General features: G+C 39.6%; 1 protein-coding gene across 1 annotated transcript; it reads left to right on the forward strand.

Moving 5' to 3' along the window:
• The first annotated feature begins 29,654 nt into the window (after window positions 1-29,654).
• Window positions 29,655-60,368, forward strand: CLSTN3 (calsyntenin 3). Its single transcript, XM_052000741.1, has 19 exons — window positions 29,655-29,768; window positions 29,862-29,997; window positions 33,199-33,321; window positions 33,752-33,947; window positions 35,017-35,225; window positions 35,596-35,745; window positions 36,063-36,248; window positions 36,736-37,017; window positions 38,387-38,499; window positions 39,580-39,742; window positions 40,415-40,471; window positions 41,162-41,319; window positions 41,432-41,580; window positions 45,050-45,276; window positions 45,572-45,742; window positions 50,158-50,303; window positions 50,528-50,663; window positions 58,886-59,088; window positions 59,325-60,368. The coding sequence occupies exons 2-19, from the start codon at window positions 29,934-29,936 to the stop codon at window positions 59,463-59,465; spliced, it is 2,874 nt and encodes a 957-aa protein (XP_051856701.1). The 5' UTR covers window positions 29,655-29,768; window positions 29,862-29,933; the 3' UTR covers window positions 59,466-60,368.
• The last annotated feature ends 7,017 nt before the right edge of the window (window positions 60,369-67,385 follow it).

The raw sequence follows: 67,385 nt of genomic DNA on the forward strand, positions 1-67,385 counted from the left end.
AAACCAGAATGTGTTTTAAAAGTTCGAATCAAATAGAACCTGCCCCTTTGCTTTGTTTGACTTTTTCCTTACCGGCAGCATTCTGGTGAGAGAAAAGAGAATGAAAAGAGAGAAAGTGAAGATCCTTCCAATCCCCGGACATGCAGCAATTCTTCTGGCCTGAGGTCAGAAAGTCCCAAAGACTTCCTTGAGGCATGATGCTGAACTAGTCTGGGCACTACATCCAGACATCCTTTTCCATTTTCCTTCCCTTAAAATGAAAGAACAACCAATATGACAAAGAATTGAGGCCACACAATCCAGAATTGATTGGCTACATCAATCAATCAATAAATGCATATTTATTAAGCACCTACTATGTGCCAGGCATTGTGCTAAGTGCTGGGAATACAAAAAGAAGAAAAAGATGTTCCCCAACCTCAAGGAACTCACAGCCTAACAGAATGATGGCCTAATGTTTCTCTCATTTCAGCATTATCTCTTCTCTCACCAGAATGCAGCCAGGCAAGAAATCATACCAAATGAAGTGACAGTCTGGTCAACAACTGCCTTTGAAATATACTGTTTCTGGCTAGGCAGCCAACCAAAGAGATGTCTTTTCTCGGTGTGATTAGCATATCAGAACCAGTTGCAGAAGGTCTGTGCAGGCTCTCAAGTTCACCTGGGGATTGCATCAGCCATTCACACTTGCTAATATGCTCTGAGCTCATTGGCCAGTCTCCTGCTTCATAAGTAAGGTTATTATCCCCTTGTCAGTATGTTTGTGGTTTGGAAGTTTATTCACTTCCTCTTTGGAAACAAAATTAGCATTTCACTTGTAGAATCCCAGAGCAGGAGTAAAAAACCCACAATTATCTCTAGGGAGCTTTTGATTTTCCTTTTGAGAGAATAACTGAAGGGTTCTTGATTATCACTTGATAATTGAGATGTAATTAATGTTAATTGTACCCACCCTTTTTATTTTGTTATTGCCTTTAAAATCATCCCAGAGAGCATTGATATAGGACTTAATATGTGCCAGGAACTGTGCTAACTTTTTGTTAATATCCCTTTGATCCTCACAAGAGCACTAGTTGATAAATGATATTGTTCACATTTTACAGTTAAGGCAAACAGAGAGAAAATGACTTGGTCAGGATGACACAGTCAGGAAATATCTGACAAAGGGTTTGAACAAAACTTTTCTTACTCCCAGGCCCACTGTTTTCTCTACTGCATCATCTAGCTGCCTCTAAGTAGTGTTCCCTTCTTTATCCAATGACAACTCCATAGATCAATACCCATCTGCATCTGACATCCTGAATAAGATCTTCCAAAGTCTTCATGTTAGCCAACCTTGAATAAATCAGGGAACAGTCTACTGTCATATGCTTATCCCTCTCAACTAATTACCCTGCTCAACAATTCCAAAACACAGATCTGGAAATAGAGGTAGTATAGAAATCCTTGCTGTACCAATCACCATCATCATTCTGGAATCTTCCAAAAAAAAAAAGAAAAAAAAGACAGAACATCTCTTGTAAATGACAGAAATGGAACTTTTTCAATATTAAAGGAAAAATGAAAAGCTTGAAAGAAATGTTTAGAGCTACCTCAACAACCTGGGATGTTGCCAAATCATTGCCCCAATTTGGACAAATTTAGAGGCCCACGGGCTGTTAATATATATATCCTTTAATAATGTCCTTTGGCTATATAAGTCCTGTTTTTTAGTTTTCTATTCCCCTCCCCAATATAGATATTTAAATGACTACATAATCAATCATTTGGAGAGGCATTTCCCACTAAAGGAATTGAAATGAGTAGAATAAGCTGATCAGATCTCTTTCTCATTTTTAAATTCCTTGAACTCAAGGAACTCTAATTCCAATAGCATTCAAATGCTATACATCCCTAGATTTTTCTCATTTTTAAAAAATTGTTTACTGAAAGGACATGAGAATAATTTAAAAGCATCACTGAGCCTGCAGCTTTGGAGGTGAGCTGCCTGGGCTCATTTGTGTCTTAACCACTTTAGTTCCTTGTCTGTGTGTGTACATGTGTATATACTTCTCCTTTTATGAATTGTGTTCTTTCTTCATGCTGATGCTGTGTGTATTTGTGGGAGCTTATGGGAAAGATGTTTTTTGCTATAGTTTTTATTAATCCATTTCAGTAATACCTTTGCTTGGAGTTCATTGTATTTCCTGGTTAATGGGGAGAAAAGTAAAGACACTGGTGGAAGCTTATGAGCTATAATTTTAGCTGTGAAGACCTACAGAGTACATTGAACCTAGAGTAAACATCTACCACACTTTCAAGTGCTCATAAGAGTGTATGCGTGTGTGTGTGTGTGTGTGTGTGTGTGTGTGTGGTATCCTAGAGAAGTCTCTACATTTCTGTATGGGACCTTTATGTCTTTTATCTCCTTTTGGTCAAAATGTCAGTTCTTTGAGTCAGAAGGTATAAATATTTAAATGACTTTTCTTAAAATATTGCAAATTATTTTCCAAAATGGCCAATTAAATTAATAACTTTACCAATAGGTATTTGTGTGCCAGGAAAAATTTTTAAAAATTGACAGCACTTGTCCATTAAGAAAGAAAAGAGGAGATGGGCAGGAAACCTGGTATTGGGTAGAGCTGTGGTGGGGCAGAACTGCTGAAAAGACTGTTAGCAGTCAGGGCAGGAAGGACTTCTACAGATGGGGGAGCAGTACATTGGAAAGGGGCAGAGCAAAGATTAGCACTTAAGGATTCAAATTTGATCTACGCAAGGGGCAAAGGCTCAATAGTGGGCCAACAAGCTAGTTCCCTTAGTGCCAATGCAAAAGCTCTTCAGAGATTGCCTCACAGCAGCCTCTGCCCAGAAAAGGGGGGCAGATGGTTGTTGGGTAATGACTGGAACCAAAAAGGATTGATTCCTTTACTCAATTTGCTCTGGAAGGAAGCATGAACAGTTGTTCATACGGGAGAGGGCAAACAGGCACAATTTTTCCTGGCTCAGATCTTGGAGGAGTGACCAAGGAAAGGGGAACAAGAAGGGGCAAAAACACCTGGCTGAAACTGTGGTGCCAATATGGTGCCCTACAAACCAAAGGTCAGAGAAAACAATGGGTTTTTATGGGTCCAAAGTCTATAGAGAGGAAACTGACTACTTAGGAGATGAAAAATGCTTCCCTTGGGTAGGAGTTTTCAGTCACTTCTCAGCATAATCCATTGGCAAAAAATGATAGTGGTAGTAGAACAGTTGGAATGGGCAGAGAGGAAGTCAGTCCTTCAGCCATCTGACTCTTTATTTGCTCTCTAAGTCTGGCCCTCTTCTTTCCTGCCAACTTGAAGTTTGTGTGGGGAGAGTGAGCTAAGTGCCAAGTTGTACCTGGCACCTTTCCCCTCCCCCAGTTTGCTTACCTGCTTGTCCTAAATCATGAGTTTAGGGGATTGATGAGCCAGAAGGACTAGTGCTCCAGGTGGAAGCCAAATTCCATCAAGCTGATTTAAAAAGCGCTACTAAGGAGAACTGGGTTCTAGTCTTTGTCTTCAAAACTAATCAGAAGGGATCCGGAAAACAGTCTCTAAATTCCCTCCAAGTTCCAACAGTTTATGAGTCTGTGGTCTTTTGACTTCCCCCTCAGTTCAGTTTCAATTTCAGTAAGTATTGTCTGAGTCTTTTTTGTGTGTGTGACTTTGGGTAAATCACTTCCATGTGTTGTGGTCTCAGTTTCTTCCTCTTTAAAATTAAAGAATGGGATCTGTTAATTCTCTAGGACTATTTAAGATCAAATGGAATACTTTAAGATTTTGGTGGGGTTGCCTTCAAACTCTCAACCCATCACCAAAAGCATGTTTGAAAATTGTGATGATTAAAAACATTCAAGGGACTTAGTTTCTAGGTAATTTAGTCATTTTAATAAGGCCAGCATGTTATGAACAAAAGCATGAACATTTGGTCTTCTCTCTTAGACTAAAGTTATCCTATCAAAGGGCTCAGAGTTTATTTACCCTTCCAAAAGTAGGTGTTCAATGAAAGTCTGAGAGTGACATCATGTCACCTTGGACAGGGAAAATATCTCTATACTCAGACTCCTCCTATCCAAGTTTGAGTAAAATAGTGTCAGTCCATGTAAGTCTCTCCAGATCTTTCTGAAATCCATAACATTCATGTACCATAACTTAGTCATTCTCTAAGTGATGGGCATCCACCCAGTTTTAAGTTCCTTTACCACTACAAAAAGGGTTGCTCCAAACATTTTTGCATATGTGGGTCCTGGCTGCTGAGCTGGAATGGAGTGTACATAGTCAAAACACAAAAATATTTTTCTTTATTTCCTTCTGGCTATTAGGTTTAGGATGACACTTAGAGCTCCAGAGGACTCCTAGAGGCCTATCCTTCTTTCGGTAGACCAACCTATGAGCATATGGCCTTTCTAGGAAAATCTGTGTCTGGGAATGGACCTGTTTGTTTTCTTTTTCTGATACAGGGTGTTGTGAGATCTCAAACAATTGGAAAAGCTACCAGATGTACAACAACCAAGTCTGGAAAGGAACTAGGAGGTCTGATTAAAGACCTACTTAACCCACAGAAGTAATGGATTGACCCAGAAGTTGAGACATGTCCTGTAAGCAGGATTATAACTCCATTCATTGACTACACAACTTTTAGGAACTTGATGGGGTGAATGTTTTATTAGCAAACATCATTAAGTTTGAATCTCTCTCAAAGAACTGAAATACTAAAGGGAAGAGTCCACCATAGATTTGAGGGAATATCTTTGTTGATCCTATATCTTCTTGGTAAATCTCCCTTTGTAAAAGCTAATTGATGTTAATTGCTTTTTTGATGTCAAGGACATATCAATTGGCTAAACTGATAATTGGCTACTAATCAATTGTATTGATGATGCTGAAGATTAGGAGGCTTGTATATTGATATTGAGAAGAATATACTGGAATGAAGGCTGGATCAAATAGCATTAGAAAGATACTTTGTTGTGTTCTATTTTCTAGAGCTCTCAAATTGGGATGATTAAAATATTGAGTCCTGATTTCTAGAGCCTCCAAGTTGGGGTGACAAAACATACCATTGCTTTCTAGAGCCCCCACACTGGGGTGATTAAAATATGCCTTCCTAGTAGAGAAGTGATGAGGCAGGACTCCCGAGGATGGTGGAAAAATGGAGTCCATTTATTTCAAAGGCTTTTCCCTTTATATAATATCACAAAAACAACACTGCATATGGGATCACATAAACAACTTGCTATTGCACGTAGTTTGCCACCTGGTATCACTTTGCTTCAATCTTAGCACAGGGTGTCACCCCCTGACTTCTCAGGAAGGCCAAGAGCCCTTAGGGAAGATGAGGAGCTGAACTAGACATTGTTAGCAGGTTCCCTCTGGGCTGAAGGGTCTTATACCTTACCCAGAGTTTCCCCACTGACTGTAACCCTCTACAATTAACTCTCAAAGGTATCCATGAAACCTTGAGAGAAATGTGTAACCTCTCTCTCAGAACCCAACTTGCCAGTTGAGTAAAGGATCCCTAAAATCTTTTCCCTCCCAGGTTTATAGATTACTTGTATTCTTATAAATTTGATTCAATTCTTTATATATCTTAGAAATGAAGCCTTTATCAGAAACACTGACTAAAAATTTCTTCCCAATTTTCTGCTTCCCTTCTAATCTTAATTGCATTGGTTGTTATTTTTTCAAGCTCTACAAAACAATTTCTTGGCAGTTTGACTAATATGGCACTGAATAAGTATATTAATTTAGATTGAATTGTCATTTTTATTATATTAGCTCTACCTACCCATGAGCACTTGATATTCTTCAAATGGTTTTTTTAAAATAACATTTATTTTTTCAAATACATGTAAAGATAGTTTTCAGCATTCATTTTTATAAAACTTTGTGTTCCAAATGTTTCTCTCTTCTTCCTTGATCCAATTATTTAAATTTAACTTTATTTGTGTGAAAAGTGTTTATGATTGTATTCATACAGCTTGTGGCTTTGTCTTGGCAGATACACTACCAAATATTTTATATTATCTACAATTATTTTAAATGGAATTTTCTTTCTTTTTCTTGCTGCTGGACTTTATTGGTAACACATAGAAATGCCAATGAGTTATATAGGTTTTATATCCTGAAATTTTGCTAAAGTTAATTGTTTCTAGTAGTTTTTTAGTTGATTCTCTAGGATTCTCTAAATCATACCATCATATCCTCTACAAAGTGTGATAGTTTTGTTTCCTCATTACCTATGCTAATTCCTTTAATTTCTTTTTCTTCTATTACTGCTATAGCTAACATTTATAGTGTAATGCCAGAGAAACTGAGGCAAGCTAGAGATTAGAGAGTTTTAATATTTTATTTATTGGAGAGCTTAATTGATTGACTGGACAGGACTCTCATCTCAAAGTATCCAGTGGTGAATGTGAGAATCCCAGGTTTTTTTATAGGATTCTAGTAAGAAGAGAAACAAAAGCAGGAAGCAAAGAGCAGAAAGTTTCAGGACCACAAATTTGGTTCTAGCAGAATGGCGGGAAAACTAGTAAGAAAAATTCTTACTAGGAAGCCAGAGTCAGGATGTCTGAATAAACAGAAGTAAAGATGTCAATTAGGTATCTGAGATAGTCTTATCTTTTGGAATGTTTAGAGGGGGTAGTGCAGCCCTAATGGACAGGAACAAGAGTGCATACCAGCACTCAGGACAATGGAGATATAATTCAGGGAAAATAATGCAGGGAAACTAAGGTAGAACAGTTCAAAGAGACTGTGGCATAACATTAGTACAATATTGAATAATAGTGGTGATAATGGCAACCTAGTTTCACCCCTGGTTTTAGTGAGAATGCTTCTAGCTTATCCCTATTACATATAATACTTGTCGATGAGAAAACTTAAAAGTTTTGATACATTCTGTTTATCTCCCCAGTCAGTTTCTCTTTGCATTATAATATATGTCTATGTTTCTGATTGTAAGTGAAAACTCTGACAAAAACCTACCTTTCTATTTTTGTAATTAATACTAGCATTAATAGAGATCTGGAAAGAGATCTGATCCTTTTAGAGACAGGAGACATTATTCCTCTATTAGTATGAGATTGAGATCCATGGTAGAGGTGGACCTATTTTTCATTTGAATTCTCCACAAGCAAAATACATAATATCATCATATGGAGGTGAAAATGAGCTTCCCATATATTTTTGTTATTCATTCATTTCACTTATGTCTGATTTTTTGGGGACTTCATTTGGAGTGTTCTTCTCCAAGATACTGGAGTGCTTTGCCATTTCCTTCTTCCAGATCATTTTATATGTGAGGAACTAAAGCAGTGTTAAATTATTTGCCCAGAGTCACATAGCCGGGAAGTATCTGAGACCAATTTTGAGTTCTGAAAACTGAATCTTCCTGACTCCAGGTTCAGTACTCTATCTACTGGCCAACCTAGCTGCCCTTTCCCATAAATAGGAGAATGTATAAACGTATACCGTAATTTATACACACCTACACATAATATAGATGAGCTCTTGAGGCAAATTAGAGCCAGGGCAAGATAAGCCTAATGAGAATAATATTCTGAGCTTCCCCCTTTACCAGTTTCACATCAGATGATACCAGGAAATCTCAGGACTACTTCACCTGTGATCCCCCTCTTCTAACATATTTATGCCCTCACAATGATTTCAGAAGCCTATATCTTCTTCCTATAACTCTGATAATTTCTAAATATATACCCTTTTATCCTATTCCTAATCCAAGCTTTCTCTTAAACTGGAGCATGTGAAGTCTCTTCATTCAGAGTATTTTCTCAGCTCTTCTCCATGCCTGATTCTCCCTCCTCAGCATCACCTCTTAGCTTCCCTAGTTCAGCTAAAATTTTGGTAAGAAGCTTTTCCTGTCTTTCTTAACGTTAGCCAAGGTCTTCCCTCTGTTGACTATTTTGAATTCATTTTGTGTACATTTTATTTGTGCATAGTTGTTTGAATGTTGTCTCCCTTATGATAGTTATGATTCTTAAGATCAGAGACTACTTTTTGTCTTAGTATTCCCAGAACTTAGCACAGTCTGGCACATAATAGGCATCTGGTGAATACTAGATGATTGACTAGCTCAGAACGACCACATATCTCAACCTGATTCCTCTTTTCCTTCTTTCTAGGGATCCTAAAATTCTAGGATGCCAAGAAAAGAGCACTCATAGATATCCTCACATAGCAGATTCTCTTAGCTTCCTAGCTGGAATTCCATTATCTCTCCCTATTCTTTTACTTTATAAAAATAAGCCCTTTCTCCTTATTCTTAATAGCTCTTCCCAACTACTTTATTTCACTACAGCATTAACAGGTGAACATTTAGAAGTGCACAACAATGATACTATTGTAACCTCTGTTTAAATAACTCCTCTCAGAGACTTTGATTACTGATACTATATCTTTAAGGCAGAGAGAACAAAATCATGAGAAGCACTTCCCACAATTCTATTCCCTCTCAAAGATACTGTATCAGTAACAAAAGTGTGAGAGGGGCTATTTATGTGGGGGTTATACTATAGTTTGAGAGGATTTGGAATTATAAATACCGTGCAGAATAGGTAAATTCTAGGTCTCAGGTTACTGAATTAGTTTGACACAAATTTAAATCATTGTCTCAATTCATTATAGCAGCTTTGGGATATAAAGGAGACTTCACAAAAAAACTCAGACTGGCTAGTGAATGCTGAAATTAATAGGTTGTTATTTAGCACATTTTAGTTCACATAAGAGAAGACTTAGAACCTGATACACAGAGCCCTTGAATGGTGGGGTGAAGGGGGATGGGGAACATGGTGGTGGAAACATTAGGGGCAGAGGCAAAGAGAGAAAGATACAACCAGAGCAATTGCTAGGTCTTTGTTGTCCCGACTGGAGGATAAAGTGGGGGAGGAGGTCAATAATAGCCCTGTGGAGAGACTGTACTTTCACCATGGGGAGCCCAGATTCACCAGATCCATCATCCCTAATAGAAATGGGAGCTAGCTGAAATATTCTCTCCTTCATATCAGGACAGCAATTTCCACACTAGAATAGGCAGTTGAAATCTCTATCTGGCACACATGTTGTTCCTTTCACCTGGAAACTGGGGTGTGGCTACGATGTTCCTGGGAGTTTTCTTTTAAGAGATTACTGATGTTTTTCCATGTCTACTTTGCCTTCTGATTCTAAGAAATCTGGGAAGTTTCCTTTTAAAATTTCTTGAAATATGAAGTTCAGGCTTTTTTTTTTTGTTATGGTTTTCAGATGGTCCACTCATTCTTACATTTTTTCCTCTTTAATCTATTTTTCAGGTCAGTTATTTTTGCCATGAGAAAACTTACATTTTCTCCTATTTTTGTTCAGCCTTTTGACTTTATTTTAATATTTCTTGTTGCTTCCTGAAGTCATTGGCTTTCATTTGGGTCACTCTAACTATGAGAAAGTTTACTTCTTGAGCAAGGTTTTATACTTCTTGTGCCAAGTTGTGAATTCCCTTTCCAATTCTTTTTCCCATGGCTCTCATTTCTTTTTGATTTTTTCCTCAGATATTTTTATTTTATTTATAAAAGCATTTAAAAATGTTTTATAAATTCTTTAAAAAATTTTTTCTCAATAGTATTTTATTATTATTATTATTATTATTATTATTATTATTATTATTATTTTGCTTAGGTGTTTGGGGTTAAGTGACTTGCCCAGAGTCACACAGCCAGGAAGTGTTAAATGTCTGAGACCAGATTTGAACTTAGATCTTCCTGGCTTCAGGGCTGGTGCTGTATCCACTACACCAACTAGCTGCTCCATTTTATTTTTTTTAAGTACATGTAAAGATAGTTTTCAACTTTCATTTTTGCAAGATTTTGTGTTCCCAATTTTTTCTCCTTTCCTTCTTTACCTTTCCCTGCAACCAAGACAGCAAGCAATTTGGTGTAAGTTATACATGTACAATGCTTTAAAGCCTATTTCCATATTTGTCATGTTATACAAGAAAAATCAGACCAAAAGAGGGGAAAAAACATGAAAAAAAAGCAAGCAAGCAAACAAACGAAAAGATGAAACTGTACTCTGATCTATATTCAGTCTCTATGGTTCTCTCTTGATACAGATGGCATTTTCCATTCCAAGTCTATTAGAATAGTCTTAGATCACTGCACTGTCGAGAAGAGTCAAATTCATCATATATGATTATCACATAACCTTGCTGTTTTCTTGGTTCTGTTTACTTCACTCAACATCAGTTCACAGAAGTCTTTCCAGGCTTTTCTGAAATCAGTCTCCTTATCATTTCTTATAGCGCAAAAGTATTTCATTACATTCCTATACCATTACTTATTCAAGCCATTCCCCAGCTGATGGACACCTATTCAATCTCTAATTCCTTTCCACTACAAAAAGAAATGCTACAAACATTTTTTTTGGTACATGTGGATCCTTTCCCCTCTTATGTCTTTGGGATGTAGACCTAGTAGTGACATTGCTGGATCAAAAAAAATATTCACAGTTCCATAGCCCTTTGGGCACAGCTCCAAACCACTCTTCAGAATGGTTGGATCAGTTCATAATTCCTCCAATAATGCATTAATGTCTCAATTTTCCCAGTCCTCTCCAACATTTATCATCATCTTAATCAATCTGATAGATGTGAAAAAAAATGTAAATTGAGACAATTCTGAGGTACCATCTCACACCTAAAAATCCTTTTAAAAAATTCTAACTTCATCTCCAATAGGAATTTTTGTTGAATATGTGTCCAACTTTTGTTTTTTTTCTGAGGTATCACTTGTAGATGTTTTTAAGTCATCCTCTTCATCTATAATTTGTGTGTGGAATGGTAACACAATTCCTTATTCAAAATGATTATTCAGAGATTTCTCAATGTGAAGATAAGTTTTATTAGACTCTCAGAGAAGCAGGCAGTGATTTTGTGATGGAACAGTTTATCACACTGGGTTCTCACAGAGAAGAGGTTGCTGATTACAGAGTTAGAAGTGATTCAATAGTCATAAGAACCCATGACCCTCTCCCCTCATGTGGTTAATTTTCACTGCCTGCTTAGATAGAAATAGAAAAGTTTTGCTAAATTCTAGCCAAGACAATATAGTTGACTTATTGCAGTTGTGTTTGTAACAAGCTGACCACAGTAAATTTAGGCAATGTTTGCAAATGCTTGCTTGAGCTGATATGAGCATTCTATTGTAATATTTGTACAAAGAATTTCATTTTTTCCCAAACCCATCAGACCTTTGTAAACTAAAATTTAGGTTATAGGTTCAATCTACCTTAGTTAATGATTTTATGAGAAATCACAAAATCTCTCACAATAAGGAGATTTATTTAGAGGTAAGTAATAATTAAGTCAGAGGGGTTAAAGGTTTTTAGAATAACTAAGGAGACTTAGTTTATCTCAGGCTTTTTCAATCAACAAATAGAGCTAGCTAGTTTGGAGATTTCTCCAATATCTCCAGGTCATTAAATTATGTCAGGTTCTTCTATAAGCAGATGAGTAAAGGTCAAAGGGTTATCTCTTAGCCGTTTTCTGCTGGAAGAGCAAGAGCCTTAATGATGAACAGATCCTTGGTGCTGAGTCTTGAATTACTCAAAGTTATTATTCTTAGAAGTCCTCAGTTTACCATTTCACTCATTTGTAAAGCCTTAAGCTTCCTTGCCACCATAATAGCTCATTATGGTATGGTTCTTTTTCTGTTTGCCCATTCTTCCAGACCACTTTCTGACAAACAATTGCCTGCAAACTTCCCTTTCTATGTCCCTCTGCTGAGCTGTGTTGGACAAATGACTCGTGATTTTTTCTGCATTTCCCATTAAGGTTTAAGTCTGGTATATTTTTTACTGTTTGGAGAAGCTTTGGGAGGGAAGTGCATCTCACTATTTCCTTTTGCTTTGCCATCTTGCGCCATCCCCTTTTAATTCCCAAACTGATTCCCTATCTCTGACACCACAGGCAAGCAGATACCAGAAATTGGCTTGGTTTGAAGACTCAGGTTTACAGGCATGAGACATAGGTTTATCCTCTTAGAGAAAATTCCAGATTATGGGAGGAGTTGGGAAAAAAGACAGAAGAAGAGATGGCATATATAGGTGCAGGTTGAACTAGAGGGCTTCTGAGATTGCCTCTGATTCTAAGATGTTGTGATTTTGTGATGGAATAGTTTATCACAAATGAGGTCTTGATTTTTTAAAATTAAGGTTTTTAACAAGTCTCAGTTTGACTGATGCAATGGCCAATCAGTGATGAAGGCTAGATAGGAAGAAATGAGGCAAAGAATAATTTCTTTTACCTACTCAAAAAAAAAAATCAATCTGAAAGAGGAGGACCCTCAAGGTTTCTGACCAAAACGGAAACAATTGTTACAAACGCACTCTCAGTTAATCAGGGCCCAAATAATAACTAAGTGGAGTTTGGGCTGGGATCTAGTGTTGGCCAATCAGTGAGAGCCAGAGTGGTTTAGGTTTAAGACATAGCTCTAGCCAGTAAACCCTAAGTTTATACAAAAAAGAAGGAAGGGATGGGGGTAGCTTGTAACACTTAGACTTTGAATTACTTTATGGAACTAGAAAAAATAATAATGGAATTCATCTGGAGGAAGAAAAGGTCAAGAATCTCAAGGCATATAATGAAACATATTGGGAAGGAAGGGGGCCTAGCAGTATCAGACTTCAAATTATACAACAAAACATTAATCATAAAATTAATTGACATTAGTTAAAAATAAAGAAGTCAGTCAGTGAAACATCTGTTTACATAACATGCAAAAAATCCTAGTATCCTAGTGTTTGATAAATTTAAAAACTGCAAGTACTTGTGTAAGAATTCTGTATTTAGCAAAAACTGTTGGGAAAAAATAGAAAGGTGTTTGGAAAAAAATTAGGTTTAGTCCAACAACTTATACCAATGTTCCTCTCAATATCAATCACCCAGTGTCAGTTAATATCTCCTTATTATCAGTGTCCCTGTGATTAGCAAGTTAATGCTTTTTATTGATTAACTAATTAATATCAATTAGCTTCTACAAAGGGATATTTATTGAAAAGATATACCAATACACATAGTACAAAAATATCCCCCTAACTCTGAGGTATCACCTCACACCTAGTAGGTGGGCTAAGATGACAGGAAAAGATAATGATGAATATTGGAGGGATGTGGGAAAACGGGAACAATAATTCATTATTGGTAGAGTTGTGAACTAATGCAGCCATTTTGGAGAGCAATTTGGGATTATGGCCAAAGGGGGATAAAACAGTATATACCCTTTAATCTACTAGTATCACTACTGGGTCTGTAACACAAATGCAGCATAAAAGATGGGAAAGGACCCACATGGGCAAAAATGTTTGTAGTAGCCTTTTTTGTAGTGGCGAAGAACTGGAAATTGAGTGAATGCCTGTCAGGTAGGGAATAGCTGAATAAGTTATGGTATATGAATGTAAAGAATATTGTTCTATAAGAAATGATGAGCAAACTGATTTCAGAAAAACATACAAAGACTTGTATGAACTGATGTAAAGGGAAGTGAACAGAATCAGGAGAACATTGTACATAGCAACAAAATATTATGTAATGATCAACTGTGATGAATTTGATTCTTCTCAGCAATATAATGATCCAAGACAATTCCAATAGACTTGGGAAGAAAATGCCACTCACATTCAGAGAGAGTTGTGGAGATTGAATGCAAATTGAGGCATACTATTTTAAGTTTTTAAAATTTGATTTTTCTTTCTTGTAGTTTTTCTTTTTTGTTCTGCTTTTTCTTTCACAACATGATTAATATGGAAATATATTTAAAATAATTGTACATATATAATCTATATCAGGTTGCTTACTGTCTTTGGGAATAGGGAGATAAAAAAAGGAAAGAAAAAAGAAAAATTAGAACTTGAAATCTTACAAAAATGAATGTTGAAAGCTTTCTTTACATGAAATTGGAAAAATAAAATACTATTAAAAATAAAATTTTCCCCCTGAACTGGGACACTCCACTGGACATTCTTTATACTTTAATCTGGCTCAAGCAGGAAACATAATCAGGGCCGGCTCCTGCTAAACCTGGCAGCTCTCAAACTTTTAAAATCACAGCTTGGCTCATTTTGATACTCATTCATTTATGAATAGGAAAGAAGAAATACAATAGGGACAGAAGAAATAATAGCAGAAGTATGCCTTGAAGACCATGTCAACCTAGGTGGTGAGATTAGGTCCGGTGCCATCTCTTTCCCTATCTGTAGGCTTATATGTTTACATACCTGTGTGTGTATGTATATATATATGTGTATACATATGTCTATATATGTATTTACATATATGCATGTATACATCTTTATATTGATTGGGAGCAACTAGGTGGCACCATGGATGAACACTGGACCTGGAGTAAGGAAAAACTAAGATGAAATCTGGATTCAGACGTTTATTAACTGTGTAACTTTGGATTTAACATTTGTGTGCCTCAGTTTCCTCACTTGTAAAATGGGGATAATAATAGCACCTACCTCATAGGGGAAGGATTGAATAAGATAAAATTTACAAAGCACTTAGCAAAGTACCTGTAACATAGTAGGAGTTTAATAAATGGTTCACACACACACACACACACACACACACACACACAGAGTTTCACACCACAATGCATGTATGCACAGTACAAATGTATATAAATGTGTGTATGCACATAATCTACATAATATCTATCTACTATATAGATACACATTCTCATATATCTATACCTATGCCTATACATATACATATACAAATGTACTTGTCTCCCCTGGGAATATAACAATAGATAGCCCACTATCTATAACTGATTTTGGCTGCTTGTGGGGTATGCCAGAAGCAATAGCTACTGACTCTAAGAATTATAACCCCTAAGTAGAGTGAAATACCAAAGGTGGAAGTTGTTTAAATAGAAGGGTGGATGAGGGGAACTGAATTAGTAAAAGAATTCTCTGGGTTATAGGGCAACCCACTCATCCTGAGGGCAGAAGGTATAACACTGGACATATTATTCTAGGATCTTAGTTGTGTGCTCTTTCTGCTCCTTGGACTAGGGGTAATGTGGAGAAGGTAACCTTAGAACAGATGCTGAAAAGTAGGCAAACAGAGTAGGTGGGAGGTGGGGGATGTGGAGTTTAAGAAGCTTAAACCAAAAGGTCAGGTTGGGGCAAGGATTTCAAAGGACCCAGATGCAAAGGACCAAGATAAAAGCATGGAAGACTGAAGAGTCTGAAGGATTAAAAATTACACAGAGACAAAATGTTGAGTGTACTCTAACAGTTGACTGTTAACTTGATTCAAACTGTTTTTGCAATTTTGGCATTTTGTGTATGTTTAAATTCTGTATCCCAACCTTATCTATAATCATCATAGGCTTGGTCCTCTATACTCCCACCTGATTCAGTCATACCATTAAAATCATGACCATTGATAGTCCTCGTTTCATTCTTTCTGTCCCCCTTAATTCCTTATATAGTTCTGAGTAAACCATAGTATGCTGGCCATGGTGCTGACATATCTGAGGCCCCAGAAGCTTCAGGTATCTGATGCTTTGAGAAAATAAACCAGTATCATAGAAGTCTCAATCTATCACAATACATATGGTAGCATTGTATGTAGCATATCATAGTAGACTCAATGTCAAATGGGATCTTAGAGTCATCTTATGATACCTTGCCCAAAGTCATACAGATAGAAGAATCAGAATTTGAAACAAAGTTCTCTGACTCCATATTCCCTTCTAAATTTTTCTTGGCAGCCATGAGTGAGTTCTTTATCTTGCTAGTTATTATTTATAATACTCAAGAGATAGAAGAATCTGGTGGCACAAGGAATACAATGTTAGACTTGGGGTCAGGAAGTCCTGAGATCAAACCCAGTTTCAGATATTTCTAGCTGTGTGATCCATGGCAAGTCATTTAAGCATTGTCTGCCTCAGTTTCCTCAACTGTAAAGTGGTGATAATAAGAACACCTCTCTAATAGGGTTGTTGTGAGGTAAACTTGAGATAATATTTATAAAAGCACTTAGCACAGTGCCTGACACATGGTAGTTGTTTAATAAATGCTTGTTCTCCTTTCCCCACCCCCAATGCCTATTTTGGCATGCTTAGGGTTTTCTATAGAGTAGATCTGATTGTGAGTATGTAGGTCATGGTCTTATAAGTCTTCCTCTGAAATCTCTGGTACTCCGCCTCTGTGTCCCTGATTTTTATGAACTATATTTATCTCATTGCTGTCAGTAACAGAAGGTAGTTATGTAGCTATGCCCAGATAATGGGCCAGGAGTGCCCATTGTACCAGTCTGCCTGGACTATATTCTATGCATATCTATGGGTCTTTGTGTTTTCAAGATGATGGACTTTTTTTGTGAAGCCCCAATTGAAGCCTTTCTCTCCAAAATTATTAATTCAACCTTTAGTGTTATATCAAATGGTTCTTTCTAATCCTCATTCCTCTGACTGGGGGGCACAGCCATGAGCTTCAAAACCTTTTAAGGAGGGGTTCCCAACATAGTTTTCTTTCCATTTCTCACTGGGTATTTTGGACTTTAGTCTCCTCCAATTGCATGTTGTGGTACCACCATTTCAAGAGAATGAAGGACAAACAGCAACCACAACCACAACAACACGCTTCCATAGGATACCTTCTTTACTTTCTCCCCCTTCTCCCTCAACCCCTTCAGCTTCCTTTTTGTGTATTATCTTCCCTGTTATATTGTAAGTTCCTTGAAGGCAGACTGTCTTTTTATTTGTATTGATATTTTCTAGGATTTAAAATAGATCCTGGTACACACTAGGCACAAAATAAATGCTTTATTAACTGATTCTTGACTCTTTTTTTGCAGCCATCTGCAGTATAAATTGCCCTCTTCTCCCTGATACTCTCTTCTTTTTAGGTTTTCATGACTGCCTTCTCTAAGTTCTCCTTTTAGCTGTCCAACTGCTCCTTATTTCCTTTGCTGGATCTTTATTGATGTCATGACTACTAATATAGGTATTCCCTCAGGCTCTGTTCTTAGACCCTCTTCTTTTTTCATTCTGTTCTATTTCATTTGATGATCTCATTAACTATGGTTTCAATTATCATCTCTAGATATATAACTCTCAAATTCATTTTTCTAGTTCTAACCTCTTCTGACTCCAGTCTCACATCTCCAACTAGATATTTCAACTGGGTTTCCTTTAAATATCTTAAATTCAACATGTCTAAAACTGAATTTTTTCTCAAAATTCTTCCCTCTTTCTAAATTCCTTATGTTATGGATGAAAAGTCTGAGAGAAATTGTTTTTGAGTAATTAATAATTAATTTGTTAATTGTGGCTAACAAATAATCAACAAATTGAGGTCAGTGGCTCTCCCAGAAACCAAAGACACTTGTACTTAGTAGTTAACCAAAGACTCATCTTCACCTAATCTTCTAATATAATTGAACAATGGCAGAATTTACCTAGATTAGATTGTTTTCCCAGTTGGGTAGAGGCCAGATAAAGACTGAAGAGAAAGTTAGTCCAATATCATCATCAGCCCTGTTCTTCAGTGACTGGCTGAATAACCTGCAGGGTCTGGTTGCTGAATGGGGGAAAAATCATGCATATTCCCCTCTCTCATTTATTGGCTATTAATAATAATTTCTCTCATCTATTAATGTTCAGAGTACCATCATCCTTCTAATCACACAGACTTGAAACCTTGGAGTTATCCTGACTTCTCATTCTCACCTTCCCCCACCCCATATCCAATTAAGGGTCATTTTCTCATTTCTATTTTGATAACATGTCTCATATGTGCCCCCATCTTTTCTCTAACTGTCATTACCCTTGTGCAGGCACTCATCACCTCACATCTGGATTATTGCAATAGTTACAGCTGGGTCTGCCTGCCTCAACTCTTCCCTCATCTCAGTTTGTCTTCCATTTAGCTATCAAGTTAATCTTCCTAAAGCAAAATGTTGATCATGGAACTTCCTTTCACGCAATAAAATCTAATAGCATCCTATCACTTCTAGAATAAAATATAAAATCCTCTGGCTTTCAGAAGATCTTTAAACCCCACCATCCCACTTTTCTGTTTCTTATACTTTACATTCTCTCCCTCTAGTATTGCTGGCCTCCTTGCTTTCTTCAAACAAAACACTCTGGCTATTTTCATTAGTTGTCTTCCTGCTTGGAATTCTTTCCATCTCCATTTTTAACTCTTGGTTTCTCCTTAAAGTCCCAACTAAACTCTGATTTTTTCTGAGTTGTCTTTCTTGATTCCCTGAGGAAGTCCTTCCTCTATTGATTATCTCCATTATCCTATATGTATTTTGTTTTCATGTATTCATGCTGTTTATCCCATTTGATTGCAAGCTCCTAAAGATAAGGGACTATTTTTTGGCTTATTTTGTATCCCTTAGCACAGTACCTGGAAAATGGTAAATATTTAATAAATGCTTATTGACTTACCAGTCTGTAAAAATATACATCCAATGGGTCTTGAATCAAAGATTTTGAAGAGATGCTATGTTGAACTTTGAACATGGGCAGAGGAGTGACTATAATATTGGTCCCTGAGTCACAAAGACCTGAGTTCAAAACCAGACTTAGACACTTATTAGCTGTGTGATCTTAAGTAAGTCACTTAACCTTGGTTTGTTTCAGTTTCTTCAAATATAAAATGGGAGTTATAAAAATACTCATCTTCTAAGATTATTATGAGGAATGAATGAGATAATATTTATAAAAATGCTTAATACAATATTTGAAACATGTAGGTATTTAATAATGCTTATTCTTGACCACCTCTCACCAACTAATTAATTATGATAGCCAGCAAGCTTTTGTGTGCTAATGAAAGGGATTGTGTGTTGTTACACTGCTATTATATTTTTATCTACTTTTTGTATTGGAGTTTGAAGATAAAGTCTCTGTGGCCATGCAGATATTGAAAAACTATCTGTTTTTTAAAACAGGATATGACTCTCTTAAAAAACTATTCATTTGGGTAATATCTATTGATTGGGATGGTGAAGATATTATATGGATACTTTGGAAGAATGTAATGGATGGGTTAAGAAATCTAGGAATGAGACATTATAGTGGTATAATGTAAATTTCCTGAAATAGTAGTACATTCTAGCATTCCCAATGAGATAACTGTTAATAGACTGGGAAACTAGGAGGAGATGGTTTTAAAAATTCCTGGTAAGAGAAATAACTGAAGATGGTGTGCTTTTAGGAGCAATGACACTTTCCAAGATAGTCAATCAACAAGCATTAATTAGGCACCATGGTAGGCATTGGTGATAAAAAAGCAAAAACATGGTCCTTGCCTTCAAGGAACTCACAATCATAATGAAAGAGACAACATGCAAACAACTATGAATTTAGAAGATATATTCAGAGTAGATGGGAGGGAATCTCAGAAAGAAGGCACAACAATGGAGGGGAATGAAAAAAACCTCCTAAAGGAGGTAACATTTGGGCTGAGAACTGAAGAAAGCCAGGGAAGTCAGGAGACAGAGATCAATGGGAGAGCATTCCAGGTATGAGACTTATGTGGACAAGCATTTATGATTATTAGAGAGCTTCCAGGGATCTGTTTTTGACAACATTTTGATCAATGTTGTCATAACATTAATCAATAATTAATCAATAAGCATTTATTATACAATGGACAATTTGCTTGAACACAAAAAGGAAAATGAAACAGTGTTTGGTCTCAAAGAGTTTATATTCTATCAGGAGAAAAAACATTATATGCAATATTATTATAGAATAAATATGTTGCCTCTGCTTCAAAGTCTATTCCATAAGATTCTCCTGACTGGTGACATGTATTATTTAATGTTCTATGTCTGGGTGAGAGAAAGAGTTGGTGAAAGTTTGGGAAAAGAGAAATTTTGATTTTCTGGTTTCCAGAGAAAAGACATATTTCCAAATTCTCTTTAGGTTCCTGAAGGAAGAGAAAGATGCTAGGAAGAAAGTGACATGTAGAAGAGCTCTTACCTCTATTATGTCTCTTATCCTAAGTTTAGTACACTAGAGACATTGGGAATTTCCTCTTAGATGAGATTTGATACTCTTGATTGAGCTATTTTGCTCCCAATGGAAGATATTATTACCTATCTTCTTGTGTGGCATATATTTTTCATTTGCGTATTCCTTTTTTTGGTTTCTGCTTTCTATCATCTTGGATAAATGGGTTTACTTGCTATGCCTATTATTTGTGGAACTGGCATTGGATAGGGAAAGTGTTAAGCCTTGGATAAATAGTTTGGATATACATAGCTTCTTTCCTATCAAATGCCAGTTACTTTCATAAAGCAAATACCAGGTAGCTAGGGATGAAGGGCATTAGTGGGTGGAAAGATCAAAAAAGGCCTTGTATAGAAGCTAGCATTGAGCTGTCTTAAAAGAAGTTAGGAATTTTATGAAGTGGAGGAGAAGTGGGCACCGGAGACAGTTTTACTTGTCTTAATTACTCTCTCCAACTGTGTATTGGCTATTTCAATAACATGTCTTGTATGGGCATCTCAAACCCAGCATGTTGAAAACTGGACTCATAATCTTTCCTGCTATACTCACCCCACTTTTGAACTTCTCTATTTTTGTCCAGGTTCCTATCATCTTTTCCATTACTAGATTAAAAAACTTGGTATTACCCTTGACTCCTTACCCTCCTTTACTCTATATACCCAATCAGTTGTTCAGTCTTATTCTTTTTACCTACATGATATCTCTCATATATGTCCCCTTCTCTTTACTTAGACTATTCTAGTTCAGTCTCTTATCAGCTCTCACCTGTGTTATTTCAATAGACTCTAAATAGGTCCTCTTGTCTCATCTCTCCCCCTCTAATCTATCCTGCATGCAGCTTCCAAGTGATTTTCCTAAAAGTTGGTCTACAATTCTATTCTCTTTGTGTGAGAAAAGATTGATTTGCATTATTAATCAGAGAGATGCAAATTAAGACAACTCTGAGATACCAGTACACACCTGTCAGATTGGCTAGAATGACAGGGAAAGATAAAGGGGAATGTTGGAAGGGATGTGGGAAAACAGGGACACTGATACATTGTTGGTGGAATTGTGAACACATCCAGCCATTCTGGAGAGCAGTTTGGAACTATGCTCAAAAAGTTATCAAACTGTGCATACCCTTTGATCCAGCAGTGTTTCTACTGGGCTTATACCCCAAAGAGATACTAAAGAAAGGAAAGGGACCTGTATGTGCCAAAATGTTTGTGGCAGCCCTGTTTGTAGTGGCTAGAAGCTGGAAAATGAAAGGATGTCCATCAATTGGAGAATGGTTGAGTAAATTGTGGTATATGAACATTATGGAATATTATTGTTCTGTAAGGAACGACCAGCAGGATGAATACAGAGAGGACTGGCGAGACTTACATGAACTGATGCTGAGTGAAATGAGCAGAACCAGGAGATCATTATATACCTCAACAATGATACTGTTTGAGGATGTATTCTGATGGAAGTGGACCTCTTTGATAAAGAGAGCCTTAATTGATCAAAGATGGACAGAAGCAGCTACACCCAGAGAAAGAACACTGGGAAATGAATATAAACTGCTTGCATTTTTGTTTTTCTTCCCGGGTTATTTATACCTTCTGAATTCAATTCTCCCTATGCAACAAGAAAACTGTTCGGTTCTGCACACATATATTGTATCTAGGATATACTGCAACCCATTCAACATGTAAAGGACTCTTGCCATCTGGGGGAAGGGGTGGAGGGAGGGAGGGGAAAAATCGGAACAGCAGTGAATGCAAGGGATAATGCTGTAAAAAATTACCCTAGTATGTGTTCTATCAATAAAAAGTTATTTAAAAAAAAAAGAAAGAAAAAAAAAAGAAAAAAAGAAAAAAAAAAGAGAAAAGATTGATTTGGTTGGACTAGAGATGCAGAAAGAAGAATACTATATAATGAAATTGAGACCAGATTGTGGAAGGTGTGGCTTTAAAAGCCAAAGAAGTTTATATTTGATCCCAAAGGAAAGAGGGAACTTTGGAGTTTATTTGGTTAAGGGAATGATATGCTTTGCTGACTTCTTAAGAAAATCACTTTGGAAGCTATGTGGAATATAGTTTGGACATAGGAGACCCTTGAGGCAGGGACACCATTTAGGAGGCTATTGCAAGAATCCAGGAAAGAAATAATAAGGATGTGCAATAATACAGACAAGATAGAAATTTATGTGAGTAGAGAAAAGGGATCCAATGGGAGAAATGTTGCAGCAAAAAGCATAACAATGTAAAGGTAGAAATAGCAAAATGGAAAGTGAGGAGTAGAGGATAATACCAAAATTAGGAACCTGGGAAACCAGAAGAGAAGATATGTCAAACAAAAATTTGGAAAGCTTGGCAAGGGTTGGAATTGAGTGGAAAAATAATGAGTTGTTTTGGATATGTGGAGTTTGAGATGTCTCCAAGATATAAAAGCAGTTGGAAAAAAAAATCAAATAATCAACTGAAGATAAAGAACTAGAGCCTAGGAGAGGTTCTAGACTGAATATATATATTTGAGCATTATCCGCATTGAGATAACAATTAAATCTGTAGGAATTAGGAACTAATGAAGTCATCAAGGGAGAAACTATATATAGAGAGAAAAGGGCCCATATTTAAAGACAATGATATGGATGATGATAGTAGATGAAATTGAGAAGGAGCAGTCAGACAGCTAGAAGGAAAATCAAAAGAGAACAATGTCATGAAAATTCAAAGAAGAAAGTGTAGAGGGAAAAATAGAATGTCAAATGCTGCAAAGAGGCCAAGAAGTATGAGGATAGAGAAAAGGCCATTAGGTTTGGTAATTAGATCATTAGAGATAGTGGATTCAGTTGAGTTATTTGAGGTCAGAAACAAAATTTCAAAGGGTTGAGGAAGGATTGAGAGAAGAGTAATTCAAGACAATGAATGTAGATAGCTTTTATTTGAATAATGTGATGCTGACAAAATATTTTGGTAGTTCAATAAGTACTGAGGATACCCATTTGAAATTCCTGTTCTATTAAAAGGAAAAGAAATAATACAATTTCTTTCTAATGGAGAAACTTACAGACCAAAATCCAGTGGGTACAGTAGCTATGAAATACATAGATCACGTTATACTGATTCAAATGCTGAGAAAAGTGTTATAGGTCATGATTATTAGATATTAGTATTTAGAGAAAACAGATCCCCAGCTACTCAGAACTGATAGAGCCAATTCATGAAGCAGAGGAAGGTTATTCTAGAGGCATCAGAGGTAGCTGGTAGTGGTAGTGTGAAAAGTCTGGAGTTAGGAAGACCTGACTACAAATCTGGACTCAGGACACTTACTAGCTGTGAGATCCTGAATAAATAATTTAATTTCTTATTTGCTTCAATTTCGTATTAGGTGCTAAATAAAAATGTTTATTCCATTCTTCCCCTCTGCTGGAAAACATGGGAAATATGTAAAGATGACAAAAAAACAGCCCCTCAGAACATCAGTCAATTCCCTCAGGGGTGTTTCACAGAGAATCAAGTAGAGGACAAACCACTATCTAGTATTATATTTCTTTTTCCACTTCAGCCAAACTGAAAAAAGGAATTGTCTACTTCCATTGGCTTTATTTCTCTTCTTATTCACTCACTTTTCAATTCTTTATAATCTAACTTTCAGCTTCATTAATCTCCAAATTTACTAGTTTTCTCTTAATTGCCAAATCAAACACCTCTGTCTCAATTCTCATCCTTCACAAGATCTCTACAGTATCTAAAACTATTGACCACATTCTCCTTTTTAATATTCTTTTCTTTCTGGGTTTTCAGGATGTTGTTGTCTTTTACCTGTTTAATATTTTTCTCAATTTTCTTTGCTTCTCCTATACTTATCACTTATTGACCTCATTCTCCTATGGATTGACTCCCAAGCATATATAATATGTATACCTTATTGTGTATATAAACATTCATATGCTTACATACATTTATGTGCACATATATGTATACCCACTCACTCACCTACAGAGTCTTAATTACTTTCCCCAACTGCCTATTGGAGATTTCAACCAGATGTCTTGTAAGCATCTCAAATCCAGCATGTTGAAAACTGAACTCATTCTCTTTCTTTCTATGCCTGCCCCACTTTTGAACTTCCTTATTTCTATCCAGGTTCCCATCATCTTTTCCATTACTAGGTTCAAAAACTTGGTATTATCCTTGACTCTTTACCCTCCTTATTCCACAAGCCCAATCAGTTGTCAGTCTTATAATTTTTACCTCCAAAACATCTCTCATAAATGTCTAGCTCAGTCCCTTATTACTTCTCATCTATTTCAGTAGCTGCCTAAAAGTTCTCTTTGCCTTATTTCTTCCTCTCTAATCTATCCTGCATGCAGCTTCCAAATGATTTCCTAAAAGTAGGTCTGACATTCTATTCTCCTACTCAATAAATTCCAGTGGCTCCCTATTGCATCCAGGATCAAATACAAGCACTCCTTTTCAGTTATTAAAGTGTTTCACAGCCTGGCCCCAGCCTATTTTTTCAAATTTATACATTATTTTCCTTTCTACACTGTACAGTCTAGCCAAGTGAATTTCCTTGCTGTTTCTTACATGTGACACTTTATATTTGTGCCTTTACATTAGCTGCCTCCCAAGCCTGGAATGCATTCCAGTCATACTTTTGCTTTTTAGAATCCCTCATTTCTTTCAAAACTCTGCTCTAATCTATATCTTTCACAAGAATAGCATAATATGCTTTATCAAAAACTCTGCTAAAACCTAAATAAACTTTCTATAGAATTCTTCTCATCTACTAGGAAATGAGATTCATCTGGAATGACCTGTTCACAAAATCTTTGTAATCGCCACTTCACATCTAAATCTTTGCCAACTATGTCTTTAATGATCCATTCTAGAGTTTTTCCAGGAATCAAAATCAAAGTCAATGGCCTAGAATTTTCAAGCTCTATTCTTTTCCCTTTTTTGAAAAATGGGGAAACATTTGTCCTGCAAACCCTTGTTTATTTCCTGTTTCTTTCAAATATCACTGGCAATGGATCAGTAATCACATTTACTAGGTCTTTCAAGATCTAATGATGTAGTTCATATGGGTCAAGTTACTTGAATAGGTCAAAGACTATGAGGTATTCTCTAGCTCCTTATTTATCATAAGTATCAACTCCATATTAACCATTTTTATCCTGTAATTTCTAATATAAACATTGTCATTCTTTGAAAGAAGATAGAAACATAATAAAAGTTGAGCAATTCTGCTTTCTTTTTATTGTCAGTTGTCTCACCCACCTCAATCCAAAGTTATACCTTATTTAATCCTTTTTCCTACTAATATGAATTAAACACATACACACACACACACACACACACACACACACACACTTTTTAGTTGTCTTTAGGTTCCTCTGCCAGTTTAGCTCATTCTGAGCTTTAGTATTCCTAACACTTTTTTTTTTAAATAAGACTGTTCTGTACTCAAATTCTCTTTATGCTTCTGATCTTGCTTCTGACTTCTGTGCATCTTCTTTTGAAAACTGAAATTGGTTGGTGAGTTCTCCATGCATCCACATAAGTACTTTCAAACAAATCTCATTTGTTTTTCTTGGCTTCTGGTTTATTGGAATTGTTTTCCTTTGTGTCTTCAGAATTTAGTCCTTGAGAATTTCCCATCTCTCCTGCGTTGGTTTCATCTAAAGCATTTCATATTATAGGATACCACTTAACTATCCCATAAACCAGGGTATATGCACATCCTTTGTGTAGTACACTAACACATGCCTGGGAGGGCTGGGGAGCAGTTTTATTTTGTTGTTGCTGATATTGTTCAATCATTTAGTCATGTCTGACTCTTTCTGACCTGTAGACTATATCACACCAATACTGTCCAAGGGGTTTTCTTGGAAAAGATACTGGAGTAATCTGCAATTTCCTTCTGGGTTAAGGCAAGAAGAGATTAAATGAATTGCCCAGAGTCAAACAACTAGTAAGTGTTTGAAGAAGTATCTGAACTCAGGCCTTTCTGATTCCAGGCCCAGCACTCTTATTGAGCCATCTAGTTGCCTCCAGTATTATTTTAGCAGATTGCTAATCACCAATTGCATTTGTCAATAGAATATTTACTAGATAATGAGATTCATTATTCTATCCACATATTGCTTTTGAAGTAGGCCTTCACTGATAAATTTCAAGTCTGCATACAAAGTTCAGTTTTAAGTATAGACCACCAACCCACTGACCTTTATTATGTCTTGTAAGGTTGCTTGCCAGGTAGTCAGTGGTAATAGCCAACAATTAGTTCTGTACTCATTACCTGTCAGAGAAGATTAAAGTGAATGCAGAAACCACTGCTAATAGGTTCTGTATGTCCAAAATTATGGCAGTGCCTATAGAAGGGGTGAAGGTGATTGTGACATGTTACTAATCCATGAAAGTATGGCTAGGTATGTTGAGGACTTCATTGCATTGTACCATTCTTTTTATTCCTTTTATTCTTGGATGGCTGGCAACAAGAGCAACTGTGTAATGAAGGCGTTTGGGAAATTATACAAGCCAAGAAATGGGATCATGACCCTTAAGTATTCACGCTTTATTCCTTAGAAGACACCTCACTATTGAGAGAATGGCAGATGTGGAACTATGCCCCATGCCAAATGTTAATTGATTCAACATAGGATGTTAAAAAAAATAGTTTGTTCTACGATGAGAAAACTACAACATAGTCATGGTGATTTTAGTCACTTGGGTCAAGAGATAGCTCTGGAGCTGATAAAAAATATATGCTACTGGCTAAATTTGGCTTCACGTGTCAATAGGAAGCATGAGACTGTACTTGTGAAATATTCAAAGAACTTTGCTTGGTTACCAATTTGTATTACTTACCTGGGGAATATAACTAACAGCTAGTCTTTAAAACTTACATGCCAGATATTGGTTCATAGGGAGAGGATCCACAATGTCACTTTAGCTGAAGAATAAAATGCACAATGGAACCTTTCAGAAAGTTAGTAAATTCAATTGACTCCTTGATCAAACAGCACAGATTGGAATTGGTTAATTCCTGGAGCTGCCTCTTTCCTCTATAGAGGCTTAAAGACACCTGAGTATGCTTATTAAAATTGTTTTGGGGGGGCAAAATCCAAGAGAGACTGAGCCATCCATGGAATAGGGCTGGGACTATAGGTTACTGTATCTCAGCAAAGCAGGTTACATCTTAGGCACTATCTATATCTAAGGCATCTATCTGGTCAGTGACCAGGATAAATTGTGATACTTTGAATATAATGATAGAAAAAGTTACTCATATAATCAAATAATTCCCATTGGTGGAGCATGTAATATGCACATAGCTTCAATGTGTAACACTTTGTGTTTCACATATGAACTTCATATTTGATCTACAGTAAGTAATTTGTCTCTGAATGCTATATATTTGCATGTGACCTATGAATATGGTTTGCAAGATATCATTTGGCTATGTAATATGTTATGAGGTATGTAATGCAAGTGATTGATACATTTGGTTTGTAATATGCATTTCTATATACTATATATATTATGTTTCAGCAGGTAGTGTGCTTAGTCTTCCACATGTAATTATAACATGAATGTTATGTACTGTGCAACTGATGAGTTTTTATGCTGTGCACTGCTAAAAAAAATTACCTTTGTTTTTTATGTGACTTAGAGGTATTATATATTTTAGGAAGAAAAGTATTGATTTGAGTATAGCTTTAGGAATGCAGGATATAGGTCAATAGTTCCATCTTGTCCCTTTAGCTCTAGAATAATCTACATGGCTCCAGTGCTAATAGCCACTGGCATGAAGGGAATTGAAAGAAATTTATCTATCCCAATTAAGATATTAAGAAGATTTGGGAATGCTCCTTAAGTGGGAGATGAAAGTAATTTAAAAGTCTAAGAGAATAAAGGATGAAGGAAGATGTGGAAGGGATAGGGATGATAAAGCAAAAAGGAGTAGATGGAGAAAACCCCTCTTTCAGACAGACAGACAGACAGATGGGAGTATGTGAAGTATTCTTATCTATTGTATAAATAGGATTGGTAAAATGGAGGATGGGGTCTCCTTGTAGATTTCTTCTAAAGGAAAGCACAAGTAAACCAGAAGCCAGTGTCAGCAGATAGCTAGGGATTGGAATTGGATTGCAATATGCCTGCAACATGTAGATTCTTAAGATATGCTTACTTATTGATTAGTTATGATATTGCCAAGTTATTCTTGATTTCAGTTTTTCCTGAGAAATTAGGCAAATGGTAATAAATTTTGGGGTGTTAGTGTTAGTTGTAGAGTACTTAAAGTTTTCTTGATTTAAAACTGGTCTTTCCTTCTTCCCAATAATGCCTTAGAAGGCTGAGTATGATTTTTCTGTAGGCAGAACAGCTATTCCTGGGTGTAGGTGGCTAGCACAGAGGAATCTCATGGGACCACCCAGCATTCAACTGGGATGTGGGCCAACAAGATCCTGACAGTCCAATACTGAGTCATAGATCCAAGAGAATCAAAATATAGAAGATAATGCCAGCTATTATTGAGGGGAATTGAAATCAATATATCTGCTTCATCACACAGCTCCCCCTCACCATGACAATTCCTCCTTCCATCTGGTTAAGGCTATGGGGAATGGTGACAATCACTGGACCCTAAAGGAGAAACCTGCATCTTGAGGAGGAATTGGGCCACAGCTCCAGTGCCCTAGATAAAGGATGAATGATGAGCTTGGCTGGGTGTTTAGAGGAATTCTCCACTTTCCAGCTTGGAACACAGGGGTTCCCTTTTGTCACAAGGAAAAGCCTGTCTCCCCCTCCCACAGCAATGGCTTCTTCCTCTTTTTAGCCTTGTTTATACATCTCTGCCCCTAGAATCTCCCTTATATCCAAGAGTTTTATTGTGAGTCCCAACCTCAGTTCTTACACAGGCTTTTCCCAGACTCCCAAGTGCTGGAGTAAACAAGATTTGATATTAGACTAGTTTTGAATGTGGAGGAAATAATGGTAAGGCATTAGAAGGGAGCCTTGACTTAAAAAAAGAAAAAAAAATGTCGATATTCATAGATATCGTTGTGTCTGTGTCCATCTTTGATCCACAGGATGAATTTCCCAACATTCTAGGTGGATTGTAAGTGTTACAGGTGAATTGTCCCAGCAGGAGGATGTAAGAAAGGGAACACTTTCTCTGCCATTAACCCTGGAGTTCTCTCTCTCTGCTTCCATACTGAAAAGCCCAGGATGTCTTTCAAGATGTTGGGAGCTGGGCTGTTGGGGTCTCCTTGACTGGAGTTGTGGGTTTAGTCCCTGTGGCTTATAGAGAAGAATCACGCTGGGAAAGAGGGGGCAAAGAAGGAGCATAGGTGAAGAGGAGGGGCCATATTTAGGAGACAGCTCCCTCACCAACCTTCCAAAGGTTCGCATCCCCACCCCCTGATGTACAGCTCCTTCATCTCACGCTGCTCTGGTTTTCCATTCATTCCATGGCTCTCCTGCTTCCCCTGCAGTTCCCCTACTCCCCAAATTGCAGTCAGGGAAAAAAAAGCTCCACCACATTCTCCAGCACCATTGGTCCCCTCCCTCCCTGCAGCGCCAGCCCCCCCAGTCACCTCATTGGCTGGAATTACCATCAATCCCCACCCGGCTGTGCTGACATCATTCTGCAGTAGCAGGGATGGGGTGGGAGTGAGTGAGGAATCGAGAAAACCCGGGGAGCGGGAGGGAAAGAGAGCCATTGCTAGCCCCCCTCCCCCACCATCTTATCTACACAGGTCGGTCTGCCCTGGTCTGCTCCGAAGGATTAATCCATGAGGTTCCCCTCCACTGTCACTCCTTTACTTATCCTTTGACCCTCCTCCCCACAGCATCCTTTCCTGAAGGTGGAATAAGGAAGGAAGCTCCCAAGGGAGAGCAATTGCCTTGCCCTACCCCACACCATGGCCCCCTTGCTGCTCCCCCTCCTTCTGACCTCCCTGCTCCCCACCAGTTTCTGTAATAAAGGTGAGTGATGGGGGGGTGGGCACCGGTGGGGGAAGAGATATAGGGAGTTGGGAAGTGGGCAAGAGATGCTAAGGCTAGTTGAGTATGACCTGTGTCTTTCCTTCCATCCATCCTTCTCTCCATCCCTTTCCCTAGTGCTGCATGCTTCTTCACATGCTCTTCACCCATGTGTTTCTCACTCTTCCTCTTCTTTTCCCTCTAGGTTGTTCTTTTCTTCTTTAGCCCAATGTCCTTCCCTATCTCTATTTCTTGATCATACTATATTAATTGCTTGTCTCTTCTTGTGTTTGTACATTGATTTCTCTGCTTTCAGGAGAAGTTGTATCTGTGGGGTGATACATATCTTTCTTCATATCTATACAATTCTCAGGGGGGTGTATTTTTATGAGTGTGTGGCAAATTTATTTGATTTTTCTCTATCCAGTCCCAGGAAGAAACCGTTCTCTATAGTTCAGCCATTCAGAGCACGTATGTTTTTGCATGTTCATGTGCGTATATGTTATTCTGCCGGCACACAGCTGGGCTGTGAGTTATCAGAGCCCAGAAGCCCTTTAGCAAAAGGGCAGGTGATAAATTCATAAATTCATTTGGGTAAGGGAGAGAGAAAAAGAGAGAGGGAAAGAGGAGGGAAGGAAGAAAAGGTAAGGTTTGGGGTAGAAAGCTAATGGAGAAACGTAGGAGGAAGATGAGAGAAACAGGTGTGGGAAAAATCTGAGGAAGGAAAAGGGAGAAAAGAGTTATCAGAGGTGAAAGGGAAATGAAAAAAGAGGGGGAGATAAGAGAAAAAAACAGAGGGAAAAATTAGGAGATAGGGTAGACATTGAGATGATGAGATACAGAAGGAAGATAGGAAGAGAGGAAAGGAAAGATACAGGGTGAAAAGAACTGGGGGGAAGGGGAGAGGAGAAAACCTGGGGAATGAGGAAAAGAGAAGAGAGAACTTGGAGAAAAGAAGAGGAAAGAGAATTGAGGAGAAGATGAGAAGTGAAGAAAAGAAAGGGAAAGGGAGAAATAAAGGAGAGGAGAGGAAAGAGGGAGGGGACACCTGAAAAGAGAAGGAAGAATTGGAGTGGGGAGGGAGAAAAGAGAGGAGAAAAAAGAAGTGGAAAATTGAAGGGAGAAAAGAAGAGAGAACTGAGAGGAGAAAGAGACAGGGGGGAAAAGGGAAGGAAGAACTGGTGAGGAGAAAGAAAGGGGAGTAGAGAAAGGAAGGAAAGAAATGGGGGGCTAGGAGGAAGAAGGAAAGAAGGAAAGAGGAGAGAGTGGAATGGAGAAGGGATGAAGGAAAAAAGATAGAATAGGTAAAAAGGAATAAGAAGAAGGGAATGAGAACTGAAGGGGGAGAAGAAAAGGGGAGAACCAGGGAGAGAAATTGCCCTTATTCCACCTGTTCCCCTCCATCTTGTGTTTCATCTCTGCTTTGCCTATTCTTGTGCTCTGCTATTCCTCTTCTTTTTTCATCTCCTGTCTCAACCTCAGCTTTTTGGTGTCCTGCCATATCCTTTTCTTTCCTGTTCACCATCTTGTGGTTCATCCCCCAGCTGAGGAGGGGAATAGGGAGGGGCATAATGTCTACAGTGAACATGGACTCAGGGTCCAGTACATGAGAGTTCTATTCTCAGGTGACTGCTTCGCCCCCTCAAAATACTGGCAGTCAGGAATTCTGGATTCAGCAGCATACTCCCTATATGACATTTCAGATAAACTTCCTCTGGGTGACTCAATTATTCTTTGGTGACACGAATTCCATCTCTCCCTCCTATGCAGGGAAAATTGTAACTTCATTAATATAATTTAAGAGCCAAGGATTTGATGGTGAAGAAGGGCTAAACACAGATAGAGCTGCCTATTCCTCTGTGGAGTATTTTGGTTGAGTAAAGAGTGAGGGCGGTTGGACAGAAGGTGAAATTCTAAACCAAGTTTCTTGTTGGGAAATTTGGGCCCACTGGGACACTGATATGGCTCTTCCAAAAGGCCTATTTTATGCCTTCAATCCCTCACTTCAGAGCCAGCATGATCTCTAAGGGAAGACTGGGGGAAATGTTCCCTGAGCCCTTTGGGTCGAAATGGGGGGAGAGGCTATGTCCCTTTTGGAATCGTCTTACATGGGAAAATAGAATGAAGACTAGATGTTGGGTGTGATTAAGAAACAAAATAGTAGGAGCACTGGCTTACTAAAAGTTCATGGGACTGGGATCCTAATTCCAGACTAGGGTTAGATACGAGAGTTGTGGGATCTACAATCCTAAGGACTGGCAGATGTGTACTGAGTGAGTGTGTTTAGCAATGGGGGCAGGGAGGATTAGTGATGTATGTAGGCCAGCTCAATAATTCTCTAGGATGCTGTTACATTGGGTCCAATCATTGGCATTGATCTCTCTGCTCTATCCCCAATCTTTACAATGGAATTCCCCCCTCCTTTGCCCTAAATCCTTTTCTTTCCACCTCCCCCTTTATTTTCTCCTGAGGGTATAGTTCTGAATTGAGAGTTGGCTGGATAGATGACATGACATTAAATGAGGTAATTTAATTTGAAATTCAGAGGAAGTGGGGTTTGAATTCTTTCCTCTCCCCTTCCCTCTCTCTACTATGACTTCAATCTCTCCTTATGCTCTTTTCAGGGCTTTTTCATAATTCCTGGTGTTCCCTATCCCATCTAGCCCCTCCCTGCTACTCTCCTAAGGATCTGAGATGTCTTATAGAGATGAGTCCCCCATTTTCTTGTCCCTGGTATTCAGAGCAGATCTTGGGTCTCCAATGTATAGATGGTTGCCATGGAAATAGAAAGAACAGATTATATGTTCTGCCCTTCACCTCCATAGTTATTGTCATGTCCTCACTCCATTCTCTGGTGCCTTTCCAGCAGGATATAATAGTGTAATGGAAAGAGCACTGGATAGGATTAGAATACTGCTTTTGCTACTTATTACCTGTTTGACTCTATATAAGTCAATTAATCTCTCTGGTCTTCAGCTTTCTTAGGAGAAAAATGATAAAAATTGAATTAAATGGACTCCAAGATCCCCTTCCAGCTCTAAAAAAGATTATATTTGCAAATGTAGAGGGTTGACAATAAAGGCGAGGGCTGGGAGTGAGGGAAGAAGGTGGGTAAGGGTAGCCAAAGCCTAGGTCTAGAAAGGTTGTTCATAGAACGGGGGTCTTGACTCACATGGTCTTCCTCTCTGTTCCCTGGGATGTCAGCCAACAAACACAAACCATGGATTGAAGCAGAATACCAGGGCATTGTTATGGAGAATGACAACACTGTCCTACTCAATCCACCGCTCTTTGCCCTTGACAAGGATGCTCCTCTTCGTTACGCTGGTAATGGGGGGAAAAGCAGGGGTGGGCTAGGCAGAGACAAGGAAGAGGAGAAACAGACATAGGAATATATATGGGGAAAACTGAAAGGCATGGGGGGAAAAGGAGAGAGGGAGTAGAAGGAATAGAATAGGAGAAACTTTAAGGTGAGGGAATAGAGGCAAAGGAAAGGGGAACTTAAGGAAAAAGGAAAAAATTTTAGGAGAAAGGGGGATCAGAGGGAAGGGCATAGGTAGGGTTGGAGACAATACGACTTATTAAGATCTCCATTCTGGAAGCCTAGGAAGAAGGGGACTGAGTTCTTGTTAACATGAGGAGAGGGGTAAAGGGCTAGAATTATAAAGATCTGGTCACAGAGGTTAAAAGTAGGAGGGGTAAGCTAGAGAAGAAACTGATGGGAATAATACAGCCTTCCTTTTTCTTTCCTGACCAGGTGAAATCTGTGGGTTCCGACTGCATGGGGCTGGGGTTCCCTTTGAGGCTGTGATCCTGGACAAGGCGACTGGAGAAGGATTGATCCGAGCCAAGGAACCAGTGGACTGTGAAGCTCAGAAAGAGCACAGCTTCACGATTCAGGCTTATGACTGTGGCGAAGGTCCAGATGGAGCCAATACCAAGAAATCTCACAAGTGAGGGAGCCTTTCACTTTACTACTAGAGCCCTCTTCTGTCCCTTCTCCTGAAATCATATTGATTCCTTGCTTAAATCAGCACACCTCCATACTACTTCTATTCAGTGAATGTGAGATATTCACAATGATGGCTGATGATCAGAACATTTGGTGACATACATGGTCCTTGCCCTCAAAAGCTTCCAATCAGGCACAAATGTTCCATAGACTATATACTTTATACATTCAAAGCACACAGCTCTATAATACATGACCTACTGACATTTTCCCCCATATATATATATATATATACACACACACATTATACAGCACATTTCCCTAATATGTATATATACATATACACATTTCCCATCACTTTTTATAGTTAGCTTTACTTTTTTCACTTTGGATTTTATTCTTGGTTTTATATCACACTTTTACTTAATTGTCAGCTCTTGTTGTTCAGTCATGTCTGACTTTTCATGATTCCTTTTGGGATTTTCTTAGCAGATACTGGTTTGCCATTTCTTTCTCCAGATGAGAAAACTGAGGCAAACAGAGTCACAGAGCTAGTAAATGTCTCAAGTTAGATTTGAACTCATGAAAATGAGTCTTGCTGATTTTATACCCAGCGCTCTATCTATTGTGCTATCTAGCTATCAACTCTTCATGAGAACAAATGCTTTGAAGCCTTAGGAGAACTCTTAATTCTTTCCAGTTCATTGTCTGGCATCTCTAGCCTCATATTAGGAGCTCAGATTCTCCATGATCCCCTTATGAGGCTCACTACATCATCTCTTAGGAAACCGTTTAACCCCTTCCCCTGAGATGGGTGCTTCACTTCCTCCCTTGGGCATCTGTTCCATTTGGGCTCATGCTCTTTACAATAGAGTTTGACTAAGGGTTATGGTAGCATAGACTGGACACTTAGAGATGGGTGGGGAATAAATATTATCCTACTACAGGCCCCAAATTGCTTTGATGCAGTTCTGTTCTGGAACTCTCCTTCTCTGGTCCAAGATTTTATACCCTAAATTCTCTGGATGTTGGGGCAATACTAACCCTTCTCCTTTCTCTGGTATGAACAGGGCAACTGTGCATGTGAGAGTAAATGATGTAAATGAGTTTGCCCCAGTATTTGTGGAGCGGTTGTACCGGGCATCAGTGACAGAGGGGAAGTTGTATGATCGAATTTTAAGAGTGGAGGCTATTGATGGTGACTGCTCCCCACAATACAGTCAGATCTGCTACTATGAGATTCTCACCCCCAACACTCCTTTCCTCATTGACAACGATGGTGAGTTCATCCCTACTTCTATCCTTGTCCCTCAGATCTCTCAACTGGATCAAAATTCCATGCTTACCCCAGGTTCCATTTTTCATTCTCTATCTTCCTAGACAATTTCCTATAGTACAATTTATTCTTCATTATTGAGTCCGTTGCTCTCTCTCTCTCTCTCTTTCTCTTTCTTCTTCTTCCCTTTCTTCTCCTTCTCTCCTCTTTCTTTTTTTCTTCTCCTCCTCCTCTCATCCTGTCCCTTTCTTCTTCCTTTTTCATCTCCTCTCACTGTCCTTCCTCTCTCCCTTTCCCTTCTTCTTGCTCCCCTCCCTCTTTCCTTTTCCCTTCTTCTCTTTTTCTTTCTTGCCTTTCTTCACTCATCTTCTAGGGAACATTGAGAACACCGAGAAATTACAGTACAGTGGGGAGAAGCTCTATAAGTTCACAGTGACAGCATATGACTGTGGGAAGAAAAGGGCAGCTGATGATGCTGAGGTAGAGATCCAAGTGAAGCCCACATGCAAGCCCAGCTGGCAAGGTGAGCAACTTAGACCTTATCATAATCCTTTGTCCCTACATCCTAACTTGAATAAAGTAAATTTAACATTTGGCTCAATTTGCCCATCTCTGGGTTTTCATGATGCTCACATTGGGGAAGCCTGACACACAAGTAGAGGGACAAAAAGTATAAAGGACAATAGCCTGGGATTTTGCAGTATTATATATGGACTGAGCAGGCCAGCCATGGACTAAGGTGCATTCCATGGCATCTGAGGACATGGTTTGGGAAATTGGAAATAGGATGGCAAATTTGGGTGAAATGTCTTACTTTCCTTTGCTCCCTATTCCCTACAGGCTGGAGCAAAAGAATTGAATATGCACCCGGAGCTGGGAGTCTGGCCTTATTTCCTGGCATCCGCCTGGAAACCTGTGATGAGCCTCTGTGGAACATCCAGGCCACCATTGAGCTGCAGACCAGTCATGTAGCCAAGGGCTGTGATCGGGACAACTACTCAGAAAGGGCCCTTCGAAAACTTTGTGGTGTGCCCCCTTCCCTACCCCAACCCCGTCATGTTCTTTTGCTCTTCATTAGCACCCCTTGACCTTATTTCCTTCTTCCTAAAAACCCTTCCTTGAACCATCCATTAGGGGTCAATAAGTATGTGCTAAGTATTCATTCATAGCTTTTAGGTGCTTGGGATACAGGAAAGATTAGATTTACTTCCCATTCTTAAAAAGTTGAGATGGGAGAGACAGACATATTGATAGAGGCAATTTTAACACAACACTCCAATGGCTGAAGTGTATTGAAGGCAAGCAGGGATTGCAGAATCAGCTGGGAAGGCTGGGGAAGCTTCTGGGTGAAAATGTCTTAAAAGAGCAGGATGATGACTAGTAAGACAGGCTGGAAAAGCTACTTAAAGCTTTTCTTCATTCTACTCTCTAATTCAGAATTATCTCAAGTCAACTCAGTTCACAGCTTGGTTCTAATAATTGTCTTCCTTGGGGGTGGGTGGGGATCCTACAGGTGCTGCCACAGGGGAGGTGGATCTGCTCCCCATGCCTGGCCCCAATGCTAACTGGACAGCAGGGCTCTCAGTGCACTACAGCCAGGACAGTAGCCTCATCTACTGGTTCAACGGTACCCAGGCTGTTCAAGTTCCTTTGGGCAGTGGCGGTGGGATTGGGTCCGGCTCCCAAGATGGCCTCAGTGACCATTTCACTTTGTCCTTCTGGATGAAACATGGAGTGACCCCTAGCAAAGGCAAGAAAGAGGAGGAAACCATCGTGTGCAACACTGTCCAGAATGGTGAGCATCAAACCAGAGGCAGAGGCTCTAGACCTTGCTTTGTAGTAAGTTAGCTGAGAAATCAAGCAAGTTGTTGAACTCTCTGGGTCTTGATTTTCTTTTTTTCCTTCCTTCCTCCCTCTCTCCTTCCCTTCCTTCCTCCCTCTCTCCTTCCCTTCCTTCCTTCTTTCTTTCCTTCCTTCCTTTTTTCCTTCCTCCCTTCCTTCCTTCCTTCCTTCCTTCCTTCCTTCCTTCCTTCCTTCCTTCCTTCCTTCCTTCCTTCCTTCCTTCCTTCCTTCCTTCCTTCTTCCTTCCTCTCTCCTTCCTTCCTTCCTTCTTTCTTTCCTTCCTTCCTTCCTTCCTTCCTTCTTCCTTCCTTCCTTCCTTCCTTCTTCTTCCTTCCTTCCTTCCTTCCTTCCTTCCTTCCTTCCTTCCTTCCTTCCTTCCTTCCTTCCTTCCTTCCTTCCTTCTTTCTGTCTTTCTTTTTTCTTTTTTTTTTCTTTCTTTCTTTCTTTCTTAAAGGTCACACAGCTAGGAAGTATTAAGTGTCTCAGGTCAGATTTGAACTCAGGTCCTCCTGACTTCAGGGCTGGTGCTCTATCCACTATGCCACCTAGCTGCTCTGGACTTGATTTTCTTATCCACAAAATGAAGGATTTTCAAGTCCTTTCTAGCTCAATAAACATACAATCCATCTCTATCTATAAATGTAGATAGAGAGACAAATAATCCTGCAATACATTGAAATGTTCACCTTTATCAACATATATGTAGGTACCATCCTTCCCAAAGCACTTCTTAGCCCAATATTTTGTACACAATAGATATTTAATCAATGTAAGCTGAATTAGTAACACGATGGATAAGAGTGCTGGATATGGAATCAGGAAGATTCATCTTCTTGAATTCACATCTAGCCTCAGACACTTACTAGCTATGTGATCATGGGCAAGTCCCTGAACCCTGTTTCCCTCAATTATCTCATCTATAAAATGAACTGGAGAAGGAAATGCCAAACCACTTCAGTATTTCTGCCAAGAAAACCCCAAATGGGGTTATCAAGAGTCACGCATGACTGAAAAAACAACTAAATAATAACAGAAGGGTAAATGAATGAGCAGATAGCAGGATTTATTTTTTTCTTTCATTCATAGTTTCCTCCTCCAATATGGGCCGACTCTACCCTTTTCTTCACTATTATAATGGAATGTCTTTAGGAATAAATATACATCTGCCTTTTTACTCTTTCACCACCTGACAGGCAAAATATTTCCTTTAGTTTGGTTACAGACCTGGAGAGGATTCAAATGTCTACTCTCTCCTTTTATCTTAACTTACTCTTGTCTCAAGTCTTGGTGTCTGATCTCTGTCTCCCCACCTCACCTCACAGAGGATGGCTTCTCTCACTACTGGCTGACAGTTCACGGCTGCCGAATTGCTTTCCTTTATTGGCCTTTGCTGGAAAGTGCCCGTCCCGTCAAGTTCCTCTGGAAGTTGGAGCAGGTGAGGATGGCACAATAGAAAATTCAGACTTCTGGAGATACTCAATGAGCAGGAAAAATTTGTGAAAGAAATGCTCTTCACCCCCTGTTTCCCATCCATTTTTTTCCATTGCTGCATCTTATAGAAGTTTATATACAGTCACCATTCTCTCTTGTTTTCTTCTTACATAGAATGACTCTTGCAGAAAGCCTTCCTGTGGTGAGAGGTAGTAGAGAGTAGATTACCATTAACCTCAAATGGGTCTTAATTCTTTTCTATATATATATATATATAGTCCTCAGACAACTGACCTTTGATTGTCTATGACTATAAGTGACAAAGACCATGTATAATTTTAAAATCAGTGGATATATTTAAAAGCTAATTAGAGCCAAGAGCCATTTTCAACCAATCTATCTGTAGCTGACCGCAAGAAGCAGCTGAATCTATTTTCCCCCCTCCTTTGATAGCTCTTATGTATGGCTTAGTCAAGTAGCTAAATAGTCACCTGTGAAAAATGGGCAGAGATTGGAAGGAAAGCAAAAAGCCTCGATAATCTAGGAAGTAGATTCTCAATCCTTGGACAAATTAGAGCTTTTTCAAGTCTCTCCTTTTGTCTGAGAATAGGGAATGGCATTTCTTCTTTCTTAATGTCTCAAAGGTTTTGTTTTGCCACCTCTGCCCTTCTTCATCTTTCAGTCTCTCAGCCTTTTGATTCCAGATGTAGTCAGAACTATAAAGTAAGTATGAAAGAGATAGTTTGTCTTTAAGGTTTCTCCATTTTCTTCCTCCTTCTTCCTTGCCCTTTGACACCCCAGTGGTCAGGACTTTTATGTGATATAAGAACTCATACTTACTTGGAATGGACAATACTTAAAAGAAGAAATCTCTACTGGTAGAAATTCAAGCACTGTGATACCTGGGTAACAGAAATTTTTTTTTTTTTAATACCAACTTGATGTTAAAGGGCGATCACTGAGAATTAAGGTCTCCCTCCTCACCCAGAAGGCAGGGATTGTTCCTATTGAGATTTCCTTAGAGACTAACTAGGGAGGATGGTCCTGCCTTAATTCATTTTCTGGCTCTGTTAACCTCTTCCAGGTCTGTGATGATGAATGGCACCACTATGCTCTGAACCTTGAGTTCCCCACAGTCACACTCTATGTAGATGGAATTTCTTTTGACCCTGCTCTCATCCATGACAACGGCCTCATCCACCCACCTCGCCAAGAGCCTGCCCTCATGATTGGAGCCTGCTGGACTGGTGAGTCCTACTGTATCCTTATCCCAATCCAGAAGTCACTCAAGGACAAAACCAAGATGAGGATCACCAGGAGTGGGGGTTAGTGAATTAGGCTTAATGAAAGGAGATAGGGAAACAGTAGTCTGTACTTGCTGGGTTGGCAGAAGGTATCTCATGCATCCCCTTACATCTGAGCTAACAAACTCTGAGCTCAGAAAAACAAAAATCTCCTTTATTTAAAGAGCTTCAGAAAAGGAGATTCCATAGATAGCCATGGAAATTGATCAGCATCTCAGACTGCTAGAAGAGTCTTCCTAATGGCTCCCTTGAATCCTCCTATAAGTTTTGCCTGCTTGGTCCTTGTTCTATCATTAGTGTAAATGAAGAAGAGAATCATTTCCTTTGGAGAAGGACCTTTCAGAAACCATCATAAAGCTTTTCTCTTTTCGCTTTTTTAATTTGAGGATGTGGATTCCAGAGCATCACATCTGAAATTTCATCAAATCATACTGAGGTCTGAGAGACTGGCGTTGAGTAGTGGGTGGAGGGTTTAATTTGGAAGCTGTCCAGAGATTCCTAAGTAGGACATGCTTGGGGCTAGGATTCTGGGTACAGAAGGACAGGGCCTCTCCTTCATTCCTTTTGGCTCATCTATTGTTACCACCCTGAGCTCACAGGCTCTCTTCCTTGCAGAGGAAAAAAGCAAAGAGAAGGAAAAAGGGGGAGACAACAGCACAGATGTGAACCAAGGTATGGTATGTGCAAGTTTTCACTGGGCAACTGGAACAATGTCTACTTCTTTCCCCGTGTCTTCTCCAGCCCCTTTAGGTACCACTCCATCCCTTTCTAGGGGAGCATGATCTCTAAGCAAAGATAGCAGTGCAGGGTTCATTAATCTCTGTGGTGTACCTCCACAGAAGCAGGTAAGGTGGTCTTCTGATGAGCCTGACATTGAGTGGGGCAGAGGTACCAGGTAGGAAGGAGGAAGAATTGGTGGTGAATCTGAGCATCTTTGGAAGCTAACACAATCCTGAGTAGTCTTGCTGAGCTGTGTAGGAAGGGAGGTGCACAGCCTGGCTTGGGAACTGGACTGTGTCTTGGCAGACCTGTAGACTCCTTCCCTTCCCTCTTCTCTCCTTCTTGGTCGGATTTCCCTGTTCTTGCTCCACTGGACTTGTCATTTGGTCCTATTGCTTCTCCTTTGGCTTTTGGTAATTTATTATTTCCCTTCTAGTTGTATTCCCTCTGTATCTTTTCATCTTTTTTTCTGATCCCTTTTCCTTCTTCCTTTCCTCTTCCATGTCCCCTTTTTGTCTTTCTCTCTCCTCTATTTTGCCCTTCTCCTTTTCCTTTGTCTTCCTCCTCCTTTCTCTCCACTTCTCCCTTTCCTCTCTCTTTTTATCTCCCTCATCTGCTCCTGCTCCTATGTTCCTGCCCTAGGAGACCCTCTGCCGATTCATCACTACTTCCATGGCTACCTGGCTGGTTTCAGCGTGCGCTCAGGCCGCTTGGAGAGCCGTGAGGTTATCGAATGCCTCTATGCATGTCGGGAGGGGCTGGACTATAGGGACTTCGAGAGCCTGGGCAAAGGCATGAAGGTACAGGCCTTCCTTCACCTGCCTAGCATGTCTTCCTGCCCCCTGTCCTATCTGGCCCCTCCTTTTCCTGCCCCTGGTCCTGCTCACGGCTATGTCTGTGTCTGGGGCCCAGGTCCACGTGAATCCCTCGCAGTCGCTACTCACCCTGGAGGGAGATGACGTGGAGACCTTCAATCATGCCCTGCAGCATGTGGCTTACATGAACACTCTGCGCTTTGCAACACCTGGTGTCCGGCCCCTGCGCCTTGCCACTGCTGTCAAGTGAGTGTGGGGATGAATCATAGAATTTTAGACTAAGAAAGGACCCCAGAAATGCCATAAGTCTGCATTTTACAGACAGGAAACAGTCCCAAGAGATTAAGTGACTTGTCCAATGTCACCCATGTAGCTAGTGGCAAAATCGAGACACCGCTAGGACTCGGTGGCTTGCATTGCAATGCCATTTTGGGGAAAACTCTTCCCTTCTCTGTCTCCATTTATTTCTTTGCTCCTTTCTCTAAACAGAAAAATTAAAAAAAAATAGGGAGGATGCTTTCAGTTAGCCATGAGCTTAGTTAGGAAACCTAGCTCCTGGTCCTGTCAGACTGTTGACTCTCAGTGTGACCTTGAACACAAGGCACTTCACTTTTTTTTTTTTCCTTTTTCCTCATTTATTCTAATAAATCCTGTCTCACCATATCAATATAAAATGCATTGTGAGACTGCTAGCCCACAGGTGAAACATTTTGAGCTTGAGATTTGGGGGAGGTTTTTTAAATAGGAAACAAGTGAAAGATCAGATCACAGTGCCAAAAACACATTGGACATTCATTCTATGGTTGAGTCCTATTGAACACTTATTTTTAGGATGTACTGCCATCTAGTGGACAGGACTGGGCTTTTTACTCCCCCTCCCCCTTTCCTTTCTGTGCCCCCACCCCCACCCCCACTGGTTGTCAAATCCCTTTCCCCTGCTGTGCCCTAGTTTCTCCAAAAGCAACCTGAGAGGAAACATTCCTAACTATTTCCCATCTCCTAGGGAGAATAAGGATGGGCTCTAATTTATAGTGGGCTCTTCATGTTAGAGCGGTGGGAGGAGGGGCTTTTGGAAACCAGGCTAGAGAATCAGGTTATGGTCCAAGGTTTGGCCAAGGGCAAGTATAGTTAAAGTTAAACTGGGGACAGTTCAGTTTAGTTCGGGTATAGAAGGGAGATGAGGTCTCTTATTCTCTAGATAAAAAAAACAAAAAAAACCCAACCCTAATTAGTCTCTGGAAGCAAAGCAATCTTCCTCTTCCCTCAAGAGTTTTTGGAATCTGTTTTTGGATGGAAAAATCATATCTTTTGTCCTGATTCAGAGCTCTTTATGAAAGCCTTGACCAGCACACTGGTCAAAGGTAGCTTCAACCTTCTCTTTGTTGGATGGATTTTTCTCTTCTGGGTCTGATCCTTGACTTAACCTTTCTTTACAATTAAATCATGGGATCATGGATCATAGTTTTAAAGTTAGAATCTAGTCCATCTAGTCCTTCATTTTATACACTGAGGAAACTGAGGCTCAGGGTAACCTTTATTATCAAGGTTACAAAGTAATTGATAATAGAATTAAGATTTGAACCCACATTTCTTGATTCCAAATTCAGTGTTATTTCCATCATATCATAGGTAGAAGTGGGAACACTAGGGTTGTTCTAATTGGGGGGGAGTGAGGAAAGGCTTGGTCGCTAGAATTGTGGATTCCTGACTGATTACATGTATTTTTCCCAAGATTCCCTCCATTATCTCTTCTATTCTCATGTCTTTCATGATTATCTCAATCACATGATCCAAATCTTTATCTTTGGTTGTGATTTTTCCACATACCTACTTGTAGGCAAGCAGATGGTACACTAAAGTCAGGAAAGTCTAAGTTTAAATCCTGCCTCAAATACTTACTATGTACAAGTCACTTAACTTTTCCCAACCTCAATTTCTTAATCTGTAAAATGGATATAATAAAAGCAGTCACCTTACAGAATTAAATGAGATAACATATATAAAAAAAACTTTGTAAACCTTAAAACCTACATGAATGATAATTATTATTACTTCTATCCATTGTCCCACTGTCTTTTCCAATTTAATATGTTTAAAACTCAGGTCAGCTCCCTAAATCTGCCCATTTTCCTGACTTCCATATTTCTATTAATGGTACCACTATCCTCTCAATCAACTTCTCTCAAACAACCAACAAGTCACCAAGTGCAGTTAGCTACAACTAGCTATTTTGGCACATAGGCAATTCAATTGAAAGCAGTATGAAGGTGGGAAGGGATATGATCCTACAATACTACAAGACTGCTGCTGAAGAAGCTACTGTGAGGGAGTTTGGGATAATAGGGCAAGGGATGGAGTGCATCATCTGGTAATTTCTTATTTTAATTAATTATCCTCTCTAACTATGTGCTAAGTGGAGAAGTACAACTTTTGCCAATGCTCTCTAAATTTCAACCTCTGTAGCCCCTGTCTAGTGATGACTTCTGCTGATTCTACCTCAGAAATGTCTCCCCTATATATCCCAACCTTTCCATTCACATAATCACCTTATACTAGACTCTCATCATCTCTTCCCTGGACTATTGTTAAACAGCCTTTTCAATGGTCTTTCTCCAATCTCTGCTCTCCAACCCACCTTTTTCACAGTTCCCAAAGTAATCTTCAAGCCTATATTTTCCAGATATTTCCTGTTTGCTAATTGACAAATTTACCTCTGCTGTATAGACAACAGATCAAATAAGTGACTTTGGAAACTCAGGAGGAAGTTAGTGTCTCAGTCTGGGATCAGTTAAATGGCCAATTCACCTTCTTGGTAAAATTCTATCCTAAACAACATGCAAATGGCACCAATCTGTTAACTTAGACTGTTTCCTAAACTGCATTGTTTTTAGGCTGCCTTGGATAATGATGTGGATCTTAGAACTTAAGAATCCCACTCCTCAATGTCACAGTGACTCTGGAACTGAAGATTCTTTCTTCCTAGCTAAGACAAGACCAGACTATTCATCCCTCCAAGCTTTGTTTTTTGCCCTACTTTGCCCTTTCTCCATTGGCTTTAGCAGTTACATCAAACCTGTTTAGAAACACAAGCAATAATTGTTCTCTAAGCAAAAATGGCCTCTATTAGCACACAAGAAGTTCCTCCTCACCAGAACTAACTCACTGTACCCAGGAAGATGAGACAGTTTCTGAAAAAATATAGGGGGGTGATATATACCTTTTTATCTGAATCTTTTAAATAGCAAACATGCTGACTGGATGCCTTCCTCCCCTCCTTCCCCGTCCTCTAGAAAGTAAATAATCCAATATCGATTAAACATGTAAGCACATTATTTTTTCAGGTTAGTGTTAAGCCAATTTTGTTTTTCACTTGTGTTTGATAGAATTATTAGGTTTCATTATTAGGCTTATGTAAAGTTAATATAAGGAAAATAGAAGAGAAATAGAAAGAAAGCACATTCAGCCATAGTCCCCTGTGAAGGCTAGAGTGCTGAAGCAAGTGACAAATTCTTCTAAGCTAGATCCTTCCTAGAGTTGGGAATGATACCAGGGAGGGAAGTCTCTTTCCCTAGCTTTATTACACTGATAAGGGTGGATGGAATTACTAACTCTTCCTCCTTGTGAGAAGTCTTCCCCAGAAGGGACAGGGTTTAGAAAGAAGATATAAAAGAATGGTAATATAACTAATTCTCTCCTACCACCCCTCTCAACATAGGTGTTTCAGTGAAGAGTCCTGTGTCTCCATCCCTGATGTGGAGGGCTATGTTGTGGTCCTCCAGCCAGATGCCCCCCAGATCCTGCTGAGTGGTATGACCCATTTAGCACGCCCTGCTGTGGACTTTGAGGGACCTGAGGGAGTCCCTTTGTTCCCTGAGCTCCAGATTACTTGCTCCATCTCCCACCAGGTGGAGACCAAAAAAGATGAGAGCTGGCAAGGTACAGGTAAGGCTGCTCTGGAGACAAGGTCAGAAATAAAAATGAAAGGTCTTTAAGTAAATTTGGAAAACAAATTTATTATAAAAAGAAATGAACAATTGGCTCTCAGAAATAATGTTGGTGGGAAGAAGATTGAAGGGAGTGTGGGGGGTCATGGATTGGAAAAGATTCTGAAAACACCAGGTACTGATTGTCTTCACAAGAAATAATTTAGGAAGAAATCAGGCCATGTCTCCATAGTATTTAGAGGCATCCATTGCTTCTGGAGTTCCTTCATCTGTGACCCTCTCCTTTTTTCCAGTGACAGACACTCGAATGTCTGATGAGATTGTGCACAATCTGGATGGCTGTGAAATTTCCTTGGTTGGGGATGACCTGGACCCAGAGAGAGAAAGCCTGTTATTAGATGCAGCATCCTTGCAGCAGCGAGGACTGGAGATCAGCAATACCTCTGCTTACATCACCATTTCTGGTTAGTGGGGTCCTGGATTATTTCTACTTAGAATCATAACCAGAAACTCTTGTGCCTGGGGATAGATTCAGTTCATGGGGGAGGGATGGTAGTCCTGGAGTCAACCTGGAGAAAAGTGGCCAATCCCTTAGGTGATCTGACTTAAATGAATGACTGGCCTTGATTCCCTTCCCATCTCCCTACCTCCACCTTAGATGGATGATGTGAGAAACACACCATTGAGGGGAAAGTCACAGCAATGGAACCCTGGGAATGGCAGCCTAGGGGCAGGTTTGGTTGCCAGAACTAATAAGAATCCTCCCACCCATTTCAGCACCCTGGAGCAAAGCCTCACCCTCATTAGACCTCTGTTTTAATCTTTACTTCACTTTTCCTTACCACCTGACAGTTAGGAAATAGGAAAGGCCCATTTTTTAGGGTCCAAAGCTGTGAATGGATGTTGTTTGTATCTTTCCTAAGAGAGGAAACTATGTTATATGATCATACTTAAAGAAAGTGATTCCAAATTCAGCCTCCAAATATTTGCCTTTCCCTGCTTTTCCTTCCATATTTTTCTATATGTAATCCTGCTAGAGATGCATCCACATCAAAACAACTGAATTCAACAGACATTAAACATACATTTTGTTCAAGACAAAATGCTAGATCCCAAGGACACAAATACAAAAGCAAAACAATCTGTTATTTCATCAGTCACCTTTCATCTTCCTCTCCCTGGTCATATTTGCAGGTGACACAGTGCTAGAAGGGATAATGTTTGAGGCAAAATTCAGGATCTAAAAAAACTTTAACCAGGTTTTTGGTTGAGCCAAATATTGGCTCTGAATATTGGACTGAATCAAATCAGATGAAAATCATAGCAATCAATTTCAAATTGTACCCTTAAAAAAACCTGGAATCACAAATACAACCAGAGGTTGAGGTAGGGAGTGTGGCTAGATAACAGTTTCTCAGAAAAAAAAATAAAAATAAAAAAGATCTGAGTATCTTAGTGGACTGCAAGTGCCATATGTCAAGAGGGTATTGTGGCATCCAGAAAAAACTAATGTGTCAGCAGATTGCATTAAAAAATGAATAGTATCTGAGATAAGAGATATAGGAGTCCTGCTGTAGTGAGGGGCCTCCCTCACTAGAGAATCCTAAGGGAACACTGGATGGGAATACTTGTTGATCACAAGGCCAAGTACATTTCTTACACAGAAAAAGGTTGGTCTAATGGGTCACCGTGGTTCTTTTCAGCTACAAAATTTTATTATTCCTTTGCTCAGTTCATTGGTCCACATCAGTTACTTTATCTAATAAATTCCACCTATTTATATCAGTCTACTTATTTATCTTTGATTTTTTAATAAAACTCAAAAGAGCTGTTATAGCATAACCCCAAATTATAGCCTTAGTCCCAGATTAAAGGCAGAAATACAGAGCAGTAGGATACTATGGTGGTAAGAGAACTAGAATTAGAATTAGAAATATCTGAGTTCAAATCTTGCCTACAGATTGACAGAGACATGGATTATAGTTTTAGGTTTTATTTTGCCTTTCTTTGTATCCCCAGCATTTAACATAGTGCTTGGTATTAGCAAACACTTAATAAAATACTTTTTGATTGATTCAAATCTCTCTGTGCCCTAGTTAATTCTCAAAGAGTATAAATTGCAGAGCAGTTGCCAATCTGCAAGAGTTTCTTTATTGGGCTTTCTTGTTTCAATGGAATCATTAGTCCAGTTCCAAAAACTTAAAAAGGCACATCCTTGTGGCTTTTGAAGATAGATTCCTGTTTCTCCAGGGACCAACCAGCATATCAGTTAGCCTGTCTCCCTATTCATTAATTCAGCTCACTATCCTCTTTTTCATTTTTCGCTATTTTTCTTTCATCTTCCAGTCCTCCTTCTCTCTCCTCTTTGAGGTCAAAGAATTATTAATCTATCATTTCTGTCAACTCAGTAGAGTTATCTGTCTCAAAAACATACTGCTTTTTGTGTTTTGTTGATGCTTCAGGTTTTTTTAAACATCACTGTCACTTTCCAATAACACCTATAACAAATAGAGTTTTGCAAAAAGCATTCACAGCTGCAAAGATAGTATGATGCAGAATAATGGAAACAGAACATTGTATCCTAGATCCTAGATCCATTGTTAGTAACTTATACTTGTTTCTTCCCTTCCCTCCTTCCCTCCTTCATTTCTTCTCTCCCTCCTTTCTTCCTAACTTTCCTTCCTTCCCTCCTTCCTTCCTTCCTTCCTCCCTCCTTCCTTCCTTCCTTCCTTCCTTCCCTCCTTCCTTCCTTCCTTCCTTCCTTCCTTCCCTCCTTCCTTCCTTCCCTCCCTCCTTCCTTCCTTCCCTCCTTCCTCCTTCCCTCCTTCCTTCCTTCCCTCCTTCCTTCCTTCCTTCCTTCCTTCCTTTCTTCCTTCCTTCCTTCCTTCCTTCCTTCCTTCCTTCCTTCCTTCCTTCCTTCCTTCCTTCCTTCCTTCCTTCCTTCCTTTCTTCCTTCCTTCCTTTCTTTCTCTCTCTCTCTTTCTTTCTTTCTTCTCCCTCTCTCCCTCTTTCTCTCCTTCTTTCTCTCCCTCTCTCTCTTCCTCCTTCCCTCTCTGTTTCCTTTTTTTTACCCCCTTTAGATCATGTATCTCCATCATATTTATCATATTTTATGAAATTCCACTGACCAAAAAAAAAAAAAGTTTGTGACCGTCAGTTTGATACAAATTTAAGAATATATAGTCTGTATAGAGAGCAGCAGGGTTAGGGGAGGACTATAAGGCTCCAAGCAGCAAAACTACCTTAAAGTGAAAGAGAGGTCCTGGGGCTCTGACCTCATTCAGGAAGTTTCAGAATATAACTCACATCATAAGGAGAATGAGGGAGATAAGGTAGAGAGAAAGTTTTAGGAGAGATAATTCCCCTCCTAAGGAGTTCAGAGAGGTCACTATTTGAATCATTCCTCCTCTTATACAACTGATACTGTGTGCCCTCCACTAACAAGCGAGGTTGGATGGGGACTAGGAGAGGCAGCCCAGCTTCTCCTGGGACAGTGGAAAACACTGCTTCATAAGCCCTTTAGGACTGTGCTTAAGGTCATTGGAGCCTCAAGGCAGCTGTGACTCATCTCCTTCTCCCATCCTACAAATGTTTTCACTCAAGCTGGGCAGTGACAAAGAAGGGGAAGCTGGGAATAAGAGCAGTCAGAGCTTGCTCATGGCTGGCCAGGAACCTGATGGCCCTTCCAGGCGCAGACGTTGCACATGCACATAATGCTGCCTGGGTCTTTCTGTTTTTCTATAAAGTCAGATCACCAGTAGAAACTAAGCAGAAAAGCATTACAATGAAATATAAAATTTCCAAAAATATTAGGGGAGACCTAGCACCAAGTGTTCATTTCCACCAGCCCAGGGGCAGCTCTATGCTGCTTTAGTCATGCTACAGTACTCCAAAGTCAGGGTAAGTCAATAAGGGACTTCAGCCTCATTAAAAGGAGAGGTGGGACAAATTCTAAAGTCAGAAAGGCAAGAGAAAGTAAGAGGAGCAAAACAGGGCAGGGCAATGGTTCAGAGGAGGGCAGGAAGAGGCTGGGGAAGAAGGGGACAGGTGTGCTGCTCAAGCTGGTGCAAGCTTGTGATTAGGTCTCATAAAAACCCTTTACCTGAAGGACTCCCCCTTTAGGCATCATCTCCCAATTTTTAGATGGCCTCCAGGACAGCTAGATCTCAAGCTTCTTGCTTTGGATTTCTTGCTTCATAACTCTAATGTATTTTTAAAAATTCTTTGTACAATGAGGTCATTCCTCCCTCTCTCTCTCTCTCTCTCTCTCTCTCTGTCCTTCCCTTCTTCCTTCTATGCTTCCTTCCCTCCCTCCCTCCTTCCTTCCTTCCCTCCCTCCTTCCTTCCTTCCCTCCCTCCTTCCTTCCTTCCCTCCCTCCTTCCTTCCTTCCTTCCCTCCTTCCCTCCTTCCTTCCTTTCCTCCCTCCTTCCTTCCTTCCCTCCCTCCTTCCTTCCTTCCTTCCCTCCCTCCTTCCTTCCTTTCTTCTTTCCTTCCTTCCCTCCCTCCCTCCCTCCTTCCTTCCTTCTTTCTTTCCTTCCTTCCTTCCTTTCTTCTTCCTTCCTTCCTTCTCTCCCTCCTTTCCTCCCTCCTTCCTTCCTTCCTTCCCTCCCTCTCTCCCTCCTTCCTTCCTTCCTTCTTCCTTCCCTCCCTACTTCTTCCCTCCCTTCCTCCTTCCCTCCCTTCCTTCCTTCCTTCCTTCCTTCCTTCCTTCCTTCCTTCCTTCCTTCCTTCCTTCCTTCCTTCCTTCCTTCCTTCCTCCTTTCCTCCCTTCTTCCCTTGTGGGTAGGAATTACACATATGAGCTAAAGAATCACCTTTGGGTTGCTAAACTGGTGGGTTCCAACTGAGTTGTGTCAAATCACCTGTCTAACCCTCCAGGAGTGGAAAGCATCACAGTGTATGAGGAGGTGCTTAGACAAACACGCTACAAGTTACGACATGGGGCTGCCCTCTACGCAAGGAAATTCAGGCTTTCCTGCTCTGAAATGAATGGCCGATATTCCAGCAATGAGTTCATTGTAGAGGTACAAGATGACTTTCCCTCACTCTCTTAGCTCTTAGCTGGGAGAGCCTAGTGGGGTTGGATGGCATGGGCTAACCCTTTTGTTAGTGGGGTTGGGAGTCCTAACATTGTCAATCTTACCACTTTTTTGGATAGAGTTGAGACAATAAAAGCTGGGGTTTGGGCTAGAGAGTAGTAGGAAGTCTGAGGAAGGACACTCAAAGGTCATTTACTCCTTATCTCCAGGCAAATGTACTACACAGCATGAATCGGGCTGCCTACCCCAGCCATGTACTCAGCTCCCAGCAATTTCTGCATCATGGGCACCAAGCACCTGCGGAGATGGCTGGACACAGCATAGCCAGTGCTCACCAAAACTCCAGTAAGTAAGAAGGGGTGGGATAGGATCAATAGAGGGGGATACTGGGTGACAGTGATGGAATTATGGGGGGGGGGGGTGAGGATGTCCAGATTTTTCATTCTTTCTGGGTCTGTTTTACTTTGGAACCTTGGACCAAACCCTTTCTCTTTCTGGGTCATTAGTTTCCCTTGTCTTCATCACTAGCACAATGAGGTCTGGTTGGGATTTTGAGCTCTTTATTACTGCTATTGGTTCCCCTCCATCACATTATGACAATCCTTGACCTGGAAAAATCTCCCATCAATCATATTTATTGAACACTTAATATATGCTCTGAACCTGCTCCTTAGGGAGAGATACAAGATAAAGTTTGATCTATCGATAGGTAATCACAACTTATGAGGAAAAAATAGGTTTATTACAAGAGAAATGAAGATACACGTGGAGCACAAAGACTTCACAATCCATACAGAAATTTGCATATTTATGACAATACAACAAAGGGAGAAGGAGGAAACATAAATCTCTACCTAAAGGGACATTGCAAGGGAGGGGGAAAGATGCAATAAAGATAGGAAAAGGACAAAAATCCTTCCTGAAGGACACAAGCAAGGAAATACAAAATTAGCATTCTTTCCCCTTGGGAACTGCTGGCTAGGTAGAATGGTCTGTCTGCATATCTACAAGGGTCCCAACTGCACAAGTGATTTCTCAACCTAGTGGAAAATGGATTGGCATCTGTTGACTCCCAAGGACACACGCAGAGTCTAGTTTGGGATGCAAGCAACACATTTTTCAGCTTAGGGGTTTCATCCTTAACAAATCTAAGTCTTTAAGAGGTTGCCCTTCAAGATAAGACTCGGACACATGAAAAAGAAATAGAGAATTATCAAGTGCTGAGCATATGGCATTTTGACATGATGAATGTCTCCTAGACATCTAGGTAACACAGTGGATAGAGTGCTGGGCCTCAGGAAGACCAGAGTTCAAATCTGGATTCAGATACTTATTAGATGTATGATTCTAAGCAAGTCATTTAACCCCATCTGCTTCAGTTTCCTCAATTATAAAATGAGGATATTATTAGCACCTCTCTCCCTGGTTGTAAAATTTGAATGAGAAAATATTTGTAACATGTTTGGCAAACCTGGCATATAGTATGTTTATATATATATATATATTTTATTTATTTGTTATTTATATATATATATATCGAGAGAGAGAGAGAGAACATTAAATGTTTCCTTCTTCCTTTCTTACCTTATTTCATGATATGAAAGACTTTTAAAACAAACCAAAACTTATACATCTGAATGATTGTTGTCCTTCAAACCTGGGAGGCTATATACTTATTTATCAAATAATTTTTTTAAAGCCTTAGAGATTATTCTATTTCAATCCTCTTAGAGAAGGGAAATGGCTTACCTAAAGTCATACAGGCAGTAGAGCTAGAATTCAAATTCAGATCTTTTAATGGATTCCTACAGAATATAGGTTAGATTAAATGCCTTGTTCTGATAGGGGCAGCTATGTGGCCCAGTAGATAGACTGCTGGACCAGAATTCAGGAAGACCTGAATTCAAATCTGACTCCTGACAGTGTGAAGTCACTGACCTCACTAACTAACTGTTGTGATCTTGGATAAGTCAACTAACCTTGTTTGCCTCAGTTTCCTCATCTATAAAATGATCTGAAAAAGTAAATGGCAAATCACTCCAGCATCTTTTCTAAGAAAACTCCAAAAAGGGTCTTGAAGAATCAGACATGACTGAAAAAATGATTAAACATCTGTCACTACTCAAAACATAATTGGAATAATTTCTCTTTGGATTTGCTTTTAGATCAGTTTATGAGTTGTACACATGTACACATACAGTTACCCTCTTCTTTTTATGTTCATATGTCTTTTAATCAAAAATAATATTAGCTTGATCACCTACCTTTCCCATTGGATTAGGATATAAATGACTTTTGAATCTTTTTAAAACAACAATAACAACAAACTACCCCTGAGGGATGAAAATTTACTAGAAGCAGAATAATGAATTGAACTAGATGGCTTCTGCATCTTCCTTGATTCTCAAATTGCATATCAAGGACTTTGATGGCAATTGCATAAAGTGAGTTTCAGAACTTTGAGCCATGACAACTTCACTGAGATAAGTTCATGATAAGAGTCAAGAATTATAGAATATTTTAAAAAGTAAAAATTGGTCTTATTCCCTTACTCCCAGCAACTTTTAAATACTGCAAAAATTTTAGAAATGGGAGGAGTTGATTTATATAAAGGGCTGAAACTCTGAGTTGATGCACTGGAACCAGACAACTAAGCACTTCAGGCTAATTACCAATTGGACAATACTCTATTAGCATATGCTTGGAAAATGGCCCTTCCCACTATTCTGTGCTGGCTCGATCTTTTGGTGTATACAGAGAATTGTAGGAGGGATTGGGGGTGGAGTAAGACAAACCAGAGTCACTTTGGCAGTAGACAAAGAGAAGGAAGGTCGTGGAGATCCTGCGTCCATCCCCTTCCCTCCTACCTCTAAAGACCAAGAATAAAGACCAAGGACTTTTGCTTATCCTGACTCTGGCTGATTCCAAGGCATCCAGGGTGCTGACTCGGTCATCACAGATTTATTTTAGAGTAGTTGGGGAAGAGAATAGGATCTGAGCTGGGCCTTGATGTGTAGCAGGATTTGGACAGATAGGAAAAGGTGGAGAGTGGAAGCTCATTGTTCAATCTAAGTGGAGCAGTATCATAGAGGCCAGAACAAGTATGATATGTGTGAGGAGGAAGGTAATGAACAGGAAGGACCCTTCTCTGACTGAAGCTAAGGGGACCTGTTGAAAAGTGGTGGGAATTAAGATTAGGAGTTTTGAATAAGCTTTTGAATTAGGAGTTCAGACTCCATATTGTGGGCAGAGGGGCAACTGTGGATTTTAAAACCCTTATCTATAGCCAACTTTAAAAGTTTGTTATCATCCTTCCCTTTACTCAGCATATTTCTGGCTATCTCTCTCCACATTCCCCTGCATGTGATTGGAGGTAATATAAATCTATTTTTAGTATGATTAAATCCTGAGAATCTGCAAATAAATCAACTTTAAAAAAATTTTATTTTCTATATTTCTGGTTGGTCCATGATTACTTCTGATAATTTTCCTTCTTTTAGTCAGTCAGGTAACAAATATTAATTAAAAATTTACTGTGTTCCAGGTTGGGCAGCCAGGTAGTACAGTGGATAGAACACTGGACTTGGAATCAGGAAAATCTGGGTTTGAATCTGGCCTCAGACACTCAGTAGCTGTGTGATCCTGAACAAGTCACCTAAACTCTATTTGCCTTAGTTCCTTATCTGTAAAATGGAGACACACTGGAAAAGGAAATGGCAAACCACTCCAGTATCTTTGCCAAGAAAATCCCATAGACAAAAGTCTATGGGATCATGTAGAGCTGGATTTGACTGATGATTGAACAATAACAGTGTGCCAGGAACTGTGCTAGGTGCTGGGAATACAAAGAAAAACAGAAAGATGACCTCTGTGCTCAAGGAGTTGACATTCTAAGGTAGAAAATGACATGGAAATTTTTCTTCATTTAAAATATAAATGAAAGCATTAATGGAAGGTTATCTCACAGGAAAGGCCCCAATAGTAGGATGGGCCTATGGCAAATGATATTCCCACTGAGTCTTGAAGAGAGCCAGGGAGAGTTGAAGGTAGGAATGAGAAAGGTGAGTGATCCAGAAAAAACACAGATGGAGTGTCCTGACTGAGAAACTACAAGCGCAGTGTGGTTATTATATCATAGAGGCCACAGAGGGACATACGGTGTGAGAAGACAGGACATTAGGAAAGTGCCAGATTGTGAAGGGTTTTCAATGCCAAAGAGAGGATTTTATATTTGATCTTGGAGGTAAATGGGAGCTGTCCCAGTGGACTGAAGGAAAAGGGTGACAAAGTCAGATCTGTGCTTTAATAATATGATCTTGGTAATTGAATCAAGGATGGAGGATGAGTCAGAGAGAGCATCACTCTAGGTGATGAGACCCTGAAACATGGAGGCGGCTCTGAGGGGAGAAAAGTGGGACATATACATGAGATGTCAGGGAGTTAAAAAAAGACAAGATTTGGCAACCAATTGGTTATGTGGGATGAGAATGAATGAGAAGTAAAGGAAGACACTATGGTTTCAAGCCTAGGAGACTAGGAGGATAATGATAGCCTTGATAACAAAGGGAAGTTTGGAAGAGGAGAGGCTTTGGAGAAAGGGGTGGAATGATAATGAGTTATATTTTGAACACATCAAACCCATTCTTAGGCTGTCACCATCCAGTGGCTATGTGTAGTCAGAGAGCAAATACATTGGCGTTGGCTCAAGCCAAACCACATTGTGAGAATAAAATTGCTGCTGGTTGGGATGGGTGGGGAGGAAAAATCCCATGGATCTTACAAAACCACATTTAAACTCTTCCCTCCTCGTCCCTCCCCCACATCACTGCATGGTTAGGACATATTGATCTATCTGTCTGCTCTCTTGTCTGGGAGGTGATATCACTGCCCTGGGGAGCTACCTCTGAAGAGTCTAATCTAACTGGAGGAGGGATATGTCTGTGGGTTGTGGGATGGGTCAAATCTTACCTGGCTTGGCTGGCTGTTCCCCCATGGTGTGGGACTGAGCATGTGTGTTCAAGGACAAGACTGCAGAGGATTATTTTCTACATTCTGCTGCACCTGTTGTTCTGGAAGTGTGTGCTGAGTGAGTGCTATGGGAAGGGGTAGTCTGTCCAGACCTCTGTCTCTATGAATTTGCTTCTCAAGGTATAGATGTATACTAGGATATAATGTATATTTCTTATACATAGGCCCGTGTGCCCATTGATTTGGGATGAAATATATATGTTGTGTCTCTTGTCCCTTCAGGACCAAATTCTGGGCCTAATGAATTCCTTTGCAAATAGTTGGGTCTCTGTGAGCCCAAGTGGATTCACAAGCGTTATGCTTCCCCACTTTTGGGCTTTAGAAATGTGTATGAAACTCTGGGACCTGGGGCTGTGGGTAGGGAGATTGTATTTCTATATCTTTCTTCATCTGCCATATGCATATGCACGGTCAGGAGCTAGAGTTGTGAGCTTGAGCATTCAACATGTGGCCCACATGACCCACGTTGGCTGTATCTACATGTTTCTGCTAGGGACTGCCTGGGTGACCCAGTTATTAACAAGCTTGATAATATTGCATTTACAAATCTACTGGGCCATGCTGAGATCACTCAAGGATTTTCTCATGAAGTCTTCCCTTAATCAGTTTATAGCCTGGCTGTTTTTGGCAGTCATGCAGGTTAGCAGATATTCCGTATGTATTTTGTCCCAGGTAAAGCCAGTCTTGCTCCTTGCTGGGATGTGTGCCCACACGATCTTGGTGGGCATCGGCCTAAGCCTACACGTGTGCTTTGCTACTATAAGCTCAAAGGTCTCAGTGAGGGTCCATGCCCCGCTCCGCCTCTCACTGCCCCTCAGATTCCATGCCCCAGTGAACTTGAAAGTCAATTTGAGGCAAAGGGACAAAAGGCTAGGGAGAGACAGAGGGGAGCTGGATACTTCTCAGGGAGAGCATTTGGGTAACCAGGAGCTTCAGATCTCAGAAAATCCCCAGTTTGCAAGAAAACAGAAACCACCAAGTTTCCAGAGGGAGTCCATTTCAGGTGGGTGAATGGAATGGATCGTTGCTCCATTGTTTAATTTTTTTTTCTGTCTTGTACACATCTATTTTTTCTTTCTTCAACCTAGAGCTGCAATTCTCTTTCTCCTCCAACTGTGTTCCTTCTCATGTTGAAAATACTTCAGCCTGATTTTCCCATTCAGGTCCAAAGTTGCTCCCAATCTCCTCAGTTCTAGCTAGGTTTTGTGTAGAGGCGATGTTGACTTGAGGAGAAAGTAGCATGTACTTTTGCTTGCCTCCCCTTTCCCCCCACTCTGCTCGGCCTCTTTTCCTGTGCTATACCACCTCCAGAAAAGACAGAAAAACTGATGCTGTGTCTATCTTTAGAGGTGGGAAGTGATTGTCCTCCTTAGCTCATAAACACCCTGAAAATTGGATGGATTGGGTGTTCCTCTATTGGGAATTCTTCCTCTTCCAGTTGCTCACAAAGCTCTTCAGCTTTCTTTTTTGTCTGTCTCTTTTGCTTTTTTAGCCCTATTGAGTATTTTTGTCAATGATTTGTAAATGCTCCACCGATTTGTAAATGATATAATGCTTATATGACTTGAAAAAATTGTTGTTGTTCAGTTTTTTCAGTGTGTCTGACTCTTTGTGACCCCAATGGGGTTTTCTTGGCAAACATACGGGAGGGGTTTGCCATTTCCTTCTCTAGCACATTAAGGTAAAACTGAGGTTAGATGACTTACCCAGAGTCACACAGTTAGTATTTAAGGATGAATTTGAATTCAAGTCTTCCTGACTCCAAGGCCCAATTTTCTATCCACTGGCCACCTACCTCCCTTTGAGAAAATTAAGATTTCAAAAAATCTACACAGGAAAGAATTATGGTCCAGATCTAAAAATATGAACAAATATAAGATCTTGAACTTAATTTTTTTAAATAGCTTTTTATTTACAAGTTATATGCATGGGTAATTTTACAGTGTTGACAATTGCCAAACCTTTTGTTCCAATTTTTCCCCTCCTTCCTCCCCACCCCTTCCCCTAGATGACAGGATGACCAATACATTTGAACTTAAATTTTAATAATCAGCTCTATGAAGTATTTCCCAAAAGTCTTAATGCAATTTAAAGCTTAAATGTATATACAAGCTGGGGGAGACTTGACTTAGTAGTTTATAAGAAGAAAAGCTTAGACTTTACATAATTGTAACTTGCCATTTTATTTATAATCTTCTTTTCCTGTTCTTTATCCTACAGAGACTAATTCATATTTGCTGGTGTTTGTCAAATTCAGAATAAAAAAGAAAATTTAAAAGAATGTCTAAAAAGAAAGAAAGATACAAGCCTAAGGATTTTATTTGATCAAAAATTCAATCAATTGTGATTATGGGTATCAAAAAAGCTCATTAAATTTTAGTTTGCTTTATTAGAAGCGTAATACCCAAAACGGGGAAGGAATGAGTCACATGGCATAGTGAGAAAAGTGGAAGACTTCCTTTCAAATATTTGTTCTGTTATTTAACTTGGGCAATATTCTAACCTTTCCAGACTTCATTTTCCTTACAGGTAAAATGAGAGATTTGGATTAGATGATCTCTGATCTCTAAATCCTGTGGTCTTATCCATACTACTGAAATCATTGCTCTCTTTAGTTTTTTAGAGCAAGAGTGGTCATAATCCCTGGGCAGCTGGTCAGAATACCTTTAAATAGAATACTGTTTAGCTCTGGATGGTGACATCCTGAGGAGGTGACAAATTAGAGTACATCCAAATGAGGATGACCAGAATGGTGAAAAGATTGAAAAAATGTCAGAGGAGAAATTGTTCAGAGAACTGAAGATGAAAGATTTTCAGTTGAAAAAGTTATCAGTTCAATATAGCCCCAGATTATAAACAGGTACAGGGAGTTAGAGGAAAGGAAATTTTTACTCAATGTATAGGACTTTCTTCCCCGCCACCACCACACATGTATTTTATGTTATTTTTTACATGTATATTAACTTTTTAAAAAATACACATTTCTTTATGAATCATCTTGGAAGAGGAAAATCAGAATAAAAGGGAAAGACCACGATAGAAGAAAAAATAACAAAAAAAGTGAACATAACATATGTTGATTTGCATTCAATCTCCTTAGTTCTTTTTTTGGATGCAGATGTTGTCTATCCAAAGTTTATCCCTTCTCAATCCAAAGGAATTGCCTTGGATCACTAAACTGCTGAGAAGAACCAAGTCTTTCATATTTGACCATGGCATAATCTTGTAGTTACTGTATACACTATATTCCTGTTTCTGCTTGTTTTGCTCAGGTCTTTCTAAAATCATCTTGTTCATCATTTTTATAGAACAAAAATATTCCATTACTTTCATATATTACAACTTGTTCAGCCATTCCCCAATTGATGGGCATCTATTTATTTTCCAATTCATTTCTGTATCTATATTTTATCTTTTATCTTTTTTTTTTTCAAACCAGTATCTCTTTCCTTTACCCTTTGGCACCTCATATCTTTCTGACTCTGGGAATTGCCCCATGCTTCCATCTCCAGGATCTTCTTTCCCTTTTCTCCCCACAGTGGTTCCTAGTGCAGCGACTCTCATCATTGTGGTATGTGTGGGGTTCCTGGCACTCATGGTTGTCCTGGGCCTGGTACGGATCCATTCCCTGCACCAGCGTGTCTCAGGAATTGGAGGTTCACCGGGAGCCTCGGATGACCCCAAAGACCCTGACCTTTTCTGGGATGACTCAGCCCTCACCATCATTGTTAACCCCATGGAGGTGAGGGCTAGGGCTGTGGGGGGGCTCAAGGGTAAAGTTAATTCTAAAGAACAAAGGTTGGGACTGAAACTTGGGCTACTCAGAAAGGAAAGGGCCAAGAGCTGGCGACCCAGACTGACCAAGAAAGGGGAGAGGGGAGATCCTGACTGTGATGGAGGCTGGAAGTGGACTAGGGCAGTGGAGTATAGGATGGGAGCACTCATTCTTCTCTCCCTCATGCTTTTTCTTCCCTTCAGTCCTACCAGAATCGTCAGGCATGTGTGGCAGGGGCTGCGGGAGGGCAGCAGGAGGATGAGGACAGCAGTGATTCTGAAGCAGCTGACTCTCCCACCAATGAAGAGAGGCGTATCATTGAGTCAGCCCCACACCGCTACTGAAGCCCCTTCCTTAGAGAGAGCACCCCACCCAGGAGAGAAGAGGCAAGAGATACCCACACAGAATAAGAAAGAGACATCTTGGCAAAGAAGGACAATTGAGTCTGAAAGAGCGAGTCCTCCGGGGAAGTCCCTGGAGTGAGCTATTTTTGGAACCCTGCTCTCCTCCCTTCCCTCAAATAGTGTCTCCCCCTTCCCTGTTAAGCTTTTCCTCTTGAACATCCACTCCCCCCCACAAGAATCTTCTTTCCCCTGTAGGAACCCAGGATGTTTATATTAGGAAGGGGGATGAAGGGACCCTCATGGGCTACTTATTTGTTCCCTATGGCAGCCAATGGTGTTTCTCTCCCTTCATTACTGATGAACTGGGCTTAATGTTTCATGTGAAAAACTGTACTTCAGGAAAGACTAGTAGCAATGGGGTTGAGGGAGTGATAAGAGAAAACCCCTGCTTTCCTTTCCCTCCTCCCCTGTTAAGCTTTTCTTCCCTCAATGTGGACATTCCCTTTCTTGATATTCTTTCCCTTTTCCCAGTTCCACTGGGGGAGGGAGGAGGTTCCCCTTCCCCTTCCTCTTCCCTATCTCTTTCCAAGGTCCCTCCATTTAACTTTCACCCAATCTCCTGCTTTAGTCTTGGGGTTCTCTACATCCTTTCCCTGCTTCCATGGGAATGGGTCAGGGAATGGTGGAAGAGGTGCCCCGGGTGTCTTATAATATAATGTATATTTTTTCAATGTTACACTGAACACAGCCCCTGTGTTCCTGTGAGCAGCTCACAACCTTGTATCACTTGTCATCATGTGTCAGCTCACAGCCATCATGTCTGGGAAGGGGGTGGGCTTGGGTGAGGGTGGGGCACCTCCTGGGGTTTTCAAATAAAAACTCAGAAAAAAAAATCCCACCCCATGAGCTGCATCCTGCCTGCCTGATCTTGGATGAATGGGGTTAAAGGAAGGAGAAATGGCCTTCCAACTTTCCCAGGGAGGGCTGGTGGACAGGGCAACAAGGATACTACATTGGGGATAGCTTCTGATGACTTCCAAAACATTTCCCTTGATTATTTCCAGACAATTTCCCATGATGCTAGACCACCTGACCAAGCTTCCAATAGGAGCATGATATTGGTGTTTTCCTCCTCACATCAGTCTAAAAAGTAAACTAAGGCCACAGACCCCTAGACAAATGTCCAGTGGTGGATTTTGATATTCTGGAGGGGAAATGAGAAGAAGATTCTCTTATGCTCCACTTCCTCCCATGGTCACAGCTAGGAGCTCTTTATTTTTTGTTTCTACTCTTACCTCCCAAAGGAACAAGTTTGATTAAAAATTCTGGATTTGGAGTCAAAGGGTCTGGATTAGAATTTCAGCTCTGTTACAATCTATATGATTATAGGCAAGTTACTTAAACTTCTCTAGGTCTCAGTTTCTTTATCTGTAAAATGAGGTTTAGGGGACTTGATGACCTTGAAGAGCTATTCCATTTTGAAATATACAATTTTCGCCTTTTTCATCAGCCAGACCTTAGACCATTGGTTCTCAAAGCATGATTTAGGGATGCTTTCAGGGGATCCACATGGTCAAAATTATATTTTCCTAGTACTAAGAAATTTTCATTTCTAATATGGTAAACATTGAAAGCTACAGCCAATTTGTTGGAGTCCTCAGTAATTTTTAAGAATATCAAAGATTCAAGTGAGCAAAATGTTTGAGAACTGCTGCCTTAGGCACACAGCCTTGCCTGCCATGCATGGAGTCAGAGACATGAGGAAATTGAGACACAAAGGTTAAGTGACTTAGAAACACAATCCTTTCTGCCATAGGTTATAAGATAAATAGATTCAGAGAAGTGACCTAGTGAGGAAATAGGCACAGAGGTGAAGTAATTTAATTCTGGTTACACAGCTAGTAAGTATCTGAGGTGGGATTCAAGCTCTCAGATCACTGTGCCAAACTGCCTCTTGACTGTACCCTGACCTTTCCTCTCTACCTGAGGAGCCTGACAAGAGACTGGACAGAAGAAGGACGAATTTGGGAGTGATTTAGCAAATCTTGGGATGATGGGAGGCAATTTCTGCTCAGGTTTCTCCAATCACTGCAGGTGCAGGAATGTCAATTAATCAGCCTTTTTGATGTTCTATAAAGTAAGGGTATTGAAATGCATGATCTTAATGTCCTTCCTAAGCTCCAAGATTCAATGAATCCTAAGCTCCAAGGTTCAATGATTCTGGGGGATCAAGCTTTAGGGGAAGGGAGGGAAGGAAACTCAGGGGAACAATAATGGAAAAGATACTTTCCTATAACATTCTAGGAGTGTAACAAGACTTTCCCTGACTCAGAGAAGCTTTCAATGTTTGAGGCAATCCTATGTGGGCAGAAATCTCAGCTCTTAACAACTAAATTTCCTGAGGGACTATGGGGCGTTGTTAAGAAATAATTCTTCATCTAGGCTTGAGAGTTCATTTTGCAATATAATATGTAAATGAATGACTTTCCAGTTTTCTGATTTGAATTTTTATAGGTTCAAAATGAACAGGCGACAAAGGAGAAATATTTATCTTTCTTCCAACTCATCCAGCAAACATTCATTAAATGCCTATTAAGTGTATGGATCATAACACAAAAAGCACTGTGACACAGATAGTAGAGAGCAGACCTCAGAGTTGTAATGATCTTTGTTCTAGTCTATCCCTGCCATTTACTGACGCTGTGACTTGAACAAGTCACAACTTCTCAAGACCCTAGGCAATCATCTTACCATTGAAAATTGCAGAGAAAGTGCCAAACTGCAAGGGTAGAAGTATGTCAATAGGAACTTAATTCCCTAACTCTCAGTGTTTGTATGGCAGAAACAGGAAAATTGTGATGGCACAAAATGGGCATCCCAAGAAGAGCTTCTCATGATTTCACGCAACTATGTTATTCTTTCTTCCTTATCTATCATATCCTTCCCTGTTCAGAAGAGAAATTTCTCACTAGGAGATTTCTACATTAGTCTGGTTTAAAGAAAATATGAACAAGGCACTGGGAATATAAAAAAAGAGTCCTTGTCTTCTAGGAGCATATATTCTTGGGGGAAGGATGGAAAGATACAACATGTGAACAGAGAAGTATATACATGACAATTTGTGGAGGAAGAGACCTCTAACTCATCAGGAAAAGCTTCCTCTAAGAGGTAGCATATGAGTCAGTCATTAAAGGAAGCTAGAGATTATAAATGGTAGAGATAATGAAGGAGTTCCTTCCATGATCTGAAATACAAGCCTATTCTAGGGCATGGAGGTGGAAAATAGAAATCAGCAAGTAGTCTTTTACCTTTCTTAAGTGCTATGGTACCCATACCTACAGAGCATCAAAGTGGTTCCATTCTTTTCCTGCTTTTCCTACTTTAAAACCCTAAATCCAACCTTATGACAAGGAGTAAGGAGGCTAAAATCTTCCTCCCCGCTCCAGGTTCTAGAATTAGGAGGAGCAATAAAGCTGACATTATGAAACTTCCCCTGCTGATATGCAGACTTGCAGTGAGTAAGAAAGAGATAATCTCTTTGGAATGGCCTTTGCCCTAACCTTCTCCATACTCTGGCCTTTGCCTCTTTGGCATTCCCTCAGTTTTCTCTTAGATTCTTGGAGATGCTGCAGTGGTGAATCCCAGGGAATGTGCTTCTTTTTGTCACAATGATATTCCTGCTGTGGTTCTTTTGAAATTTTTTCCAGACCATTTTTTGATTATTTCTTGTGCAATGTGTAAATGTTGCTTGACTTTGTTCCTCACCCAAACTACAGATGACATTCTCTGGCCCCCATAACTTCCCAAATAAAAAGGGACTAACAAAATTTACACTTTTGATCACTGTGAGCAACAAATGAGATCATGTATGTAAAGTGCGCTATAACCATTGGGTGCTAGTTAAAGATAAGTGTGATCACTGAGCAGAGAGGGACAGCTGGGGGAAAGTGTGGGGAGGCAGGCATTCTTGGGATGTCCATTGTGTACCATCATTATTTTTCTATTCCATATAGATACTGACTACAACACCTACACTTTCTGATTTTGGAAGTGCATGTTAGGAAATGACGTAAGACATTATTTCCAAGGAAAGAAAGAAAGGGAAATAGAGTTGCAAATAGCCTGGGCAATCTCAATGGATTTTCTTCAGAGATCCTCTAGTCCAGCTCCTTCTTTTTATAGCTTAGGAAATGGAAATCTAGACTTCAGCCATTTGTTAAATGCTGATTATGAGCAAAGAATTAGGCTAGGCTTCGGGAAAGACAAGACAAAGAATGCCTTGCCCTAATGGAGTTTATAATCTAACCTGACTAAGATATTGCTAGGTCTAAAACTCAGAATTTTCTGATTCCTAGAGCCTTGTTAATACTCTTTGCATTCTATTATATTACTTTCCTTACAGGAAGGAGGCTCTAGAACTTTCTGTCCTTGTGTTCAATTTTCCCTATCAAGCATGTTTTCCTCTATCAAATTCAAATCCTTCCTGAGCAATGGAAGTCCATTTCCTTAATTCACATTTTATCATCAAACATTATTTAGACATCTTTTAGATGGTATTCTATACCATATATGGACAAAAAAAATGGAAGGGGTTGTGGGTTCAAACTTAGGATTCTCTGCATCAATAATAAGAATTCATTCCTCAATTTAATAGCCACAAATCCTGGAAACACAAGCATATAGAATATGATGTGTGTTAGGTCCCTGTGTGCTGATGTGGTATTTATGTATATTTACTTAGAGATAATTTATACATACAAATATGATGTACCTAGAACTCGCCTCCCCCCCCACCTTTAATATACTATATTACTTCATTAGGATATAAGCTCCTTGTATGTCATGGATTGCTTTGGCAAGTTAGTGCAGCATATGGATTTCTCAGAATAATGTTTTTAAATGCAAAATATAAAATACATAGAATTACAAAGGAAATCTATTATATTGAAAGTAATATATATGTATATGTGTATGTTTTTAATGTGGGGATCTGTGAACTTGGTAGTTTTAAATATGTATTTAATAGTTAAAGTTTATGTTACATAATATATAAATATATAACATTATTATATATAACATAATATAAATCATTACATAGCATACTATATAATTGTATTATATACAACATGCTTTAAATATAATATTTATAAAATCATAAATGTATATTTAAAACCACCAAATTTACAGATTCCCAGGGTAAGAACCCCCACTAGAGTTCACTCTAAATGTCTCTTATCTTTATAAAGTATCCTTAAGGTTCCTCATGGAGGCCATTACATAACTTAATGAATTGATTGCAGGGCCTGAAGTCAGGAAGCCATGAGTTAAAATCTGGTCTCAGACACTTACTAGCTGTGTGACCCTGGGTAAGTCACTTAATCCTGTTTGCCTCTTTCCTCATCTGTAAAATGAGAGGGAGAAGGAAATGGCAAACCACACCAGTAGATTTGAGAAGAAAAGTTTATGGAAACTATTGGAAACTAAGGGAAACATTTAAATATGAAATATAAACAGGTAAATGAGGGAGTCACTGGAACTAGAGAGAAAAAGGGGCCTAGGGCCTCCATAGGCCGATTTATAAACACGAACCAATGATGAAATTGTAGCCATTTCCTCTATTGTTGGCACTGATATAAATCTCCTGAATTCACTCATCCAGTGGAAATTGGGAGTGAGAATTGGGTCTTTTCTCACCACTGGCCAGCCTTAGCCTCTGTGTACTGCCCCCTTCTTAGCTTAGCAGCCTCCTTCCAGAGAGGAAGGTATTTAGGGTATAGTCTGAGCCTCCACAAAGCAGACAGAAAGGAAAACATGGAAAGTTTATTCGGATAGCAGCTGGTATCGTTGCTGCTTCTCCAGAAGCCTGTTTTCTTGCTCACTTAAAATACTCATATCCTATAGGAAAGAGAGCAGAGGAGGATTACATTAGGAGGGAGAAGGGGAAACCTGGCTTTATTTGTTGAAAAGCTGGGATTTTAGAGGCAATATGGGCGAGTGGATATCATGCTAGCCTCAAAGACAAAAAGACCTGGGTTCAATCCTTTCTTGGAATAATTCCTTTTACCTTTCAGAGTTCTAGGCCATGGCTTTTTAAACCTTTTCCACTTGGTCACCCCTTTTTGTCCAAGAAATTTTTACATGACCCCCGGTATGTAGGTATATAAAATAGGTATACAAATCAAACATTTACTGGCAATAAATCATAATGTTGCAACTTCCACATTCAGTTACAATATCCCATATAGAGTGGCAACCCACCATTTAAAAAGCTGAGCTTTAGGCAGCTCACTAAAACTATGAACCACAGGACAGATGTTGATCTGAACTGGTAGAGAGGTAACTTCCTCACTTATGCAGGGAAGTATAGATTTCTAAGGATAGGGACAGCAGCTTACTAGGATAAAGGCGCCTCTTCCCCAAAGTTATGTGCTTCTAGATATGGTCACTGTCAGCTCCCCACTTCTTCCTCCATCATGATTATTATTTCTTCACTTACAGACTTAAGCTGTTATGAGGCTTCCACTGCTCTTCCTCCCTGGTGTGGACTTGCAGCTAGTTTTAGGATAGAGTGTCTATATTATTACTGTTCCTCAGTAATTTGAGGATCCTGTAACTTCTGATATAAGCACCACTTGGAAAGGCTCAGAAGATACTAGTCAACATGGCTGCTACTGAACTTATATAAAATGCTGTATCATGACTGCCTAGAGTATGTGATGGACCTAAGACCTTCTGCTCTTCTTCATGTACTGTCTTCCTCCGATAGAGTTTAAGCTCCTTGAGAATGGAGTCTGTCTTGCTTGTGTTGATATCCTCAGCATTTAATATAGTGCTGGGTTCATAGATAGACAGAAGATTTATTCCTCTCTCTCTCTCTCTCTCTCTCTCTCTCTCTCTCTCTCTCTGTGTGTGTGTGTGTGTGTGTGTGTGTGTCTGTCTTTCTGTGTGTCTATCTCTTTCTCTTTCTCTGTCTTTACTTCTTTTTGACTCTGGCTCGCTCCCTTTTTTTTTGTCTGTCTGTCTCTGTCTTTGTCTTTGTCTCTGTTTCTCTGTCCTGTATCTCTCTATTTTTATCTCTCTGTCTCTTGTCTATTTTTGTCTTTATTTCAGTCTCTCTATCTTTCCCTTCTCTCTACACTTCCTCCCTTCCCTCTCACAAAACTTAACCCAGAGACAATATATAGGGATGACTAACCAGGTAAATGGGCTTCACAGAAATATAAATATTTTATTATAAAGAAGCATGATGTGACTCTCTTATTTTGCTATATCCCTAAAATACTCAGCTCACCAGTCTCAGTATAAAGGACAGTTTTAACACCAGCCCAAAGCTTCAGACCTGCCTCTGCTTTTAGCTCCAGTGTGACAAACTGCTGCCCTTATAAGGGTTAGTGGCAACAGCTGCTGCCTTCTTGACCTCATAGATCAACTCTCTTACTTTCTGAATTTTGTTAACAAATTCCCCTTTCTAAGGCCCTGATCCCAAAAGCACGAATGGTTCTGCCTCACCATGTACCCTTTCTGGGAAACGACCCAGAGCCCACAAATATGGTCCTTTGTCTGTCAAATTGAGTTGCTGGTTTACTGCCTCTCCTAAGTCAATGACTCTCTCTCTCTCTCTCTCTCTCTCTTTCTCTCTCTCTCTCTCTCTCTCTCTGTCTCTCTGTCTGTCTCTGTCTCTGTCTCTTCTCTCTCTGTCTCTCTGTCTCTGTTTCTGTCTCAGTGTCTTTGTCTCCATCTCTGTCTGTCCCTCTCTTCCTCCCTCCCTCCCTCTCTATTTCTGTGTCTCTCTTTGTCTCTGTCTCTCTCTCTGTCTTTATGTCCTGTCTTGTGTCTGTGTCCACTTTTCTTTACTTTTTCTTTTAGCTAATCTTGCTTTTCTCCCAGAGTCCTTTGGATTAATGGTTATTCCCACTTATT

This window comes from Antechinus flavipes, chromosome 5 (genome assembly GCF_016432865.1).
Source record: "Antechinus flavipes isolate AdamAnt ecotype Samford, QLD, Australia chromosome 5, AdamAnt_v2, whole genome shotgun sequence".
NCBI classification, from domain to species: domain Eukaryota; kingdom Metazoa; phylum Chordata; class Mammalia; order Dasyuromorphia; family Dasyuridae; genus Antechinus; species Antechinus flavipes.

Excerpts from the sequence above, each read along its gene's own strand:
- CLSTN3 (XM_052000741.1), top strand. The coding sequence starts at position 29,934 with ATGGCCCCCTTGCTGCTCCCCCTCCTTCTGACCTCCCTGCTCCCCACC. Across the intron at positions 39,743-40,414 it reads GATTGGAGCCTGCTGGACTG|AGGAAAAAAGCAAAGAGAAG; the intron begins GTGAGTCCTACT and ends TCTTCCTTGCAG. Across the intron at positions 40,472-41,161 it reads CAGCACAGATGTGAACCAAG|GAGACCCTCTGCCGATTCAT; the intron begins GTATGGTATGTG and ends TTCCTGCCCTAG.